Raw genomic sequence first — 72,089 nt, forward strand, 5'->3', positions numbered from 1 at the left:
ATAATAACCAGCTAGTCCTAAAAAACTTCTCACCTTTTAAGGGTTCGTGGGCTGCTTCCATTCTTTGACCACAACAACTTTTTCAGGATCTATCGCTATCCCCTAATTGGACACAACATGTCCCAAAAACTGAACTTCTTTCTCCCAGAAGTGACACTTACTGAACTTAGCGTATAATTGTTGTTCCCTCAAAGTCTGCAATACAACTTTCAAGTGTTCTCTGTGTTCTTTCTCATTCTTAGAATACACTAGGATATCATCTATGAAGATAATCACAAACTTATCTAGATACAGTTGAAAATTTATGTTCATCAAGTCCATGAAGTAGGCAGGAGCATTGGTCAAACCAAAAGGCATTATAGGAAATTCGTACAACCCATACCAGGTCCGAAAAGTAGTAAGCGGTATACTTTCCTCTGACACACCCATCTAATGGTAACCCGTTCTCAGATCAAATTAAGAGAACATGGCTGCCCCCTTCAACTGATCAAACAAGTCATCAATACTAGGTAGCGGATACTTATTCTTGATAGTCACATTGTTTAGCTCTCTGTAATATATACACATGGGAGAGTGCCATCTTTCTTGGAAACAAAGATCGCAGGTGCTCTCTACGGGGAGTTACTTGAACGTATGAACCCTTTCTGAAGCATCTCTTCCAGCTGCTTCTTCATCTCCACAAGCATTTTGTTTGTCATTTTAGAAATCGGTGTAGTTCCCGGCACTAGGTTAATGCGAAATTCTACTACTCGTCGAGGTGGAGGTCCAGGTATCTCCTGAAATACATCCTCAAACTCACATAGTACATCTACCTCACTAATATCCTATTTAGTGATTTCTACCGAGCATAGAAAACTCGTCATTACCGACTTTTCTCAATCACTAGAAGTGTGGGTAAGTCGTGGCATACTAGGAATATCTATATTTACAGTCTTTCTAGTACAATCTAGAGTCACAAAAGTATTTTCGCAGCCAATCCATACCTAAAATAATTGTAAAACCTTCAAACCCTAACACAATTAGGTCTGCATACAAGAGTCTGCCTGCAAAATCAATTTCAAAATCTTTACATATCTCATAAAGAGTAATTGCCCCTCTTAAAGAGGTCTCAATACGAATAAGTCTAGACAATGAGGTAGTTACAAGATGTTCTCTCTCTACAAACTGTCTAGATATGAAAGAATAAGAGGTACCAGTATCAAAAAGTATTCTAATGGGTTCTTGAAAAAGATTAAAGATATCTTACAGCCATCACCGTCAAGTTAAACACACAAAAAGAATTTGTTCATAAACACTTAGAATAAATTCTACTACCAAACTAAACCAGCTAACCCATGTTTCCACAATCCGAGGATCACCTAAACTCTCACAAGTCTAGGATAACCTAGAGCTCTGATACCAAACTGTCACTCCCTAAAATTTGGACAATTAAATATTAAATTAGGACTAAATCCCAACCAATATTCTATCATCCAAATCCTAAGGGTGAAACAAAATTTAAACGCTCACGTCTCCAAAGGGTTTAAGTAAATTTCTATGCTCAAAAGATTACAAGGGAAAAAAAAAAAACTAACAAAATGCCAACCAAACCATCCACCATAATTTCATAACTGTCTAATACCTCCCACATTAAAGTAGCAACAAATAGTCAAAACAACTTAAATAATGTAAAGTTATAAAATAACCCACTATGCCAAATTATTAAAGTACTATGGTCATAAAAATATAATAAATAATAAATTAATATTAACCCGAAGCTCAAGAAAACAAAAGAAGTCTAAACGACATGTCCAACAACTATAGTTATTTCTTTTCATCACCATAGTCCCAACTAATCCTGCAAAAGAAGCTTGGCTGCGCTCAAACAGAACGCACTTGAGTTACCAAAAGACAAAACGGGTCAGTATACAAATATATTGGTATGAGCACAAATATTTGACACCTACGTGCGCCAGATACAAACAAAAGTACATTTAATTCTTGTTACGGGACAAGACAAGTAGTTCCACCCGCACTGAGACGAAGGGGTAGTTTTCCGATATATGGTGGCATTTAATTTCTTACCCGTACACAACTAAATATAAATTAAGTACAAAATAAACATAAAAATATGGTGGGTAATTAGTTAGACCCACAATTCTACAAAAAAATAAGGTTAGTATAATTTAATTATAAGTAAATTACTGAAGAAGTAAAAAAAAATGCACTGTTTCATGCTTAAATAATTCGAACTGACCAAAACTTAAAGAACAAAAGTTGTACATAATCAAATTTTCTATAAGGCATAATGAACGAATTTAGTAAAAACTGAACAGGTTAAGAGAAAAACTTGATAGAAGAACCTAAACGGAATTCAACAGAAAAATCTGAAACTGAAAACGAAAAGAAACTGCCCTAAGATGATTTTTTTTAGAAAAGTTTAAAACACGAAAAGTGTTCAGAATAAGGTTTTACTTTAGTGTTATCTGAAACCAATAAAAAAAGAGCTCGTTTCGTGGGTTAAAATAGCATCTAAAATCTGTATTGCTTGAATAAATAAAAACTATTATAACCAAGATCATCCGATTACAAATTCTAATCAATCTTTTTAATACAAAGTTAAAATACAAAAGTTGCCTAGAATTACATATACATTTCTCTGCCCAAATTTCATAATTCATCAAGGTCGTTTACTATTTTTCAAGATGTACAAATCAAAACAATTCAAACTATACCAATAAGTTCATATTTAATTATTTGTACCTTAATTCCACCACTTCGGCCCTTCACTTCCGGCCTACGCATATATCCTATGTGCCTCCTGTATACCTAACACGGCTCCGAAACCAAACTTGCACGGGGATATCGTCCCGAGTTTGACACACACTCCCTGGATGGTTAACATATACATACGTGCGTAAATCAAAGTACTCGTCTACTCATGAGAACGAGACAACAGTATATATATTTACACAATCTCTCATCTATTCATGAGAACAAATATAACAATGCCAAGCCTAAGACATTTACATGAATCTCATAATCCTCACTTTTTTTATTTTTTTTTATTTTTATACACTTTTTCTCATCAACACTCAAATAAAACAATAATCCATGAAATCATGGTGGAGTATAAGGAATTTATTTATGGATTATAAGTTTATTTTAATTTCATATAACCATGAGTGTGATTATAACCATAAAATAAATACATATAAAAACCCTAAACCTGACATACACAACTAATCAAAATAATTAAAATCACTCTATCGTATTTATGTAAATACAAGATCAAACTAACATCAAATAAATAAAAATAATGAATTAAACATAAATCAAGGGAAGTGGATTTTGTACTCACAATTATTTTTGAAGATCAAAGAATCACTTAGAGAATTAATAGAGCCACCAAAATAAAACCCAAACCCCTTTTATTTTTTTCCTCCGCTCTTCTTTCCTACCATATCTTTGTTCTCTCTCAGTTTCTCAAGGATTGATCACACACACTCTCTCTCTCTCCCCCCGCGGCTACTGTTAAAAATTCTTCCACAAAAAGTGATTAAACCTAGGTCTAGTATATTATATCTAATTGGCTATTATATTTATATCTTACACATATAACTAAATACAATATACACAAATATGATATATATTTTATCAATATATAAAATACTTTTTTTTATCTATAAAATATATAAATATTCATATTAATTATATATAATTATCTACTACATTAAATTAATTAAACAACACATTAAATTCACATATAACCACACAATAAATAGAGTTAAAAATAAAATAGGATCATAATAATAATTAATAAATAAAGACTTACGAAAAATCAAGATCGCAAAAAAAGATATAATAGAGATGGGTTAAATTATAAATCAAGTAAATATTAATTTCTGTATGAAAAATGTAGGTAATCATTTATTGTTGCCGGTGGTATTTTGGCTTAAAAAATGCTAACGATCCTTAGCCTCCGTTTGGCAAGCAAAAAGCCAGGCTTTTTTGGCTAAAATAGCCACAAAAAACAAAATAGGCTATTTTAGCCACAAAAAACAAAACATCAAATCCAACCCATAATCATTACAATCCTCTCTCACAAAAAAAACTAAAAAAGTCAAAAAGCCAAAAAGCCCTTTCCAAACCAGGCTAAAATAGCCCAGGCTAAAATAGCTAAAAAGTCAAAAAGCCAACCCACTTCCCAAACGAAGGCTTAGTATTACTAAATTATCAACAATTCACAATGAGGTGTGGTCCCTCACTCATATGTGAGGTTGCATTCATTTGTTAGATTTTACAGATTCTCGATAAACTTAGGCTAGCCGTACTTATTGAGGTTTGAAGAGTACTATAATATTTGGAACCATGACGAGTCAACTTTTGGGATCAAAATTTAAGGTTCACCTTACCCCTTCATTAAGACACCCCGAATGAATTAGTTGGTATTATAAATGTTTGAAATCACGAGCAAAAATAGTAATAATAAGTGAAAATGACAAAGGCACTTCACTTCTCAATCATAAAGCAAAGTTTCACAATCCTTTGAGTTATCTTTTTCCTTTCCATGTTACCTTTTCCTCCTTATCCATTTTCGGAAAAATCAATAACTGAAGGGTTTAACCATTTTGCCTTATTTATAATTGATTTAATATAGTTTACTAATTTAGTTGACGATGATAATGTTTTGGGAAAAAAGAAGTCATCATTTCAAGTGAAAGGGAAGTTTGCAAAAGGGAAGTTCTCATTTTGAGACCTTCTTCTCTTACTTTCTTTTTTTTTTTTTTTTTTTATAAAAAGATTTATTTTTAATGGAGCTTATTCATATTATTTATAATGATTCTGCCAATGTCAATCAATCAAGCATAAATGATTTTATTTCTTAGTTTTTTATTATCACCAACATTAAAATTGTCATTATTTTTTTACTTTTTTCAAAATATTATAGATCCGGAAATATCAAACAATACTCTTCTTATTCAATGTATTGTATAACTTTTTAGTTGACATGAAAATATTACAGTGACTATCTTGAATATAGCAATGGGTTGAATATTTAAAAAGGAGCCGTGCTTCCGACCCCCAGTGGGGGTCGCACTCCCAATGACGTGACAGCATGGGGTTGACAGAAAATATTAAAAAAATAATAATAACAATTTTTTTTTTTGAACCAATCACACGTGACCCCTAGTACCCCACTGGGGTCCGAAGCTTTTTCCTTTAAAAAGAAGCTTTTATTGAGTTGTTCATTAGTTTGTTACTTAATATTTTTAGCCTGAATTAGCGTTTATTTTTGAAGTTTTTTTATTTTAATATATATTTTTTTAACCTATTATGATTGCCTAAGCATACTCCCAAGCCATAGAGAAACGAAGAGAAAATGACAAAAAAGTGAAAACAAGAAGAATGATAATGTAATTATTTATGGTCAAGTCATCTCTTAAACTTTACGAAAAGTCTTCATTGATTGCCTACTTCGTTCATGAGAAATAAGCAGAGTCACACACCCTACGCCATTTATAAAGATAGATAGATAGAAAAGATTGAAAATTGAGTTTTTTAATTTTGTATTTTAGGAAATATTTTTAAAATTTTAAATATATTTTTTATTTTTTTAGATGTATCTTACTTAAATGTATATAAAAAATAAAAAATTTGTGAAAAATATTTTAAAAAATTAATAAATACATAAAAATATTAAAAAAAATGTACAGAATTCTCGTATTTTCTTTTTCGTATTTTTGATATTTAGGGAATTTTTAAAATATTTTTTTCATAATTTTTTTACTTTTTAGGTATATTTATATTAGGTATATCTAAAAAGTAAAAAAAAAAATATTTAAAATATCAAAAAAATTAAGTAAAAATAAAAAAACACTGAAAACAAAAAAAAAAATGAATTTTTTAAAAAGTATTTTTAAAAAAATGAAACCAACCAAAATGAATAGAGTTAAAGAGTGATATGTGGAGCTCACACGTCTTAGTAATGAGTAAATATTTTTTTAAATATATCTTGTCTAATATATGAGTAATTGATAATTTAGTAAGAAAAATATTAAAAATAATCTTCAATATTATTGTTAGAATAAAAAAAAAACAAAAAAGTAACAAATTTATTAAAATATATAAAAACATTATAAATAATTTCACATTTCATTCCATTAGTAGAAAGGGTAATTTTATATCAGTGAAGATTGAAAAAAACATTTTTAAATTAGTAAAAAAATATTATAAATATAAAAAATCAAATTAAATAATTTTTTTTATAAAATTGTAATTAATTTTTGAAGAGATATCAAACATGTAAATTCCCCATAATAAAAAGTTTTATTATATATATATATTATTAAGTAAAAGTTAAATTTGGTGTCAAAACATTTATGTTATGTCACGCAAAAAATTTATTTAATCTAAAATAAAAAATTATTATTAAAATATGTAAATAATATTTAAATTTACTCTTATTATTTGGACAATATATTTATAATATTATTTATTTTTATTTATCAACTTGTGCCACTGTAGTGTAGTGTAATGTAATAGAGGCCAGTTTCTAATTTGGCGCGCCTGACCAGTCACCATTATCTTATGTGCCGCCACGTGTAACCACTACTCTATTCTACTGGCCAGTTTCACTCCCTGTCAATTCTCCAACTATCTTTTCAACTCAGCATTGACTCGACACATAAACAGTGTTCAGCTCACTGTTCACCAGCCCACTTCACACTCCGTACTCTCTCTCTCTCTCTTTAGAATCCTTGAACACGTATGTGTACGAAGTGAGAGAGTTTCAGAGACAACGATCGAGATGATGATGATGATGAACACGAAGAAGAATCAGCAGAAGAGGCTCGATCGACGCAACGCAATCAAGAACATCGACTACGACGCTTCTCTATCTCCGTCGCCGTCTTCGTCTTCGTTTGAAGGCCAGTCTCGTCTCCGGACTCGGTCGCTCGATCTTCCCCCTCCACTCGCCGTCGACGGAACTAGCTTCCGAATCCAAGGAACCACCGACGGCGAGTTCGATCGGATCTGCCGATCTCTAGGGCTTTCTGGAATCGAAGATTTTGCGATTCCCACGGCTGCTTGGGAGGCTCGCAAGTCTCGCTCTTCTCGCTCTTCTTTCGATCATTTTACGAGCTCTAGGTTTCGAAATCATCAGAATTCCGACAAGTTTGGGGTTGGATCGGGTGAGGAGGATGGTTTGTCAGGTGTTTTTGAAGCTAAGGTTGGGGTTAGTGGTGATCGGTTGAAGAATGGTTTGAATTCAGCTAAGATTATTGAAGCTAGGGTTAGGCAAAGTGACGAGTATGTGAATATTGTTAAGAATTCGGTTAGTGTTAGATCTACTAGGAACGGTGGATGTGGAATTAAAGGTGTTCGACCACCAGTACTTGATCCTCCGCAGCCACCAATGTCACCGTCTGTTATGGATAATGTTAGTTCAATTCGGGTTGAAGATTTGAGTTCCGGAGTTGGAGACGAAGAAATTGATGAACGAATTGGGGGGAAACAAGATAAGGACAAGGCGTGTTTAAGAGATACTAGTGTTGATTCTGAATCTTGTTCAGATACATCAAACGATGACAAGGATGATGATTCCTTTCGCATGAATATGGAACCCCTCTATTCTATTTCGCCTAATGGAAGCTTTAAGCGCAACATCAAGTCTTGGCAGAAGGGTGAATGTCTCGGAAGCGGGTCCTTCGGAACGGTGTACGAAGGCTTCACTGAGTAAGTATTCTCTAATAATACTTCAATCTTGTTTATATCTTCCCCAATTGATGTGCCAGTTATGATTAATTATAACAGTTGTTCTTGTCTACAAGTTAGATATTGCTTTTCAAGTGAAGAGACCTTGACATTTTTTTTATTCTTGGATGATGAGTACTAGAAATTGTAACGAGTGAATCGAAGAAGCAGTGGTAACCTGGAAAACGGCCTCTATGTATTCATTATAATTATACAATTGTCTAAACAAAATGGTTAAGGCCAGTCTTTGGCTGCACCGTAGTTGGACAGTTAGAAGTTATTTTGTTCCAAACTGTATTTTAATGGCTGCTCTATCTGAAACCTGAGACTAAAGTGATTGGTGTCAATATGTGTCTAACTTTTGGCATTCCGTAGGCTGTGAACGGAACAAGTGAACCTATCAATTTTCTATAGTGGATTCTTTTTAATGAATAAGCTGGCAATTTGGAGGCAGAAGTTTTAAAGGATCACATTTACTCTACATACAGACTCACTTCTGACATTTTTCCATCTCCTCGGGCCTGGCCCAACATTCTTAGGGGCATAAAGCAAAATCTCAAAAGTGGATTTTATACTTAAACGTTAATTTAAATAATATTTGGTATATGTTGTAAAATTTATTTTTTTATTGCATATTTATTCTTGTAATGTAATTAAGATAGTTTTATTGTCTTTACCATTGAGGACATTTTAACAAAGATTTTTTTATTTGTTGGGCTTTTTGCTGGAAATTTGTGTTAATGCATATAATAAGATAGTGGCATATGATAGTGGTGTTGGTGGTAGATAGTGGCATGTATATAATATGATAGTGGTAGATAGTGGTAATATATAATATGTAAGTGGCATATAATGGGTTATAATGATGTTTGTAATATCTCCTATATAAGGAGTGTCATTTGGTCTTGTAAAATAAGAAGTTTTGAATATAACAGAAATATATTCCTTCTTCCTCATATTTTCGGAGTTCTTCTTCCTCATATTTTCTAAGTTGGTATCAGAGCTACAAAAAACACAGCAGCCCTAAAACCGTCATAGCCATGTCGGAAGTCACGTCCGAAACCACTTCAACCCCTGCCGCTGCCATTCCGGTGAAAATGTCAAACTCTCACTCTGTCCAAATCACCACCATCCGCCTAAATGGTGATAATTTTCTCCGCTGGTCACAATCTGTCCGGATGTATATCCGTGGGTAAGGAAAGATCGGTTACATCACTGGTGACAAGAAGGCTCCTGCTGTTAATGATCCGCTGTTCGATAGTTGGGACGCTGAAAATTCCATGGTTATGACATGGTTGGTCAATTCCATGGAGGAGGATATAAGCTCTAATTACATGTGCTATCCTACTGCACAAGAATTGTGGGATAATGTTAGTCAGATGTATTCTGACCTAGGAAATCAATCTCAAGTTTTCGAATTAACTTTGAAGTTGGGAGAGATTCGTCAAGGAGATGATTCCGTCACCAAATATTTCAATTCGTTGAAAAGGTTGTGGCAGGATCTTGACATCTTCAACACATACGAATGGAAATCGGTTGACGACTGCAACCACCACAAGAAAACTGTGGAAGACAGCCGTATTTACAAGTTTCTTGCCGGCCTCAACATTGAGTTTGATGAAGTGCGAGGAAGAATTATTGGCAGACCTCCTCTCCCATCCATTGGCGAAGTATTTGCCGAAGTCAGAAGGGAAGAGAGCCGAAGGAGCGTCATGCTTAAGAAAAAAGGTACTGGTGAATCAATTGAAATTTCTGCTTTAATTAGCGATGCTGCGGCCAACAAGGCTGCAAATTACCAGCGCAGGTTTGATGATAAGCCACGGGTCTGGTGTGATTTTTGCAACAAGCCTCGCCATACACGCGAAACGTGTTGGAAGATCCATGGCAAACCTGTCAACTGGAAAAGCAGCAAACAAGGAGAGAAGAATCGTGGCTTTCCTACCGCTAATGATGCCGATTCAGGTCCCTTCAACAAAGAGCAGATTGATCAACTCTTAAAGCTGATAAAATCCAACTCCTCATCCGGTACTCCTAGTGTTTTGTTGGCACAAACAGGTAGAAATCCTAAAGCCTTCTCTTGCCTAAACTTCTCTCCGTGGATCATAGATTCCGGTGCCTCCGATCACATGACTAGTTTTTCCCATTTATTTAGTACCTATTTCCCTTGTTCTGGTCATGACAAAATCAGAATAGCCGATGGTAGTTTTTCACCTATTGCAGGAAAAGGATTTATTAAACTAACTGAGAAAATTAATCTCAATGCTGTTCTTCACGTCCCCAACTTAGCCTGTAACCTTTTGTCTGTCAGTAAACTATCTAAGGATTCTAATTGTCGTGTTACATTTTTTGAATCCCATTGTGAATTTCAGGACCAGAACTCGGGGATGATGATTGGGCGTGCTAGGATGCTTGAAGGTCTTTACTACTTTGATGAAGTACCTGTTAGTAATAAAAAAGCTCAGAGCTTTAATAGTACTAGTTCAATCTCTGTTCGAGAAAAAATAATGCTATGGCACTATAGGCTAGGACATCCTAGTTTTCTTTATCTGAAACATTTATTTCCAGAATTATTTAAAGGGATTGATTGTTCTTCTTTTCATTGTGAAAGTTGCATTTTTGCAAAATTTCATCGCTCTACTTATTTGCCAAAACCTTACCAGGCTTCCAAACCTTTTTATTTGATTCATAGTGATGTTTGGGGCCCTTCTAAAATCACTACTCTTTCTGGTAAAAGATGGTTTGTTACATTTATTGATGACCATACCCGCTTATGTTGGATTTATTTGATGAATAAAAAATCTGACGTGAAAAATTTATTCACAAATTTTTACAATATGATTGAAAACCAATTTCAAACCAAAATTGGTATTTTACATTCTGATAATGGAACAGAATATTTCAATGAGCAGTTGGGTGAGTTTTTGGAAAAAAAGGGGATTTTTCATCAATCTACATGTCGGGATACCCCTCAACAAAATGGCATTGCAGAACGAAAAAATAAACATCTACTTGAAGTAGCACATGCTATAATGTTTTACATGCATGTTCCTAAATATTTATGGGGTGAAGCAATTTTAACAGCCTCTTATTTGATAAACAGGATGCCTACAAAGGTGTTAACATACAAAACACCTTTCGATTGTCTCAAAACTTTTTTTCCTGACACGAGGTTGTTTTCTGATTTACCCGCCAAAGTTTTTGGATGTACTGCCTATGTTCATGTTCCTAGTCAATTTCGTTCAAAACTTGACCCCCGTGCTATAAAATGTGTTTTTTTGGGTTATTCCTCAAACAAAAAGGGGTATAAGTGTTTCGATCCTCAAACCAAGAAATTTCATGTGAGTATGGATGTGTCATTTGTGGAAACAAAATCCTATTTCCCCAACACTTCTCTTTAGGGGGAGACAAGTGGAGTAGAAGACCGTTTTTGGGATATTTCTATCCCGCTCCCCAATGTCATTTATCCTACACAAAAATCACATCTGTCTGATAATGATCACTTAGGAGAACCAAGTTCTATGGTGCCTAGTCAAGAAGATTCTTGTTTAGGGGGAGAAGTACTACAAAATGATCTAAATCCTGAGCTTCAGGTTTATACTAGGAAGCGATTTCATCTGAGGAATAATGACCCGAATGTCCATCCTAATGACCCGAATGTCCACCCGAGTTCTGGCATCGAAATTTTAGGTAATCCTATTCCTTCTATTTCCGACCTTGATGTTCCTATAGCAATTAGGAAAGGTGTCCGAAATTGCATTAAACATCCTATTGCAAATTACCTTTCCTATCAAAGACTGTCTAAAAACCATAGAGCTTTCACATCTAGGATTTCACACTTGTTTGTTCCAAGGAATATACAGGAAGCATTGGATGATCCGAATTGGAAATTAGCAGTCATGGAGGAGATGAATGCTTTAAGGAAAAGTGGTACTTGGGAGATAGTTGATCTACCAAAAGACAAGAAAACAGTTGGGTGTAAATGGGTGTTTACGATAAAATGTAACGCAGATGAAAGCGTTGAGAGATACAAGGCGAGACTGGTGGCTAAAGGCTTCACTCAAACTTATGGGATCGACTATCAGGAGACGTTTGCTCCTGTTGCTAAAATAAATTCCATCAGAGTACTGTTATCTCTTGCAGTAAATTCAGATTGGCCTCTACATCAACTTGACATTAAAAATGCATTTCTCAATGGTGATCTTGAAGAGGAGGTGTTCATGAGCCTACCGCCGGGATTTGAGCAGAGACTTGGAAGCGACAGAGTATGCAGATTGAACAAGTCATTATACGGACTCAAACAATCACCAAGAGCATGGTTTGAACACTTTGGGAAGGCAGTTATCAGTTGTGGCTTCTCGCAGAGTCAAGCAGATCACACAATATTTTATAAACATTCAAAAAACAGTAAAATTGCAATTTTGATTGTTTATGTTGATGACATCATTTTAACTGGTAATGATGAAGCAGAGTTAGCAGCCCTCAAAGAGAAACTCGCAAAAGAATTTCACATTAAGGATCTGGGAGCCCTCAAGTATTTCCTTGGAATGGAATTTGCAAGATCCAAGGAAGGTATATTCGTTAATCAGAGAAAATATGTTCTTGATCTCCTTGGAGAAACAGGTATGCTTGGTTGTAAGATGGTGGAGACTCCGATCGAGCCTAACTTGAAGTTACAAGCTGCTAAGGCTGAAGAAGTCAAAGAGAGGGAACAATATCAGCGACTTGTCGGGAAATTGATTTACTTGTCTCATACGCGGCCTGATATTGCCTTTGCAGTCAGCATGGTAAGTCAGTTCATGCACTCACCAGGGGCAGAGCACTTTAAGGCCGTTTATAAGATCTTAAGATATTTGAAAGGAACTCCAGGGAGAGGCTTACTGTTCAAGAAACATGGACATCTTCAAGTTGAAGTATACACAGATGCAGACTGGGCAGGAAGTGTTACAGACAGGAGATCAACATCCAGATACTGCTCCTTTGTAGGTGGGAACCTAGTTACATGGCGGAGTAAAAAACAGAATGTGGTAGCTAGAAGTAGTGCAGAAGCAGAGTTCAGAGCTGTTGCCCATGGAATCTGTGAAGTAATGTGGATTAAAAGAATTCTTGAAGAATTAAAGCTTTCTCACCCGACACCTATGAAGGCCTATTGTGACAACAAAGCAGCTATATCTATAGCTCATAATCCAGTTCTACATGATCGCACAAAACATATAGAAGTGGATAAACATTTCATCAAGGAGAAAATCAATGCTGGCATAATCTGTATGACCTACCTTCCAACAGGTGAACAATTAGCTGATGTGCTAACGAAGGGACTACACAAGAAGCAATTTGATAAGCTGACTAGCAAGCTGGCTATGGAAGATATCTTCAAACCAGCTTGAGGGGGAGTGCTGGAAATTTGTGTTAATGCATATAATAAGATAGTGGCATATGATAGTGGTGTTGGTGTTAGATAGTGGCATGTATAGAATATGATAGTGGTGTTGGTGGTAGATAGTGGCATGTATATAATATGATAGTGGTAGATAGTGGTAATATATAATATGTAAGTGGCATATAATGGGTTATAATGATGTTTGTAATATCTCCTATATAAGGAGTGTCATTTGGTCTTGTAAAATAAGAAGTTTTGAATATAACAGAAATATATTCCTTCTTCCTCATATTTTCGGAGTTCTTCTTCCTCATATTTTCTAAGTCTTTTAGTTGAGAATTTATTTTTTTCCATTGCCAGACCGTTGAGCAAAGAATGTCTTATTCATCATTTATTATTAAGGGCCTAAGGATAAAAATCGTTTTATTTTGATGGCCTTTGGATAAGGAAATTTTTAATTTTGCTTTTTTTGTAGGTCTTATCAGTTTATTTTTTAACTTTGTGCTAGGTCTTAGGACAAAGAGGGTTTATTATTTTGCTGGGCCTATAGACAAGTAAATTTTCTTTTGGTAGGATCTTGAAAGGTTAGAGGGTGAAAACCTGGGGTCTCAACAAAATTAGGGGACTTATTCTAATTTTGAAAGGAAAGATTATTGACGTAATTAATTTTAGGCTAGAGGATATAGTCCAAAGTTTTTGAAGTCCTTTGTAGGGCCTTTGATAAAGTTAGATAACTTTCATACGTCTCTGTTGAGGGTCCTAAGGTCTTGTGATTTTTTATTTTTATTTTTTTGTAGAAACTTTATTATTTTTATTGGCTATATAAAAACATATATTTAATTTGGGGCCTTCTACACTTGCTTTATAATAGAGCCAGACCTGCTTTGCTTTTCTAAATGACATTTTGGCTTCTGTTATAGTTTGATTTTATCTCTTTCTTCCTCGTCTCACAGTAGGAGATCTTCTCTCTTTTCCATGTGTTTCTTTTTCTTCTATTGTATAACTGGCCTTTTTCTTTTTCCCTCAGATTCCCACCTATCCATGTTTCTGTACCTCTCATATTAATCTTATATTTTCTGCAGTGATGGCTTCTTTTTTGCTGTGAAGGAGGTTTCTTTACTTGATCAAGGAAGCCAGGGCAAGCAAAGCATTTTACAACTTGAACAGGTAATGCAAACTTGTCATGTTATAATAGTTTTTGCATGTGGTGTATGTACATGCAGGTACAAAACCATTTCATTGCTTTGATTAAAAAAAAAAAACTATTTCATTGCTGATTTTTGTTGCTTGTTGTCCTTTTCTTATTTCATGCTAATTGGTTCAGGAGATTTCACTTCTAAGCCAGTTTGAACACGAGAATATAGTTCAATATCTTGGCACAGACAAGGTATGGCTTTTATAATATGAGTGGGCTTCTTTGTTTACCTCCTCTACCCATTTGCTATGGAATCTTCTTGGATATGTGCTTCGTATTACCATGTTCTTTGTTGATTATACACTCAAAAAGATGCTTTTGTCATGAAATTCTGTATTTCTTGACCGTGTCAACAATTTATAAATAAAACAAGAGGAGACAAATTCTAAGAAGATTCAATCTGGACAAAAAGAAATAAACTTCCATATTTTATGGCTTAATATTAAGTTCTTTGTTGCAACCATGAAATGTTGGCAGTGTACGGTCACTGGCATAATTTCTCCACCATTGTAGCGTGTGAAAAACATTTCGTATGCTTAACCACTAAGAAGCACGCACTTCTTGTGTTGAACACTCCCCGATATGTGCTGGACACTCAACCAAACGTTTCCTATGTTTTAAAAATTTTATGGACTGACACACATGGGAGACACATGTGTCCATCTCTTAGACACTTATGAAACACGTGACAAAAAAAAAAAAAAAAAAAACTTGAGATTCAATGATAAAATAAAAATAATGTACATTTATACCTATTAATCACTCTTTCAAACTTTTTGAATGAGTGTTATGTTGCGCTTTCATATTATCTTTGAATGAAATATTGTATATACAACATAAAAAAAAATAAAATTTGTGCTTTGCATTTTTTTTCAGAATTATCACATTGGAGTGTCCGTGTTCGTGCTTCTTAGTTTGAGAATTAGATTGCTAAATTAAGGGTGAATTTCTCTATTTTGTCCCAATGTTTGGTGTATATTCACTTTTTACCCACTTCTTGTTTGTGCTCTCATCAAACCACATTATACGAAATAAGTGATTATGGTCTATTTGGATGCTCCACGAGTGTTCAGTCCCCAATCGCTTGTGCTGGTCCTTGATAATTGAGGATTCTGGGAGGGGTGGACTGGGCACAACCCTACTAGGGTGATTGCACTCATGGCATACTATTGCAAGCGTTTACATTACCCAAATGATGTATTTAGTTATTTAATTAAAGTTATGTTAGGAATTTTATTAATATTTAGTTTCTTAATTTTATTAGGATTTAGTTTCCAAATAATAATAGGAACCTCTTTCCTATTTTAATTAGGATTTCATGCCTATAAATATTGGGTCTTTTTTATCTAATTTTTAGCTTTGAATAATGAGACTTTGAGTGTTTTATGCTGTGGTCGTTCGTGCTTTGGGCTTTGGCCCTCTTCTCCTTCTTCTCTCTCTTCTCTTTCTTTCTATTGCGTCCTACATCACTTTGTTTATCAACTTATATATACTTGACATTTTCCTTTGCTTTCCTTTAACTTTGTTTTACTTTCCTTTTTTAAGACTTTGATCACATAGTTCAATTACAATTCTTATTCCATATAGGCTGATAATATAAGCTGATTATTGGTTCTTCAAGCTGACATTATACCAGTATCAAGAAATAGTTTTTTAAACATTGTTCTATGGCCAGAAAGAAATATGTTTCATTTATTCTACTTTTGGTTATTCTTGTTCTAGCTCTCTTCCTAGATTATAGGTAGTGGACTTCATATTCTCCCTTTGTTTCCATATATAAATGGTCTTTCCAGGTTGATAGCAAACTCTATATCTTCCTTGAGCTCGTAACCAAAGGTTCACTTGCAAGTCTCTACCAAAAGTATCATCTGCGGGATCCTCAAGTCTCTCTGTACACGAGGCAAATTTTGAATGGTCTGAATTATCTTCACTCGCGAAATGTGGTTCACAGGTGATTAAATGATCTTTTTAGTAATTCTTTGGTTATTTTTGTTGTAGTTAATTCTTGTTTACTTGTTCTATCTTTTCCTTTTTCTCAGTGGCCTTTCTAGTTGCCTTCTTTTTTATCTTCACAAATTTCACATTTTTTAAAGCTTTTGATTTCTATTATTTCTTTCTGCCATGAAGTTCGATCATAGATATTATTTATTAAAAAAATGAATTTGGATCATATGCATAAACTATGCTGATCAAGTGCATCTTCGCTATCTAGAAGGAAAACCTGTCCTTTTTTTCCTCCTCCTACAAAGCATGATGTAACCCAGAATTGTTTTTAAAAAAAAATCAGCTTTTCAACTGGTCATAAGCCTACCCAGAGTTGTGGTCTGTGTTATATGGTTTGGGAGTAAATGGGAGGGGCCAAGATGTTATGGAGTGGACTGGGGTGGGGGCTAAGAGGTGGTTTTCAGTTGCATCTTTCTATAAATGTTTGGTGGGGGATGATGGTTTTGCTTTTCCTTGGAATAGTGTTTGGCTACCGGGTGTTCCGTCTAAGGTGGTTCTCTTTATGTGGACGGCTGCTTTAGGCCGGAATCTTACTTTGGACAACTTAATGTGGCGTGGTCATGTTTTAGTGAATCGGTGTTGCATGTGTTGTCGCGCTGCAGAGTCAGTGGATCATTTGTTTCTTCATTGTTTGGTGGCTTCTCAGTTGTGGGGTTTTATTTGTTCTCTTTTTGGAATTGTTTGGGTTCAACCTAAAGGGGTGGTGGATATGCTTTGGGCGTGGCGGGGTGTTAGGTTTGGGCGCCGTCGGCGGCGAGTTTGGGCGTTGGCGCCGTTTTGTTTGATGTGGCTTGTTTGGTTGGAGCGGAATCGGCGTACTTTCTTACACAATGCTCATGGGGTTGTTTGGTTACAAAATCGTCTTTTAGTAGTTATGTATAGTTGGTTGGAGAGGAAGGTTGATCTAGACTTATTTGTTTTTTTGGATTTTCTAGAAGATGTGATTGATTAGCTTTGTTTATGGGTTGTTTTCCCCAAATTGGGGAAGGCTTTTCTGTATTGGTTTGCATCATCTTGATGCGGTTTTAATAAAATCTGGTTTTAATTATCAAAAAAAAAATAAAGCCTACCCTTTCGACATAGTCCCATCTCCCATAAAAATTTTATGAATAGAATTAAGACGAGCAGGTGAACAGAAGGATTCAGAATAGTTGACTTTGTACATCAACTGGATATCTATGCATGGCCTTTGGCCACAAGTGGAGCTTCTACTATTTCCTTAGCACTCATTAGGATGCTAGTTTATAGCCTACACACAAGGGAACTTGGCAATCAGTTTGTTGAATTAAATTGGTTAACTTATGTGTTTTTGTCATTTTCAGTAAGGGTCTTCATACCAATATCTTTACTGCATAGATGATGGTGCTTGTTGATAAGACAAGACATTGGAGAAAATTTAATATTAAATTCAAAGTCTTGAGTTGGAGACAAATAAATTTAGATTTTGTAATTGGGATTTGAATTTTTTTTAAGTGAAAAAAGAAGAATATAGAAATGAGAGAAATCATAAATAGGTGAGCAGATTCTTAAAAATCAATTCAAGGACACCGTCCTTACATTCTCTCTCTCTCTCTCTCTCTCTCTCTCTGTGTGTTTGTGTGTGTGTCCTGGAAAGAGTCAGCAGCTATAGGTAGAACAGATGCTGGAAATAGTAAGAAATATCTTTCTTTATCCTCCAGACAGGAAGATTGTCACTCAGAAATTTTCCTCAATAAATAAGGAAGCATCTATTTGTGTGTGTTGTGAGTGTCTATTTGGGGTGGTGGTGCATAGAAAGCTAATTGAAAAACAACTGATTTTTTAAGGTATGTATGCATATGTAAGGTATCATGTGTAAATCAAGGACTTTTTATTGATTCGCTTTGAAGCTCAAAATACCGCTATCTGACTAACATGATAGGCGTACTGGAAATCTCAATCTTAGAGTATGCTATTGTAGATTTCCATTGTTCTAAGACTTTCTATTTCTTTCTCTTCTTCAAGGGATATCAAATGTGCTAATATATTGGTGGATGCCAGTGGATCTGTAAAACTTGCGGATTTTGGATTGGCAAAGGTTACTTTCTTCAGCAGAACATGGTCTCTGTTTTTTTTCTTCTTTTCTTATTGATGTTAGATTTTAAACCACATAACTATTATCTGTGTATCTTACCAGGCCACTAAACTGAATGATGTCAAATCTTGCAAAGGCACTGCATTCTGGATGGCCCCAGAGGTTTGCCTGTGTTCTTCTAAAATCTAAAGTGTCTTTGTTTTTTTGGTGGTGTTTTAACTATATTAGCTTGTCGGTATAATAACTCTCTCTATGAATGGTTGGACAATGTTCATTTTATATATTAATTATCCTAGTGTTTCACCGGTCTAGTTGGTAAGTACTAATTTGTAGCTATCTCTAATATGCAAATTTGATCTTTCTTCTTTTCCAGATTGGAATTCTTTGTTACTTTCTTCTTCTTTCGTTTTTTTTTTTTTTTTTTTTTTTTTGGGTGTATGTGTATGTTTGGTTTAGGGATTCCCCAGTGAAGAACACAAAAGATTTTTTTTTATTGAAATGTGAGGCAGTTATTTTATATATTTTTTTTATCACATGCACAGGGTGTCTGGATGTCACTCTGATTAATACTCCCTTACATAGAATTATTATCAGAAATTACCACATACCTCTGGTACACCACTTGTGCCTGTTTTTGTAATTTATTCACTATATACCTTATTTTCCACACCATATTATGCGTTCACTACGAACATAATATTCTTGAAATACATGATAATTACTCAAAGTCATCATTGTTTCTTAAGTACCTAACCAACGTAAGTTAGCATTACTGATAAAATTTTTGCTATGTCATTATTAAGAACACCATGTGAACAATGCCATGCGGTACTTTGGAGCTACACAAATTGTTCACCTATTGTTGTGAATCTTTTGCACACTCTATTATGTTAAAAGGAGAAGTTGAAATTTGTATTTTAATTTAAGAATTTTATTAAGTGGTTTAAAAGTATTGATTAACAATACTTAAAATGGCGAACACAAAAGATAGGGAAAGAGAAAAAAAGTCCCTTGTCCGGTGTTGGTCTGGCGAATGTCCATGTTGGTAGGAGTGGACTGGATTCAGACCAACTTTAGCATGTCATGACCTGTGTAAAGGATAATGATCTTTCACAAATCTTCTTGCTGCATGCTATATGTATTTGTCCTCTGCTACAGTGCCAAACTGTTACAGTGCAGAACTACCAACCCAAACCCCTACCACATCTGTACTAATTACATATAAACTATGTTCTATTAACTAGTCATACAAGCTTTTTGTCTACCTATATAAAACTCAGAAAGAGCAGTAATCGTAGTAATAATAATTCCTGTCTACATTTACTTTTTCCCCTGAAATCTGGAATAAGTTATTGCCTCACTTTTAAGGAAAAACAACAGTAGATCATACACGTAGAAGGATGCATAGATGATGTTTCCGACTAATTTGTTTTTTATATTTCATAATATGATATGAGTGCTACTTTTTTCCTGCTGACTGTTATAAAATATTACAAAAAAAAAGTTTTTATTTCTAATTTGTACTTGAATTGATACGCAATAAAAGGCAAAATGAACGTCTTTTTGTGAGATATTGTTGATTAACGGGACATAAGGCAATGTCGATTCATTTACTTTTAATAGTTTACGAAAAGAAGGTACATGATGATTACTGATAAATATAGTTTTCATTCGTGTATTGTTGAAATCTATTTAAACCTTGCTCTTAACAATCTATAGATTGATACAATGATCAATGTTTTGACCAAAAAACTGACAGAGTAACCAATTCCATATGCCTGTGCCTTGTACCCACAAGCTATTGATTATTAGGTAATTGATATACTTATAATTCCACAAAAAACTCACGTGACTAAGGCCAAGTTTGGCATGTCTTGAAAAAGACAAAAAGTTAAAAAGTCATTATCTTATTTAAGTCGCATCATCTTATTTAAGTCACATCACCTCTCTAACACATCATTTCAAACCCGACCCAAACCCAACCCATATTTCATAAAAAGTCAAAAAGTGCACTTATTTAGATCATCCCAAACAACCCCTAACATTTCCCCTCCAGACAAACTAAATATCAACTTCTAAATTCCTAATGATTTTGTTGTTTTCTGCCACTACAAGTACAAACTGACATTGTTGCATTTTTCTCAAGTCTGTTGTTCCACTCATTTGTTGCTTTATTTTTAGAAATAATAACTTATTAGTTGATATTCTTAGTTTGAAAACTTTGATTTTGCAATTATATATGTTTTTAGTTTTCCGAGGAGGAAAACCTTTACATGTTACATGCATATGATGGACCATAGAATGCTTCCCTGATTCTTATTCTGTTAGACCTTTAAATGACGCAATTAGTTATGCATTTCAGGTTGTTAATCAGAAGGACGGATATGGGCTTGCAGCAGATATATGGAGTCTTGGATGCACTGTGTTAGAGATGTTAACCCGTGAAATTCCTTACTCTCACTTGGAAGGGGTATGATGATATCTACTTTGAATTCACCATTCATTTTTATGTTGTACTAGTTTTGGTTTCTTGTACATTCTAAATAAAAGAAGTCCAAGAAATTGGAATGTTGTTCACAGCTGTTGTTTTGCGACATTGCTTGTGACGCTTGATGAGCAAATGATATGATTGGTTAAATAAGATAGATTCAGCCCTTACTGCTTAAATTATGATCCTGCAATGTCATTATTAGTTCCTTTTGATTTGAGTTAACTAACCATCAACATCAATATGAATTTAAAAAAACATTATCCATGTAGATACCCTTAAAAGGTGTTGTGTTCTCGTTGGATGTTGAACAGTGACACTTGTCACACTCGGTGGACATGTCTGGCACGTATAGGACACGCTCATGTCTTATTACCTCTTTGCTCTTTTTAGAACCTATTACTCTTTAGACACTTGGGGGACACATGTGCATCGCTTTGATAAACTTCAAACACATTGCAAGGTTAAAGAAATATAACTTGGGAGTCAATGATTAAAATGAAAATAATGTGAATTTATACCTATTAATATCGCCGCCTCTAGGTTTTTAAATTTTAAGGACTCCAAAGACTTGAACTTCCAATTTGTTTGGAAATAAAATTTTTTAAAATAGATAGTAGTAATGTTGATTCAAACTTTTTTTTTGAACATATACAACGTGGAAATTGATTTCTAACTATTTTGAAAAAAAAAAAGATTTTTTTTTAATTTTATATTTCATATGTATATATGAAAGTATAGATTTATTTGTTTTTGTGTTCCCGTTGTGTTCTTGTCTTGACTTTAAGATTTCCATTTCCATGTCCATGTCATGTTTTATTTGTGTTGGTATTCACGCCTCTTAGTTGATAGTACCCTTGATCATATATCCAGCCAGCAGCTTTGATGATTATTGTTTTAACAATTTGTAGGATTAGCTGTTTCTTTTTCCGTTGTTTGAATTCTGAAACTGTAAGACGTAAAATCTATCACCGTTCCTTTCATCTTAGATCTCTTTATTATTTTTGTATTTGGTTATTGACATTTATCATTATTATAAAGTTTTTTGTGTTTCTTTATTATTTTTCTTTTTGTAGTTGCTAACCATATTAAAGTAAATTTGTGTTTTGTTTTTGTTTTCCATTTTAACAAATCCGAAGAGCACAGCAGAGTCTTTGATTTAGCAGAGCACAGCCCAACTGTGATTAGATTGTATCTTTGATTTCTTGCTTAGACTCTGCAAGAACTGCTCTCTTATGGTAAATAAATCAATTGTGTATCAAGAAAATAGAAATGCTATGTGTATCAATTGTATGTCATCATAACAAGTTATGGATGTAGCAGATTTTTTGGTTAATACAAAACTATGTTTACTTATATCTGGGGGTCTACCTTAAAATGCAACAATGAACCAAGTAATACTACTTGAAAGCAATGAAAGGAGTGCTACTGAATCGGAATTAGAAAATCCAGGTGAAATCACTGTAGTGTTTTGCACATTCATAATGCCCAATAGCTGCTAGTGCAATTCAGGGAATGCATGATTTTTCTGGAATCACAAGGACAGAATGCTTTCCTATGAGGTAGATAAAGAAAGTATATAGTGACAAATCAGAAAGCATGCTTTGTACTATTTTTAGTTGTGTACTCTTGAGTTAAGTAGTGACAGTTCAAAGACTCTGCTTTGTATTATATTTGATTTTGTACCTTCAGCTTTTCTATAATTGTATTTTTTTCCTGCTTCAGCAAGATATTTCAGTTCTCTTCATGTGTCCGTAGTTTGGGCTGCCTTTATATGCCATTTTGATACCATTCATTTCTTAAATCACTGATAGCATGTGTCCATCTTTTAGACTTGAGTCATTCCACAAAAGCAAGGACAAAAAATATGAATATTAACAAAATGGAAAGAGGATTCTTCACCAAATTTTTTTGTAAGTTTTGAAAATGACATTATTGAAACTTTTTTAAGGACATTGTCTTGTGCTGAAATTCGTCTCAAATGACTTGAAATGTTTTGTTTTGTTTTGGGGTGGGGTTTTTTGTTCTCCTGATGGGACAAAAAATATTTCTTCTTTTAATGGGGGCTGTTTTATTTTGGCAATTTGAATTTGTCTCTGATGTTCAATTGGAAGTTGTAAGGATGTATATTCGTATTTCAGTAAGGAGTTTTAACGATGTATATTCGTATTTGATGACAGATGGCAGCACTGTTTAGAATTGGCAAGGGTGAACCTCCTCCTATTCCTAATTCGTTATCAAGCGATGCCCAAGATTTTATCTTCAGGTGCTTGAAAGTTAACCCGAATTATCGGCCTACTGCTGCTGAACTATTGAACCATCCATTCGTGAAGAGGCCACTGTCAACTTTCTTAAGCCCTGCATCTCCCTACTACAATGGCACAAGGGCTTAAAAACTTTGATCAACCTTTGGCGATTGAAGATGTAAGATTTTGAGGTAAAAACATTCATTTTGCTTTAGTTTCACACTGTTTCGCATTCTTTGTCCTGCCATTTAAATTTGTTTTTAACATAGTAGTTCTTGTCAATTATTTATTTATTTTTTTTTTCTAATTACTTGTATTTTACTATGCAGGCGTCGTCTATATGGAAACACAAATGTGGTCAGGCATGTTGTTAGCATCCGTGGGATATTTGATCAGCTCAACTGATTTTGTATAAACGAGCAGTTCTTACAATGTTAAACATCACACTTTCATTGTTGTCTACTTGACATGGAATTTCAATTTTTTTTCTCTTTCTTTTGTTCTTTTCTTGTCCTTTTTCCATATTTTTTTCAGCAATAGTGTTCTTGTTTGTTATGAGTACTTGTATATATTTGATCAACACTGTATATGAGTTATCCAAAGCCAAAGTAAGTGTTGCCAATTGAGCTGGTACATGTTCTCCGTTTCATGCATGACTACCAAAAATCATCTATTTCATAATTTTGATTATGCTTATTGTTCTGTGATTTTCGGCCGCAATTGGAACAGATTTAAATGTTGTTCTCCGAGGCAGAGACTTTAGGATAGGTGTCATGGTCTGAGATTTGTGGGCCAGCCTATGCACAAACACAACCTCGTGTGGCACATGCCAAGTCCTGCTAGCAAATCCACCAGTATTTTCGTTTCCCTGTTAACATTTATGGCTCGACATGTTTGAAATCTTGTTGAATTGCATAAGCATGACAATAATAGAACTATGATAATCAAACAATTTAATCAGACTAACTGTAGTCCTACTCAGAGCAGACTCAAGTTAAATTGAGATTTTAAACCAGTCCTGTTCATGTTGAAATGCGGATTTTTTGAGTCCTCAAAAAAATATGCAGATTTTTTACCATGTCCTTTGGCCAATTAGATGAAAAAATTGTCCATTTTCACGTACATATTGTTCATTGCTATCAAGTCATCATAATCATAAATGAAAATATTCAAAATTACATTTTCCTACAACGTCCAACAAGAAATCAGTGTCTAGAGAAAAATCAAATTCAGATTAAAATTTGGCAATGCTTTAGGCATGAATCAATGTCCTTACATTGCCAGCTAGTGAAGACCAGATACATGGGATTTTTCTATGTTACAAAAACATATAGTTGTTGGGTACCATATCCAAAATTAACTTCTATTCTAACTGTTAGATTTGGATAAGGAAAAAAAATACAATATTTAATTTATAATTATTAAAATCGGATACAAAAAATGAGGAAAACTTACCATTTACCAGACAATATGATTGCATATTCTTACCACATAATGTGACTTAGGATTGAACTAACCTACTTACCATACAACGTGACTTTACTAAATTTTTTTTTCCGAGTATGGTACTCAAAACCACTAATTTTGTATCATAATTAAACCCGAACATATAGTTAAGCTTTTCAGAGCCAACCAGCATAGCAGCATGACATCTCATGTTTTAATAGGGTAGCCCTAGCTTCATTACAAAGCCACCCTCTCAAAATGAACCAGAGTCATTAAACTGCTAGTGACAAAAGAATCATATAGATATTAAAATCAGTCTTATCTCCATAAGATAATTAAAAGCCACAAGCTGCGACGAAGTCAACATAAAAGAAAATACAAGCTTGTCTTCTATTTTGCTAAATAAATAAAAATTACTGGTAGGATTTTAAGCAAGGCAAAAGAAGAGAGATGTAGACACAAATTTCACCTACCCATTGGAAAAACTATACGTCAGCCGATTGTGTCAAATTGTGCTTTCAAGGAACCCTTGTACATATCTGACACAGATTCAACCGTTTCAGAGAGAGCACTCTTCATCTCTAAAATTTTTGATGCCATATACTCTTTGTATTTTGAAACTGAATCAACCAATTGGAAGAGTTCTTGAGCACACATCTGGGTTTCTTCTTCATCTTGTATGATTGCTTCCTGCAACTTCTGTTCGGAACCCTTCAGGAAAACATATAAAAGTTTATCAGAATGTGATGGATGAACTGTATATTTGACTTTGTAAACTATCTACTTTGAAAAGTTCATTTGCACTTGGATTATCCAGCTTTATACAGAACCTTAACCGTCTAATCAAGGGAAAAAAACAGGGCCATACCTCCGAAAACACTGCTGCTTCTCTTTCAACAATATCCAGCTTGTGAGTGTCTGCTTCAACATCCCCTAAAATCTTTTTAGCTTCTGCTACACATCTTGAAGTATAGTCCTGCGTTTCCTTCTTCAATAAGTTCAATTGAGCTTCCACCTGACAAATTGATCATCAATGCAATGAAGGATCAACCTCAGACAACACTTCAAAATTGGATTTTGTTGGGCACATGTTCATAGGCTTGGCCATGTTTCGGAAGTTGGCTCTTTTAGTAGGCTATTTTAATTTTTGACTATTTTAGTTAGCTAAAATTTGTGTTTGGAAAGATGAGAGGATTTTTTTTGTAGTTGGATATGATGTTTGTGAGAAAAAAAGTAAAATGAGTATGGATTTGATGTGACATTTTGTCTTATTGGCTATTTTAGTCTATTTTGTCTTTTTGTGAACTTTTAAAAAGCCAAATTTTAGCCTTTGCCAAACAAGGCCTTAAAAAGATTGTACATTTTGAACGAAAATGCGTGTAATAAATAATGTACTATCTTTTTAAGCATTCTTAACACGTGCCTAAGGGAAAATATAAACAAGACTTTTCAAAAATATATCCCAAGCACAAACATTAGAAAATTACAAATAGACGGGCAATGGTTACACGAATTTATGCTTTAAAATCTAGTGAGATGCCTTGCCAATAAGTACTAAATAATGGTTTCATGACACAAATGGCTGAGGTGTCTCAACAAAGTTGAGAGTGACTGAGAGATTGTAGGCAATTCCTTAATTTAAGAGTACAAAGAGATGGGAATGGTCGCAAAGTTCATTCAGGATTTCAAATTTACTAGGTTCTTCTAAGATTTCTTTCCAAAAATAGTTCAAAATGTGAGTCTATGAATTGCAACGCCCTATGGAGGCCATTCAAAAGGAATAAAGTTTGTGTAAATTCAAAAACTAATCATTCAAGGAAAGAAATAACATGAAGAAAATGGTTGATTAACGTGACCTTTGACATACAATGGCATTGGTGAAGTCAAGGTTTGATCAAGTTCAACCACATGTTTGCCAGTGAAGAGATGTGATACAGTAACGGTAGATGAAAATGTTAGGGGACCGGAAAAGGCCTAGATTAATGTTGGCTAGTGTTGCAAATAGAGATATGGATCTACTTAATTTGACTAACAAAATGACCCTTGATAGAGCCGCGTGGAGGAGGATTCATGTAGCCGACCTCATTTGATGGGACTTAAGGCTTGGTTTGGTTTGGCCAATATTTTCATACCCATGTTTTTTCATAGAAAAAAAAAAGAAAAAAAGAAAAGAAAAAAACTGTTACGTAATTTTCCATTGTGCCAATATTTTCATGCCCAGGTTTTCATAGAACATAAATGGAAAAAAGTTTATGACACATTTGATGGCATTTTTTTTGCTACTTCAAGAAACATCAGACATATGATACTGAGGTTCAAACCACAGCCAGATGAGTTGGGGTGCAGCGCTTCCCTACCACTGGGCAATCCCCATGTGCTCCACTTCGATGACATTAAAGTATGTAAAAGCACAAGTATTGGGAACTATGCAGAAATGCATCATTCATTTTATCTATCATATAAATAATGATGTGAAGACCCATTTGCACTGCACTTACTTCATCAATCCGGGACTGAAGTGCTGTTATACGGTTCTTTTTTTGCTCAATCTTTGCAGCAGTTTCAACTGATTGTTGCTGAAGAGATATCAACTCCTCCAACTTTGCCATTGAGCTTTTCTTTATGTCATCAGCAAAGGAGGTAAGTGCAGGCTTAACTGTTGATTTGTAGTCAATCCCTAGCACCTCGGCAGGTGTGGATCCTTTGCCACTCAACACATACTGGAAACCATTTCCAAGCTTTAACCTGGAAATCTCCAATGAAGAAATCAACTTGTCAGATTCATTAATGATCGTACTTGGGGAGAATTACATGAAGTGGCAAGCGTATCTTAATGTAACAAATTGCAAACAACAGGAAAATATTGCTTCTGTCATGGATATTGGATTTTCTCACTATTAAAACATCCTCCAAAGGAAATGATATGCCTAATCTTTGCACAAAAATGACTAGAAATGATAGTTAGTTTTTCTTTTCTTTCAAACTAACAATATGACCAAAAATGATTGTTGAGTTTGGTATGACCCATTAGTTTCCAGATATCAAATAAGAGGCATAGCCAAAACAGAAGCTACCGTGACTCAAATACATGCGTAGGAAATAATGCCCGAAAACAATTCTTTCTTTCTTTTATTCTTTGCTCAAATGTTTAAAATTAATCAAAACTACAGAAAATGCAATCTAAATTCTCCGTAAGATCGTACACTGAATATGTTATTTGACTTTAACCTTGAGTTGGCTTCTTTATAACTGTAGATGTTGACTGACAGATAACCAAAAAATAAACCTTTAAACATATGTTGCACATGTACCTGCAACAACTTTTTTTTGTCAAACTTCACTCATTACTCATACTCTTTTTCACATAGTTCTAACTTCTATTCTATTAATTAATGATATAAATAACAAAACTTGATCATATATATGCCTAAACAGAAAAGGAAAAAAAATGTCAGCAACCATAAGAAAGAACTACAAATACCACCAAATATGCATGTATTCTTATTGTTAATAATAATTGCAGTTCATTTAAAAACATATTGAACCAAAACAATAGTCTATATGAAGAAGAAAAAACAAAACCTCTTGATGGCTTGGTTGCACTCAATTGAAAGGGCCTCAAGCTCCTTAAACTTGTGCCCAATTGTCGCATCTAGATCCCAACACTTCTCCTCCCACGTGTTCCTTGCAACCTCAGCTTCCCCGATATCTCTCTCCACGGCCTGCAACTCCCTCTTCATCCTCTCCGCATCCCTCGCATTAATCCCCTGCAAATCAACCCTCTTCTTCAACTCCTCATTCTCCTCACAAATCTTCTTGTTCTCCCCAACCTTCGCTTCCAATTCCTTCTCTTTCTCCTCCAAAACCTTCTCAACCGTCGTAATATGCCCATTCAACTGCTCGATCATCGAGTGGAACTTCTTCACATCCTCCTCCAACACACACTTCTCCTTCTCAAGCAATTCCTTCGCAGACGGCTCAGTCCTCAAACTCTCCAATTTCGCCTCCAATTCCCTAACATTCGCCTCCACCAACTTCAAACTCTCCTCCACCGACTCCCTCTCGTACTGCAACTTCTCCATAAACTCCCGATCAAGCATTTCCATGGAATCATCATCGCCTTGAATAAAATGCAAATAACTATTCATAGTATAAATAAACATACTATTATCTTCGAAAATCGATCGCACTTGTGACGAATCGTTCAAATGATCGTTATACATTGCGACTTGAACAAGCCAGTGAATTACAGCGAGGAGATTGGGCCATGAGTGAGGAGTACCAGGGGCTCTGAGAGCGGACTTGTTGAGTTTAATCGGACAATTGAGGTGCTTGAGAACTACGTAGAGATCTTCTTCGAGTTTATTCGAAGGGAATTCGAGGCGAGAGATGACGAATTTTAGGGTTTCGGTGATGTCTTTGGCGGATGGGAGAGGGGGTTTGAGGGAGATTTGGGAGGAGTGAGAGGAAAGGTAGGAGTTGATGGTTCGGAGGGCGGAGAGTTGGTAGCTGCGGTCGGTGATTGGGACGGAGGCGGAGCGATTGATGCTGCTGCAAAAGCTGGCGTCCGAGTCGCGACTGGTGGTGGTAGCGCCGCCGTGGAACTGCCATGGATCGGCGGCGGTGGGGGTGGGTGGTGGTGGTGGTTTCCGGTCCGGTGCGAAGGAGTCCTTCAGACGGCGGCGCCCGGTTCCGGCAGCCCTCATTTTTGGAGATTGTGATGGGGTCCTCTCTCTGCACTAAAATTTCCCGCCTGTTTTCTGGTGACGATTTTTTGGGGTTACCCTCGCTCTTTTCAAAATAGTTTCCCAAACCACCAAAATTTTGAAATATTTCCCAAGCCATTCAGGTTCCGTTTGACAAGTTGATTTGCGACTATTTTAGTCTAAAAAAAATAAAATAAATTATTTTAGTTATAATAAATAAAATATCACATTAAATTCATAATTATTTCATTATTATTTCACAAAAATAGTTAAAAAAATTTTAAAAATTCTTTCCAAACTAAACTTTTTAGCCCAAACTAAAATAGTTAAAAAAAACAAAAAAAAGTCAAAAAACAAGTCCATTTCCTAAACAGAGGCTAGTCTTTTTTGAATTTGTTTATTTATTTATTTTTTTTGTAAGTTGAGTTTTTTATTTTTTATATTTTTTGTTTTAGTAAAAATTTTCAAAATTTTAAATAATCTTTTTACTTTTTTAGATGTATCTAAAAAATAAAATATTTATAAAAAATCAATAAATATATAAAAATACAAAAAATATATTAAATTCTTATATTTCTTTTGGTATTTAGTGAGTTTTCTAAATATTTTTTCACGAATGTCATATTTTTTAAGTATATTTTATGTTACATATATCTAAAAATTAAAAACAAAAATGTTTTGAATATTATAAAAATTCAGTGAGAACAAAAAAATATGAAAAAATTGCTTGGTTAGGTTTTGCAAAAAACACTTTCTTTAGAAAATTCTATTTTCTTGTTTTTTTTGTTTGTACTGATTTTTTTTAATATTTTAAGCTTTTTTTTTTTTTTTACTTTTAAGACATAGCTAACATAAATATATCCAAAAAATAAAAAAATTTGTAAAAAAAACCTTTTAAAAATTCACTAAATACCAAAAAAAAAAAAAACGAAAATTCAGTACATTTTTTAAAATTTTTTTAATTTTTTAAAAATATCTTTTAACAAATTTTTTACTTTTTATATACATCTAAGTAAGGTAAATCTAAAAAAGTAAAAAAAATGTTTAAAATTTTAAAAATATTCACTAAAAAAAAAATACGAAAACCAAAAAACTCAATTTTCAAAAAATTTAATCCAAAAAATTCAAACCAAACATACCGAATACTTTTTTAAAATGTATAAAAGAAAAGTGTATTTTTGACTTTTTTTAGTTTTTTTTTTAAATATGTACAAAAATAAAGAGATGATGTGACAAAAATAGATTAAAAGTTATAAAATTATTTTATACCCACTAGCCAAAACAAACCTTATCCTAAACAAACTGAGCTCTTATGTTTAGTCATTTTTTTCTCACTTTGGTAATTTATATTTTAAGTTTTTATTAATTTACTCTAAAAATTAATTTGTATTCAAAATTAGACAAAAATGACATGTTAACAACCATGTAACATACCAAAAAAAATAAAAAATAAAAAAATGATTATATAACTCATAAATTTGACACAAACTTAAATTTTAGTAAAATATATTTTATGTGGTAGTTAACATGCCATTTTTTATTTTGAATATAAGTACGTTTTAGAAGTCAATTTCTTGAAAATGATTGTATTTTTTGACTTTTTTAGATCATATTATCTCTCAATTTTTTTACACATTTTTTTTAAAAAAAAGTAAAAACCTCATTCATTAAAATACATGTAAATCCAGCCAAACAACGAAGTTTGGTTTCTTAAAAACCTCATTCATTAAATGGTGACTTAATGGTAAGTTACCACTTGTGTAGATTCTGATTAACTTAGTTTCTTAAATAGAATGTAGATTTTTATTTCATTTAATAATATTGTAACTTGCCCTTCTAAAAAACACAATAGTTTATAGGGTTTTTTTTTTAAGGTCCCTGGTATTAACATTTTATAGCATAAAGGACATCAAATATTTTCATCATGTCTAAGGTCCCTCAAGTTGTTCCAGAGAAAATTTGTCCAGAGAAAATTGGTCCAGAGAAAATTAGTCAAGAGAAAATTCACATCACAGAGAAATTTGGTTCAGAGAAATTCTGACTTTCCAGAGAAATTTTACAAATTTCTCTGATTTGAGAAAGGAAGGAAACATTAGAAAATTGATCCAGATAAAATTTCAAATACATGCACTTACATCCGTTGTGGTTCAAGGTAAAGCACAGAGATCAGCAACAACCCTTCCCAATATCAGCAACAACCCACCTTCTCTCTCTCTCAAGTCTCGGAATGTGTTTTAAACAAATTTTTCTGACTTCTGAATTTATCTCCAGAGAAATTCTGAATTTCTCTGGAACTGATATTGATGTTTGCAGATTCATCCACCAAATTTCTCTGGACATAAATTGATGACCAACCTCGTGGAAGCAGGTGTAGGTTGCAGAAAATGCAATCTAAAATGCAGATTGACATATTAACCGAACCCAAACAAAAACCATGATCCCCAAATGCATTGTTTGCTTACCAAGAAAATGCATCAACAAAACAGAAGAAAATAATAGGCATGATGAATCTCCAATTTCAGTAATAAAACCCAAAGAAACAGAGACATTTCACCTTCACTAATCCTAATCACTTTTTTTTTTTTTGGTTGAAGTAAACATAAACACATAACAAAAATTATACTTTATTTTCTTACATCATATGTTTCTCAAGAAACAAACAGTGGTACATTACCAATTTTCCAATCACTTTGCCTTAAAAAATGTCTTCTACAAACCCACCAATTTCAAAGAATTCAGACTCTGACTACACCTCTTCGATTCAATGTACACATATACAAAACAAAAATATTTTTATTGGATTTAAGAAACATAAAATGGAATTACCCGAGTCGCATGGAACTGTAATTTGAAAACAAATTTGATCTTGTTCTTCTCGCTCCTCCATAGCGCCGACTTGAACATCTTCTCCTTTAAGCCTCAATTTCACATCGTCTTCCTCGAAATTAGGGTTCACCGGAGTTTCGCCGGAAAACCTCTGTAACTTCGGAGCTCCGGCGACGCCTAAATCACCATTTTCACCGTGAGTTTTGCTGGTAGGTGAGGCGCTTGATGACACAGTCGAGGTTGAGGCGGTAGCCGCCGGATGGAAGGAATTGGGATTGGCGGAGGTCGTCCTCGTAGACGGCGAGAATGAGGCGGCAGATACGGGGACTTCCTCGAACTCCTGAGAATAGAGAAGTTTAGAGAGAGAGAGAGAGAGATGAGTTTTGATTTGGTAAGGTCAAATTTCTCTGATATATGTTTAGGGACCTTAGACATCAAAAAATAATTTTGTGGATCTCTTCCATTACAAAAAATGGAAGAGGGACCCTAGACCGATTTTCCATAGTTTATAACTACTATATTGTCATTATAAGCTCTATAACTTTTGTTATATTTAATTTAAATAAAGATTTATATCATAAATCTTTAATCACCATTGATAATATAAAAAGAATAACTCCATTCCATATGCGAAATGGCGAGAATTTAGATTCGAGTTGTATAATAGCCTGGCCCTATTTATTAATACGAAAAATATTAGAGATTTATAATTTAAATTTATAAAATAATTATGATAAAAGAGGTTTTTTTTTTGTTTATATTTTTTTATCAAATGTGATAAAAGAGTTGAATCCTATATATTTAAATGTGTGTGAATCAAATAAAAATAATTTTGAGCGAATTATACTAATAATCTTTATAATTTGAGACTCGTATTATTTTGATCCTTAACTTTTTAATTGTGACACATTTGATCATGGATTTTGAATCTTATTCCAAACAAAGACAATTGAAGATACTATTACTCAATTTCAAGGGTAAAGTCGTCAATTTGATAAAATATAAATTAATTTGACAAAAATAAATGTCAAATTTTTTTAAAAAATTATTTCTACTCACCAAAGATAAAATTATGTAAAATTTTTACTCATTTATTTATTTACCAAATTAATTTTTATTATGTGTTTGTATGATAATCATGTAATGTGTGGTTATTAGGCTTTTAATGTGTAATCAATATATTTAGTGTATGAAATGTTTTTAATTTTGGATTTTTTGATTTAATGAATTGATTTAATAATGATATTAAAGTTGTCGCTAAATTTGAGTTTTGAAAAAATAGAAACTAATTAAATGAAAAAAAAAACTAACTATTCATTACATGACCGTCATCTAAATACATAATAAAAACTAATTTGGTAATAAATAAATGTGTAAAAGATTTATCAATTGTACATAATTTTTATCTTTGGTAGGTAGAAATAATTTTTGAAGATTTAAAAATATTTTTATCTTTGGTAGGTAGAAATAATGATATTAAAGTTCACTAAAATGAAGGCGAATTGGAATAGAATGATCATTCATTTTATTTCCTTATTGAATGACCATCCTTTTACAATATTGAATGATAATTCCATTTGTAATGTATTTTTTATTATTTTTTTATGTTGTGTTTTGAAACATGAATTTAGATAGAAATTTGAAAAAGACAAGCAAAAGGTAAGAGAAATCTAAATGACATATAAGCTAATTCTTTTACCTTAAATGACATATAAGGTAATGGACATCTAAATGACAAAAGGTAAGGGAAATCTCTTACCTAAAAAAAAGAAAAAAAACAGCAATACTCAATTTTTTAATTTTGGTTTTTTTGATTTAATGAATTGGTTTAATAATGATATTAAATTTGTCGTCAAATTTGAGTTTTGAAAAAATAGAAACTAATTTAATAAAAATAAAAATAACTATTCATTACATGACCGTTATCTAAATACATAATAAAAACTAATTTGGTAATAAATAAATGTGTAAAAGATTTATCAATTGTACATAATTTTTATCTTTGGTAGAGAGAAATAATTTTTGAAGATTTAAAAATATTTTTATCTTTGATAGGTAAAAATAATGATATTAAAGTTCACTAAAATGAAGGCGAATTGGAATAGAATGATCATTCATTTTGTTTCTTTATTGAATGACCATCATTTTATAATATTAAATGATAATTCCATTTGTAATGTATTTTTTATTATTTTTTTATGTTGTGTTTTGAAACATAAATTTAGATAGAAATTTGAAAAAGAAAAGCAAAAGAAAAGCAAAAGGTAAGAGAAATCTAAATGACATATAAGCTAATTTTTTACCTTAAATGACATATAAGGTAAGGGAAATCTAAATGACAAAAGGTAAGGAAATCTCTTACCTAAGAGAAAGAGAAAAAAAAAAAAAACAGCAATACTCAAATTTTTAATTTTGATTTTTTTGATTTAATGAGTTACTTTAATAATGATATTAAATTTACCGACAAAAGGTAAGGAAATCTCTTACCTAAGACAAAGAGAAAAAAAAAAAAAAAACAGCAATACTCAAATTTTTAATTTTGATTTTTTTTGATTTAATGAGTTACTTTAATAATGATATTAAATTTATCGTCAAATTTGAATTTTGAAAAATAAAAACTAATTTAATAAAAATAAAAATAACTATTCATGACCGTTATCTAAATACATAATAAAAACTAATTTCATAATAAATAAATGTATAAAAAAATTATCAATTGAGAGAATGTTTGGGTTTACTGATTTAATTTAAAATTTGTAACATTATTGCATTCCACTCCCTAAAATACCCTCAATTATACAAATAAACAACCCCCATTATCATTCTCATCCCCACTCTGCAACAGCACAAAGAAAGAAAGAAAATCAAGAATGAAAAATCTCTTCTACCAATTCATCATCCTCTCAGACCAATACTTTGATCCTTCCACCATTGAATAACACACCATTGAAGACCAATACTTTGATTATGCTTCCCAATTTGAATATATGGTTTTTAATACATCGTAATCACGAAACCCTATAAATATGGATGTCATTCGTCACTGCAATCACATACCCACAATACTCACACAAAGAATTTACTATCATGGATGGTCGAAACTTCAATGACGGGGTAGGAGGGGTGGTCGTCCCGCTGGTCGGGTTACAGAGCCATCAGAGCCATTGACCCAGCGCCGCCCGAAACGTCGAGAAAGCGGCGGAGGCCGGCTGATGGAGACGACAGCGAGCGGCCGAAGAAGAGGAGGAAGATCGATGGATGAGTAGACTCCAGACCTGTTGCCGTGGTGCGCCGAAAGTAGATCCATGGACTTGATCTCTTCTTGATCTTAGTCTTTTTTATATATAATTTATCCTTATTTCCTATGAACTGAGGTATCTCTCTCTCTCCTTCTTCTTCTTTAACTGTTTTTTTTTTTTTTTTTTTTTTGTTTTTGGTTCCAGTTCTAAACTTCTAAATCTAATCTTTTGAGTCTAATCTATTATTATTATTTTGTTTTGTTCCAGTTCTAAACACAGAGAAATGTTCTTCTGTGCTATATGTTTGATGTGCGTGTATTTTTTACACAGGTTGAGCCTGAAAAAATGACACAAAATGGCAAGCAACAGTCAATAGGGAAGATTATCCACAAAGGTATGAAATGGCAGTAATGAGTTTCTTCTTTATGGCTCTTTATGGGAGCTAATTTGCAATGTGTCTTATAGGCACTGATAGTGGTAATAAAAGAGCTTCTGGCTCTGCCAATGTTAATCTGCCGTTGAACTTAGAGACCTCCAAATGTGGTTTATGTGGTAGTATGAGACGCCAATGCAGCCTTCAAAGTGATTATGCTCGTGCATCTTCAAGTGTTTAGTTGATTTTTTCTAATGCTACTTCTCTAGCCAAGTTTCTAGTTGTCAACCGACTCATTCAAATGTGTTTTGGTTCAGATTTGTCTTCAGAAATATCACTAGAACAAAACCATCATGATGCTTCCTGTACATATTAACAATGTTCTTGTTTTTGTCATGAATTTCTGTTGTTATCATTTGTCTACTGTGCAAAATTTAGTTAAAATCTTTGTATATAAATTCAGGACTGTGAGGCAAAGTCGGCATCCCAGATGAGCAAATCAGATCTGGACTCTGATGGATTGTTTTCTGCTTTGTATTGTGTCATATTTGTCAGTTGTTAATTGATCATCTAAATATCGACATGCTTTTTGATCATCTAAATAAGGCCTTGCATAAATACTTGGATATCATTGAAGGCTTGACTACTCTGTTTCAATCACTTTGTAATTAGAATTCTCAATTATAAACTTGTTTCAATCGGTTGGACTATTTTCCCTTATTGATTTGTTTGATTACTGAGAGGACATATCCAAAGAAATTAAACTAGTTTTTTTTCCCCTTTGATTGAGTTGATAAAAAGACATTTAAATTTTATAGTTTTATTATTTTACATGGTTTATGATTTAGTAAAATTAGTAAAATTTGTGGTATCATACACATGGAGTGCTGTAGACAAAATTGTCATTTAAATTTTACTTACTGCTATTGACTGTATCTTAATGCTTCGTCTTGCTCATGTTTTGAAAGGTTTTGAACTTGGTATGGGCTTTTCTCTATTCAAACTAATTACTTTATGCATGTTGTAACTTTTATCTTGGAAAAGGCCTGGTGTACTTGTTTTATTTGAAAGTACGTATCTTTTTATTAGAAGTTAATTCATGGATTGCTGCTGTTTAAACTTACAGGTGGTTTCTAGGTTATACTTGCTGTGATGCTTGTGGAAGGTTGTTTGTAAAGGGAAACTACTGCCCTGTTTGTTTAAAGGTATCACTTGTTTTTTGATGATCTTGAATCTTTCAGCTTCTGTTAGTTTATTGAGTGGTGAACTTTTATACTGACCTTTGGTTGTGAATATTTTAATGGTATGTGCAAATGTTTAGACGTGAGTTTTCCCTTGAATTTGTAGCCATCTCTCTCTCTCTCTCTCTCTCTCTGTGGACTGGAAACTTTGATATCCTTTGCACCTGATTGCATAGAAGTTGACTAACTGTTTGCATCCATGGCTCTAGGTTTACAGAGATTCTGAATCAACACCTATGGTTTGCTGTGATGTTTGCCAGCGCTGGGTCCACTGTCAGTGTGATGGGATCAGGTATCTTTTACTTGTCCTTGAAAACCACAGCGTTTAGTTGTGACACAAGTGTGGTTGCTATTTCATTGTTTTGATTGTGTTGATAATTATGCACAGTAGGAAATTATATTCTTCAATGTTTTGTTTGAAGTTGTCATAAATAAACGAATTTGGAAGTATAATCACCTTGAAGTAGATTACTAGATATTGAAGACTTTCTATTTCTTCTTCTATATCTCATAAGAGGTACCTTAAGAAGACTCCTCTTTAAGTCCTAAAAGAGATACATATGAACAACATAAAGAAGAAAACAACAGCTTCTGTGAGGTATAACTATTTCATGAGATATTCACCTTGGATGGTTGGATCTTGCTTTCATAGTAAATTAGACTGCTAAGTTTGTGGACACTAATAGTTCTTCAGTTTAAATCCCATGAAAAGCAACTAGGAAGTGAACATCAATGAAGATCAAGTTTGTTTGAGGTATGCTGTTATATGATATACCATGTATGAGTTAATAATTGGTTATTGATTAGGGTTGTAAATGAACCAAGCAGATTATTGTTACTCTCTGGACAACCTCCATTTGAGAAAAAATTCCAATGTAATGCCATCATTACTGTCCAGGTTGTTTTGTTTTAATAAAAATAATGCCAACAATGTAATTCCAATATAATTCCAATATAATGCCAACAATGTAAAACAAAACATTTAATGAAACATTTGTTGCCACATTGTGAAGAATGAAAAAATATTGCATTGTTTAGGGAGGGTTTTTATTTTTTTATATGTTGAAAATTTGTAAAATTTCAAACCGGCAAACCGATTCGTATCCATCCGCCAATCCGCCAGATTGGCGGACGGATGCGGATTGATTTTCTCTAATCCGCAAATCTGGCGAATGGATGGCAGATTGAAGGTTTCGTGGCCGCAACCGATCCGCGCCCACCCCTCCCTCACTTCACCATCTCCCACATTATAACTCTTCCCCCCCCCTCGTGTCTGCAAACCCACCCGCGCTTTCTCTCTCTAAAATTTCGTTCCCTCCAAACCCTTCCACACAACAAAAAAGAGTAAACACTTAGAAAATTGAATTATAGAGAGAGAAAATCGAGTTTCGATTAGGGCACTGCCATCATCATCGTCTTCATCGATTCTGAAACCTAGCAATGGGGAAAGACGACGATGAGATGAGAGGAGAGATAGAGGAGAGACTGGTAAACGAAGAGTACAAGATTTGGAAGAAGAACACACCGTTCTTGTACGATTTAGTCATCACTCATGCTCTTGAATGGCCTTCTCTCACTGTTGAGTGGCTTCCCGATCGGGAAGAGCCGCTGGGGAATGACTACTCGGTCCAGAAGATGATTTTGCGGACTCACACATCCGAGAACGAGCCTAATTACCTCATGCTCGCTCAGGTTCAGCTTCCACTCAAAGATGCAGAGAACGATGCCAGACATTACGATGACGATCGGTCTGATTTCGGTGGATTTGGCTGCGCCAATGGCAAGGTACAGTGTGTAATTAATTGTTTGCGTAGCAATTGTTTTTTTGAGTTTTAGATTGATGATTTACTTTATGAACTGATGTGAGGAGTGATTGGATTGAGAAATCGAGAAGCTTTATTTGGTCATGTGAAGAATTTGGCAGTTTTAGGGTTTAGGGTTTTCTTGCAAATTAAATTAGTAAGACTGGTTGCTTGGGTAGTTAACTTGATATTTGTATTCAAAAGGTGAAAGATTTAAGTGTTTGACACTCTCTAGGGTGAGCTGATGGGTGAGCAATGTAACCCAAAGCCTAACCTTTTTTAAGGGGAAATTCTGTTAGTAACAATAACATTAATTATTTGGGATATGGATAAGATTGACGCCCTGTTTGTTTTCAGAGGTAGAATGTAAGGGATTGATAGGGAGGGGATTAAGTAAAATTGCGTTTGTTTTGATGATAGTTGTTAGTCTAAGAATTGTTAAATTATTTTTATATAAAATAATAAAACAAATAAAAAAATTTAAACATTAATGTTCAAAAAAAATTTCTAATATGTAAAAAATAAAAAAATTTCTAATCCTCTCACTATTTTTCTAATACCACCTTTACCTCCTCCATCCCAATCCCCCGTTCAACTTCCATCTTAATTTCCTCCTCCATCCTAATTCCTTCCCCAACTCTATAAACACAATAATAAATAACACTACATCCATCTTAATTCCCTCCCATCTATTACGCCCCAAAACAAATGCGGGGGGGGGGGGGGGGGGGTTGGCTGCTTGTCCTGCAAAGTGAGTTGGTCCATTTTTGAAATTGCTCATTTATAAATTATAATTAGATTTGTTTGGCTGCAAAAATAAAACAAACTCTAGAATCTATAAATTGACTTTCTTTATGGAAATTTAGATTTCTTTGTTGCTTTTAAAGCATAGAATTACCTAATATAGACTGGGGAGATTCAAAAATCTATTCTGTTCAATGTCTACATGGGTTTTGAATTACAAAAATGCTAGAGGCCCCAAAAATTCTACCAAAAGTTTTACCAAATGTCTCACATGGGTGTGGGACCTACATGGGACCCACATTGTGTGGGTCCCACACCCATGTGAGACATTTGGTAAAACTTTTGGTAGAATATTTGGGGTCTCTAGCATTAGTTAATTCAAAATGAAACTATTCAATTTGTGCCACCAAGCAGAACCTAAAGACCTTTTTCATTTTATGGCTAAATGGTGATATAATTTTATCTTAGGTTCAATTTTTTCTGACTATGGAACTTTGGTATTCAGAACCTCTATATGCTATTTTTGTTTGTACATCTGTCACATGAATGCATGTAAACGTATGTTATATGTACTGATAAGCTATGAAGCTTTTTGAATTTTAATTTTAATTTTAAATATTTTTATTGCAGGTTCAAATAATTCAACAAATCAATCATGATGGAGAAGTTAACCGAGCTCGTTATACGCCCCAAAACCAATTTATTATTGCCACTAAGACGATTAGTGCTGAAGTATATGTTTTTGATTATAGCAAACACCCATCGAAGCCTCCTCTAGATGGTGCATGCAGTCCTGATTTGAGGTTGAGGGGCCACAACACTGAAGGATATGGTTTGTCATGGAGTAAGTTTAAACAGGGTCATTTGCTGAGTGGTTCTGATGATGCCCAAATATGTTTGTGGGACATCAATGCGACTCCTAAGAATAAGGCTCTGGATGCCATGCAAATATTTAAGGTACTTTTCTCTGTTCAAGGTCGACATACTATACTACATCATGTTTAGTTTGCCTCAAACATGTGACACAGTTTACACAGCATTCCTTCAAGGCTACAAGAACTGAAACATCTAGTAAATCGATGCATGCACTGAATAAGATGTGCTAGCTAGGAAAAACAATGTATTTTGTTATCTCGTAGTAATCATAGTACAGAAATAAAATTGTTGATTGGTGATTTATAAAATTTGATATTTGCTGAAACAGGTTCATGAAGGTGTTGTAGAAGATGTAGCATGGCATCTGAGGCATGAATACTTGTTTGGTTCAGTTGGGGATGATCAGTATCTGCATATATGGGATCTCCGGACTCCATCAGTCACCAAGCCAATTCAATCTGTAATTGCTCATCAAAGTGAGGTCAGTGTCCAAAGTTTCAGAAGTCTATTGGATGCTTAGATATGCACAGACACATTCATTGAAATGGTTCTACTCATGATACATGTACATAAGTTTGGATGAACTGACACATGGTATAAAAGGTGTAATATTTTCACCCCTTGATGATTTTTTATAGTGTCAAATTTTGAGTAGGGATACCCTTTTCTCCCTCTTGTCATCTTTTCATTTTTCCACCCCTTTTACCATTACCAAATGGAGCAAGGTCTGTTAAATATTGCAGCATGGGTAAGCAATTTAACAGAAAATTAAATTTTCTGGTTGGAAATTAAACCTGGCTTGAAAATATTTTGTTTAAATTTGAGTTAACTATGTAAATTCTTTTGAAGAATAAGTACAAGAACTGCAGTTCATGTTTAGTTCATGTTTGGAAAAGGTGTACATGCTATGTGTGCAGTTCTATCCCCTCATGAACAACTTCTAGCCACAGGTGTACATGCTACGTGTGCAGTTCTATCTTATACCCATTACATATATACACGTGTAAATAAAAAGAAATATAATTGAGAAAGTTTAGAGGATGTTGCAACATTAACGAGATATTGTTTGGGAATTATGGGTGAGACATGATTTTGTGGATAAGATTCAGTTTTTTAGTGTTACACAGCCACAGCTTCAAAAAGAGTTATACACCAAATTAACATGTTCACTTTATACAATAGTATATATATACAATAATGGATGGGATGCTGTGGGAAAAATCTTTTGATGACATAACCAACTAGAAAACACAGGAACAAATTCTATGTTTATTCCACTCCCCTTGACGATCTGTCAGACCGTCAACAATGACAAATAGTTTGTGGCCTACTCAATCATTGTACTAGTTTTCTTTTCCAATTATCATTTGTAGACTCAATACTTTTTTCTTTTTGTTATGTAAGCTCCCTAGTTGCAGGGACACTTGTGTTGAGAGGAGATTGTTATCTCTGTAACTCAGATAGATGCTAATTCTGGCATTTGTTAGACGTTACCATTGTTTATCGTTTCTGCTTCGGCTGGATTGACTTGTAGATCTTTATTGCTTTCATACACCTTAAGTGCACCCTTGTTTAGCGTATCTCTGAAATGCAAAATGCTGCTTACATTAGCTTACATGGACAATTTCATGTTGCACTTTTTTTATTATTATTTTTATATATTTTAAATTTTAATAAATTGGCATATTTAAAGATGTGTGTTATTTCAGTTTCCCCTAATATTAACTTCTTGTGATAATTTATTTTCTTCATGCGTCGGACCGCAAACTATAGAATTACCTAATATAATAATTCCATTTGTAAATTGAATGACATAAGTTTTCTAAGTTTATCAGTACATTTATCAGTACATTACAAATGGAATCTATAAATTGAATCTATAAATTTCTTGTGATAATCTAAGTTTATCAGAAAACCTATTTTTTATTTGATAGTAAATTTCTTTATTTTTTACTAAATTTCTTTATTTGTTTATCAGAAAACCTATTTTCTTGTGATAATAAATTTCTTTATTTTTATTAAATTAGTTTTTATTTTTTCAAAACTCAAATTTGGCGACAAATTTAATATTATTATTAAATCAATTCATTAAATCAAAAAAACCAAAATTAAAAATTGAGTATTGCTGTTTTTTTTTTTTTTTTTTTTCTTTTAGGTAAGAGATTTCCCTTACCTTTTGTCATTTAGATTTCCCTTACCTTATAAGTCATTTAAGGTAAAAAATTAGCTTATGTCATTTAGATTTCCCTTACCTTTTGCTTTTCTTTTTCAAATTTCTAGAAGGCCAACTGGATAATCTAATTATGAAGGCGAATTGGAATAGAATGATCATTCATTTTGTTTCCTTATTGAATGACCATCCTTTTACAATATTGAATGATAATTCCACTTGTAATGTATTTTTTATTATTTTTTTATGTTGTGTTTTGAAACATGAATTTAGACAGAAATTTGAAAAAGACAAGCAAAAGGTAAGGGAAATCTAAATGACATATAAGCTAATTTTTTACCTTAAATGACATATAAGGTAAGGGAACTCCAAATGACAAAAGGTAAGGGAAATCTCTATAAGGTAAGGGACAGCTAATTTCGTAATACATCGTAATTACGAAACCCTATAAATATGGATGGTCAACATTTGATGGGTTAGATAGAGGGAACTAACCAATTATGTCTTCAGAAGGTACAGGTGGAGCATATTTTATGGTTGATGCATTGGGGAAAAAGTATATATCTGTTTTTAAGCTAGTAGATGAGGAGCCTATGGCTGTGAACAACCTGATTGTTAATCGGAATATTGAAATACCTTTGGTCCTTGAGAATTTGCTTAACTCAACATTTGATAGGTTAGATAGAGGGAACTATCCAATTACGTCTTCAGAAGGTACATGTGGAGCATATTTTATACTTGATGCATTGGGGAAAAAGTATATATTTGTTTTTAAGCCAGTAGATGAGGAGCCTATGGTTGTGAACAACCCTCGAGGGCTGCCTATTTCAGTGGATGGGGAAGGACTAAAGAAGGGAACAAGAGTCGGGGAAGGTGCATTGAGGGAAGTTGCTGCCTACATTTTAGATCATCCAAAGAATGGGCGCCGCTTTATTTGTGGGGAGGATAAGGGATTTGCTGGGGTCCCACCTACAATGATGGTCAAGTGCTTGCACAATGGATTTAATCATCCAGATGGTTTAACTGTCAAGATTGGGTCTTTGCAGATGTTCATGGAGAACCATGGAAGTTGTGAGGACATGGGTTCTAGTGCTTTCCCAGTGGAGGAGGCACATAAAATCTCTGTGTTGGATATAAGGATGGCAAATGCAGATAGGCATGCTGGGAACATTTGATGAGCAAAGGTGAAGATGGTCGAATTGTGTTGATTCCAATTGATCATGGATATTGCTCGGTCCATGAAATCTCACGCTCTCAGGAAAGCAATATCCATGATCAATTGGAATCAGCACAGTTCGGCCATCTTCACCTTTGCTCATCAAAATGTTCCCAACAGGCCTATTTGCATTTGCCATCCTTATATCCAACACGGAGATTTTATGTACCTCCTCCACTGGGAAAGCACTAGGACCCATGTCCTCACAACTTCCATGGTTCTCCATGAACATCTGCAAAGACCCAATCTTGACAGTTAAACCATTTGGATGATTAAATCCATTGTGCAAGCACTTGACCATCATTGTAGGTGGGACCCCAGCAAATCCCTTATCCTCCCCACAAATAAAGCGGCGCTGTAACAAGTCCGCGGGGGGCCCTCGCTACAGTTTGAACTCGATTTTGTTTCACGGTTCTTAATCTGAACCAAAGAGTCCAAATCTGGCAAATCGTTTTGAGAAAAAAAAAACAGATTTTTTGAAAGAGAAGTGCCAAACATGGACTGCTTCGCCAGATATAGAGTCGCTACCTAAATATTTTTTATGGGGGAATTTAGGAAACCCTGACTCGGTGCCAAAGGCCATATGTCCGTCATCACCGGAGTTGTCTCGGCTCGAGAGTCAGGGTACGATCGGGGAAGGTCAGCTATGAGCACCCCTCTCGCCCGATCCGAAGATCGGCCTTTACTAACCATGATATCCGTTTTTGAAAACGTTATGTATTCTTAAACCAATTATTAGCCTAGCGTTACTATGTTATGCGCGCAGCAAACAAGTATAGACTAGATTGCCTAATTTGGAAATAAGCATTGCATATCCGTTTGTCTTAAAAAGTACTTTGGAATTTGCTACTCGCAAGTAGGCTAAAATACGGATTTCAACGAGTTTTTCCAACTCAAACAATCCAACCTTCACCCACAGGCATTCAAACAATTTATAACACATAAGCATCTAGCCACATGGTAAGCATACTATCATGTTAACATTCACACGCATGCGAGATGCTAAAGCATAAATACTTACATCGTACTCCGTGCCAAAATAATAAACTAGTTAGCAAACATGCGTGATCCTAGTTCATGTCAGGTTGACTAATGCAACACATACATGATGCAATTAGATAGGCTCGGCTAACCTAAAAATGGCATGTGAAATGCGGTCAATTGATGCACGTATTCAATTTGGAATTGAAGTACAAATGCAGTTAGCGTGATGTATCGAGCCTGATGTATGCAAGACAAATGCATGAATGCACGCATGCATAGCATAAGGTATGCTAATTTTAAAGATGCCCTAGTCTACCATCATAAGCAGGTAAATAAAAGGGAAGAAAGAAATGGGGGTTGGAAGACATTCACACACTCACCCACACTTATTACAGATTTGCCCTCGCTCGGAGGGTCCAGATAAATAATACAAATTAATTAACTACACAAGCTAATTAAATATTACAAATTGCCTAATTAGCTAAGCAAATTAACTAATCTAGGAAAAGCAGTAAACCGCCTCGGGAGGAGAGCCAGATGCAATGCATGCTCGGTCCTGCTCGGAAATGCACCGCCATGCATAGGCTGCCTCTGTTTTCCTTCCTTTACCCCTCTGGAGGCTGTCAAAACCTCAGTACTGCTTCCTTGGATGCTGGGAGACATCACCGGCTGAATGGGACTATCACCGGCAGTGTTATGTGGCCACCGGCCATTGGTGAAGCTATCGGCAGAGAAAGGATTGCCGGTCGGCACTTGACACTGCCGGTCGGCAGAGTGTTCCTGCAGAATCTGCAATTGACAGTAACAGAGGGCAAGGCAGAGCATGGCAATACAATTCAAGGCATATATGCACCAATCATGTCCCCTATCATGCTTGTGACTCAAAAGGACATGTGTCTCGATTCTCGGACCACCAATCACGCATTTCCATGCATGATGGCCCAAAGAGTCAAGTGTGCAATTTTCATGTCAAATGAAATGCAAACCAAAACAAACAATCCAAGGCCCAATTCCTATCACCAATTCAAGGAACAAGGCATGCATGCAAGATGCAATGCAACCTAGGCATGCAAGCTAAGGATGCAACATGGCATGGCAAGACACTTATGCAAGCATACAAGCAAACACGAGACAATGCAAATGGATGAAAAGATGGACTTATACATGATTTAGGCAACTCCAAATAGGCCTAAAACAGTGGCCAAAGTGACCAAAATAAAGGACCAAAACACATACACACATGCACATGTTAAAGGGCCAACACTTAGGCACAAAAGAGGGACTCTCAAGCACACTTGAAAAGGGATATCATGGACAATTAGCATGCCACATAAGCTCTGAAAATCATGCTAAGATGGTGTCAAACCAAGCAAACAAAATAGACCAAGCATGCAATGAATGGCCCAAGTACTTGAAGCAAGTCAAAGGGACTTGAACCATGACTAAGCCAACCAAGCCTCACAAGGTTAAGAGGACTTAAAATAGGTTCAAGATAGACCTAGACCATGCAAAGGGGATTCTTAGATGGCATCTAAGTGGCTCAAATTCAAAGGCATGCACAAATGCTAAAACATGGAGCATGCTACACAAGCTTTCAAAGCATTAAAGATGCGTCCAAGGTAAACATATAGGCATGCAAATGGGACTGAAATGACATGGTGGACGGTTCCAAATCACCAAATCAATGCAAAAATGTCATGCTATACATTCACATACTTGAAGCATACAAGCTCGAATACAAAGGGGCTATACTAAGCATGCCAAATCCGACCCAAACAACTATGGACAGACCTTAAACATGGCAAAATATGCACAAAAGCTTCACAAGACTAAGCCTAAAACATGCTTGAACAAGGGCTAACAACCTAAGGCATATTAAGGCAAGAACAAGGCATTACATGGTAGGTATGCTAAGCATGCATGGTGTACCAAAACCAACAATAAACAGAGGCATATTATGATATAATAGGCACAAAAAACAGCCAAGGCATGGTCAACATGAAGCTTAGCTAGATGCTCCCTCAAGAGGCCAAAAATGGTCCATTTCAAGGACAACAAGGAGAGGGGATGGCCCTCCCCTTTTGGAGACTTCAAGGCACCATCTTCACCACTGAAATCCCTCAAGATTTCAGTGGTGAAGAGGCCCAAACACCAAAGTCTCGAAACTTATACAAAATAGCACAAAATGAGGCCTTTCAAGGCCTAAGAGGGATCAAACACCTCCAAACCAAAAAACACTCTTAATAAACAATTTAGAGGGTCTAAAAACAGAACTTTTTTGTATTATACACTAAGCTCAAAAATGATTTTAAGATAGGTAAAAATACAATGCAAAAATGGGGGATATATGGACTAGTTTCTTGCCCTTGAAGACCCCTTCAACAATGATGCTTCGACAGCCCCTTCTAGGTTGAAAACAGCTCCAAAACTTCAAAACCAACCTCTTAGAACCTCAGTAGCTAAGTGAAGGTGAAACACTATGCGTTTGTGTGCAATAGTAAGACACAAACACACTTAAACACACACAAGAGGGAGATATAGAGATAGAAAGTGTATGGATTCTAACCCTAGAACTCAAAACCCTAAAATGGCTGTCTAAAAATATCTAAAGTGTCTAAAGTGTCTAACCCTTGCCACAAGAGAGAAAACCTCTCTTTATAGAGCTTATTGTCTTGTAAAGCTTACAAGACAAGCTTCTAAAGAGGGAGATCCCTCCATACACGTGTATGGAGGGGAGCCAAAGGCAAGACATCTGTCTTAAAATATCTGCAAAAGCAGATGCACAGTAGTCGGCCGACCAAAGATGCCATTTTGGCAAAATTGAGTGCCGACCGGCAACAAATAGTGCCGACTGGTAATATACATTGCCGGTGGAAGCAAAAACCAGCCGGTGGCCTCTGGCCATGGCCGGTGGTGTGTGGGGATGCCTCACAAGGCATTCCCTGCTCCTCCAAGGCAAAACACAAGTGTTTGGTGCAAAACCAGACACTAAACGGTCGAGTTCGGAGATCCTGAGGCAAGGCGCGTAGCCGAGACCTCCGGGGTTTGTTCGGTGCCTCGTTTGGCGTTTCCACCTTTTCGGGGTTTGTTCCCCTCGCTAGCGTTTCCACCTTTTCGGGGTTTGTTCCCCTCGCTTTCCTCTCGATTTCCGTGCCCTTTTCACATCCCGGCCTTTTCGGCCATTTTCGACCTTCTCGGGAGTTGACTTTTCGGTTGACTTTCTGTATTCTAGCCCGGTTTTCCTTCCTCCGGCTATTTTCTCATCATTCTCGACATGGCGGACGACATTCCACGCGGCGGGACTCCCCCGGATCACGAGATAGATCCCGGGGTCGAGCTTCTTCCTTTGAGCGAGCGCCCGTTCGACCCGGCGACCTACCGGCCGGCGATTCATGTTCTGCCCCCCGACGGACTGCGCCAGTTTCGGAGCTTCGAGAGGCACGTGCCACCCGAGCTATTGCTGCGTGAGCCTACCTCCCACCTGTCCTTCGGCGCTTCCGAGGTAACTCTCTTTCCTCTACTTTACTTTCTGCAATGTAGGGCACAAAAACTGTCGTAGCTTATTTATGCTCTTTAACTGCTGAAATCTGATATGCTGTATACCGTAGTTGATCATAGACATACGTACAACTGATATCTGCTTGAAACTGACACATGCACACACACTGCACTAGCCCTGAATCACCCAAACACACTGTATTTCACTGCATACACACTGGTACCCAGCATTTGCTTGAATCTGTCAAACTATGCACACATGCTATACTGTACTGAACCACCCGAACACGTCGACGCATCACACGTTGTAGTTCACTGTAGGCACACCGGCACCCGGTATTTGTTTAAATCTGACAAACTTGCACACATGCTATACCTGCTTTGAACCATCCAAACATGCTGACGCATCACACGCTGTAGTTCACTATAAGCACACCGGCACCCGGTATTTGTTTAAATCTGACAAACTCACACGCATGCTATACCTGCTTTGAATCATCCAAACACGCTGACGCATCACACGCTGTAGTCCACTGTAAGCACACCGGCACCCGGTATTTGTTTAAATCTGACAAACTTGCACGCATGCTACATCTGTTTTGAATCATCCAAACATGCTGACGCATCACACGCTGTAGTCCACTGTAAACACACCGGCACCCGGTATTTGTTTAAATCTGACAAACTTGCACACATGCTATACCTGCTTTGAATCATCCAAACACGTTGACGCATCACACGCTGTAGTCCACTGTAAGCACACCGGCACCTGCTATTTGTTCAAATCTGCTAAACTTGCACGCATATTACGTCTGTATGCTTCTTAAAACTGCATTTTGAATGTTGTCTTGCAATTGTCATTTTCTGTTTACAGGAGGATTCCCATACCATCCGCGGGTATGGAAACACTGGCGCTCGGGAGTGGTATGACGAGCTTCCTGACGTGGTCCGTCGCATAGTGGACCGGGCGGGCTTCGGCGCCTTCTGCCGAGGACTCTCCAGGCTTACTACATGCAGACCTCTCCTCGCCGCTTTGGCGGAGAGGTGGTGGGACACCACCGATTCATTTCATTTCTCCACAGCAGGGGACATGACGATGACCCCTTACGATTTCTCGATGCTCACAGGCATCGGGGTAGGGGGTGATCCGATCCCCTTTGATGTTGACATGGACGAGTGGACTGCCGCTCAGGTCCATCTGCTAGGTGAGGCGCCACCTCTCGCTCGTCCAGGCTTTGTCCGGTACTCCTGGTTCGAGGTGCAGTTTAGGGTCCAGCCCACTCTTGTTGATGCAGCCCCGATGACCCCGGAGGCCGTGGAGAGGTACGCACGCGGCTTCTTCACGTTCTTATTCGGGACGACCATCTTCGCCGACCGGGCGAACACCGTGCCTCTCTGCCTCCTCAGCGCACTGGTGGACGTCCGGGACATCTTGCACTACGACTGGGGTGGCGCCGCTCTGGCCACTCTCTACGGGTACATGAGCTCAGCCTCCCGCGGCAGCGGACAGTTGCTCGGGGGCTACTGGCGGGCTTGGGAGGTACATTTCTTCTCCGCTTTTCATTTCTGCCCTATATTTTCTGTACTTTGTACACTGCACATACTGTAGTCTGCTTTGTACTTGCTGTATACTGTACACACGGCACACACATACATTCTGCTTTACACTGACTGTACATTGCTCACACTGTACACTGTACACAATACACTGCACAACACACGGCTCTGCCATTTTTGCTTTATTCTATATTCTGCTTTATCTGATAAATGCACTGGTATTTACCTTGCAGTTGTGGGTTTATGCCTACTTTCCTAGGCTTGCTCCCGTACCGGTCACGGAGACTCCTCTGGTTGTCCCGTTTTCGCGTCGCTTTGACGGGAGATGCACCCGGAGGCCGCGAGAGACTTTCAACTTCTTTCGCCGCTACTTCGACACCATTACCCCTGCCGAGGTATGTTTTACTTGCAGTTTATTTAAGCTTCGCCTTTCCACTGCATATTTCAAAACAGTAGATAACAAACTGTATGTCACTTTCAGATCACTTGGCAGTCGTGGGCTCCGTTGCTGGCGGCGATACGGGACCGGTTTGCTGGTGCTGAGGAGACCTCGCGTTTTCGGATCTTGCTAGAGGGCCCGGTCTGTCGGGCTTGGTACCTGGGTGAGCGTTTTCTACGCCAGACCCTAGGGTTACCGGAGCAGATAGTCCCGGTTCACCCTCCTGCGGACATGAGGGAGACTGAGAGGCTCACCACCGAGCAGATGGCCGATTACACTATCGGCTGGGAGGCGACCCGCTTCAGAGGCATCGGCGACTACAGAGAGTACGTGCAGACGTACCTTATGCGACCTCTGAGCTGCAGCCATCGAGCTGAGGGAGCCAGGCCCGTGGCCCCAGCAGTTGGGGCAGGAGCGGGAGCTTCGAGGAGGGCTCGAGTCCGGGGCAGGGGCGGAGTTCAGGGAGGACGGGGGGCTGGTTGGCCCGCCCTGCCCGCTGTACTGACTTTCCAAGGGCAGGGTGGGGCGACCTATCAAATCCCCTTCGCCCCTTCGCCAGCTGATCATGAGTTTGTCGGTGTCCCCGACTTGCCTCCGGTATGTATTACTGCATTTTTGTACAGTCATTTCATTTTAGCTTATTTGATATTCCACAGAATATTGATGTATCTGATACTTTTGCAGGCTTCTTCTGAATATACCCGGCAGTCATTGGAGATGAATGCCTCTATGATGGGGATGCTTCAGCGGACCTTTGACCTCCTGGCCCTCTACAGCATTCCGGTATGTTCTTCTGATCACGGCCTCAAATCACTCACAAGCTGATTCACGTAATCTGATGCATGGCACAACACCTGATACACTGATCTCACAGTATTTGATACACTGCATACACTGCATTCTACACTGTACTCTACACTGATAAACTGCTCACGACATTCACACACTGTACTCATACACTGCATTCTGCACTGATAAACTGCTCACGACATTCACACACTGTACTCATACACTGCATTCTGCACTGATAAACTGTCTACAGCATTCTGATGCATTTCCCTTTTATGTACTTTTTCAGCCTCCTTTCCAGATTCCTATGGCAGGAGGTGCTCCAGCTGGACCTTCCGTCCCCGCCCGAGGGAGAGATGAGGAGGGCAGAGCATTCTCCCGCACCAAGGTAGGGCGCACTCATATCGGGAGTAGCTCGCGAGCTCCAGTCCCCGATGATGACGATGAGGAGGAGTCGGAGGCGGAGGCAGAGTCGGAGGCGGAGTCATCAGAAGAGGAGACCGGAGGCGGCACTAGCTCGGGCTCTGCTGACGATGCTGATGATGCTCCTGGACCTTCGTCCAGGAAGAGGACTAGGACAGACTGATGGCCCCCAGAGTGCTCGTCGTGGATACAGATTTTTGTATTTATTATTATTATTTTTTCTTGTACTTTTCTCTTTTTGGTAGTTAGATGCTTTGTACTGCCGCAGGCAGGTTTTTGTTTTCTAAAACTTGTGTATTTGAAAAGATGATGAAATGAAACAGGCTTTTTATCTGAAAAAGTGTTTACATTCGTATATTTTTACATTTCATACTTTGCATCGCATCACACCATATTACACCTCAATGTAGATGAAATTGATTGGTTGTCTGAAAATTGAACACTTGAATAATCAGATAAATAAACAGCCAACAGCAAAATAACCCAAGCAACCCACTGCCTGATTCTGGACACACAGCCCTTACTCTGTTGGGGATTAATCTGCATACAGCCCATAACACAGCATTCGGTTCATTCTGCGCATAGCACATCTCGAACAATCAGCCCAATCTGACAAGACGGACCACGGAGGTGGAACCAGCTGGAGTTGAAACACAATCGAATATAGAGAATGGCACAACATTCTGAGCATAAACGATTTTTGAAATTAAATAAGGGTTTTTCAAACCGGGGTATCGAGCCTATAACTGAACACAGCGGGGAGGACTCAAACAAAGAGGTACACGACCTAAACACAACGAGACACACTCGGAAGAGACCTAAAACAAAGGTTGTGGTAAACAAAACAAAAGACACGACACACAGGCTCGTCAACGAAGACAGGGGACCTCAGATCACGAGGAGCCAGTTTCTCTGGGTATTGTTTCCCACCCTTTTCTTATCTGTGATTCTCACATCACTCTAGCACTCAAGCTCGGTTTTTCTCTCAAAACCCTCTGGCTCGCTTTTTCTCTCAACTTAGACCTCTCTATTCTTTATTCTCTCATTTTTCGTCCTTCCCCAGGGTGATTAATGAATGAATAGGAAGGTGTGAGTTCATGCCCAATGCCTTTAGCTCACAGCTATTTCTTCTGGTGGGTAGAGTGCCCTCCTGGCAAGTACGTTGACGACGGGGGAAAGACAGAACACCTGACTCAACTGTGCCCGTAGTTCATCATTTTGACCATTTTTTTTTTTTTGGTTTTCAACTAAAATAGTTTCGATCAAGATAAGAGTCGAATTAACGTACTTGTTCGATTTTTGATTTGAAAACCATGCAAGTCAGGCTGTAAGCACTGAAAATTTTCCTTTTTGGGTCCAAGAAAATGGTCCAATTTTGGAAAACGAAATAGTTTTCGAGAAAATAGTCAACCTCAGTAAAAATTTTCAAAAACTATTTTTGCAAACGGCTGATGCTCAACGAGCATGGAACTTACCCTTTGAGATGCGCAACCTCAGATCAGAGGCAATGGAAAATTGCCCCTAGCTTAAAGGGGGTGGGTGGCAAAGGAAAGTTGCCTCTGGTTTGAATGGCGGCTCACGACGACTCGTGGCAACGGAAAGTTGCCCCTTGTTTGGATGGTGCCGCAGCAGTCCGCAAACAGTCTTCACTGGTGGTGGTCGAACTCTTGGACACAGAGATGACGAAGACGATTATAACAGATATATGGACACAATCACCTTGGAAAGTGTTGGCGACTAGACTTTGGGATGAAATCGGAACCATTGCATGGACTGAGACACTATGAAAGCGTTGGGGGCTGGACTTCATGATGAAGTTGCCTACGTATCCCAAACATGGGAATCAAGCCTTTCGTAGTTCCGGTTAAGGTACACTCGGGTATTTTAACCTTCACTTTTCAGGCTCTAACTTTTGCCAAGGTGCCCGATGCGGGTTTTCAACCTTGCGAGCTTCTTTTCATTTTTTTTTGTTCATTTCTTTTTCTTTTCTTTTTTTTCGCATTTTTTTTTCTTTTCTTTTCTTTGTATTTTTTGCTTCTTTTTTGCTTTTTTGTATTTTTCTCTTACTCTAACTTTTGCCTGGGTCGCCCTTTCGGGTTTTCAGCCCAGCGAGCCTCTCAAAGGGTAAAAGTGTAACAAGTCCATGTCAAATGGTTTCTGGAGTTGAAGCCTTTCTGTATCTAGGAGAACGGCTGTTGCTATGATTTGTAGGAGACTCCGTCATGGCTGCTCCACGAGCTTCTTCTGGTGAGATCTAGTCCTTCTGATTCGGCTTTGGTGCCTCTTGCTCGAGGGCTGCTTCTGATCTGGCCATACAGACCTTGCATGACGTTTGACCGTTGAACTTGCTGAACGGGTTCAAGGTTCGAAACGGACGAGTTGAATCTTGAGGCTGAGAGCGATCCTAGGCTACACAATCTCAAGAGCGGTTCCACACAGGTCTTCACAGGGCCGTGTAAAACATTTGTTTTTGAAAGTTTTTAAGAAAGCGACAAATCACTCGCGCCGAAGATGGTGTGGAACCAATCTGGATCAAGCCAGGGTCCTTCTCAGTACTCACACTGACAAGCATGGTTTCATTCATTAAAGGCTTAACATGCTTCTCTTTCTCTCAAATGATCAAATTTTTGCAAAAACCCGAGGAATTCCTTCCTCTTCGTTTTCATCACAATGTTCAAAAACAGCTTTGAAAAACTTAGGTCAATGCAATGAGCTTGGCGCGCAGGAGAGCAGGCGAGATGTACTGTCAGTCCATTCAAGTCCTCTGGCACAATTAACTTATACTGGAAGCAAGCGTGAAAATGAGATAACCACAGCTGTTTCATTCAGATTTGTTGGTATAACTGGCCCCTCGGCAGAAACAGACTCAAAAAAAAAAAACAGGTAATTACAAGACAAAACGGTGTTCGAGGCAACAACCCCGGAATCACCTGGTATTCTATACAAAGGGGACTGACTCGATACAACAAGACAGACCCTTAAGCAAAAAGACTGACTCAAGACAAAGAGACAGACTCAAAACAAAAGACTGACTCGATACCCAAGCCAGAATTTACAAAGCTAGTGTTCACCGATGCTCAAAATACGTGGCAGACGCCACATCCAAAAATATACCGAATGCCGTCCGCAGGTGGTTCACTTTCTGATTACATACTCGCAGTATCTGTATCCTCAAAATCCAATAACTGGGTAGTAACGGACTTGGCTGAGGTCGGCGGGAGGATAACCTCGTTGTCAATCAAATCTTGCACCTCATGACGGAGGCGGGAGCAATTGTCGGTTGGATGACCTGTCTGCTGGTGGTACGCACAGTATTGGGCAGCATCATGCGTGACAGGGAGATTCTTTGGGAGAGGACGAGGCTCCAAGGGTTTAAGGTGCCCCTTCTCGGCAAGGATCTGAAGTGCCTTGGACAGAGGCATGTAGAGAGCATGAAAGGCCCTGCGCCCCCGGAGTAGGTACTTCGGAGTCTGAGCGCTCTTACTAGCCGCACAGGCGAAAGGGTCGGCAGGCGCCACCTTAGCTTTCTGATCTTTCCCGGGTGCAGGGGCGGGAATAGGAGGAACTGTTCTGGCATGACGGGACCTATCCTGATTTTCTGACTGACTTGAACTACCCTCAGGTGGAGTGGGGAAAGCATCCTCCACAGTTTTTGCCACAGCTGCGGATATCTGTTGCTTGTTCATCCCCCCGGCTTTCAAAGCCTTAACTGCCCACAGCAGTTGTTCGATGGGATCGGCGTCTACCTTTGCTTTGTCTTTTCCTCTGGCCTCAGCCTGATCGAGGGTCTGGGTTGGTGCTGATATATCATTACCATAGCTGGAGGCCATCTCCGGTTGGCTAAGTTCGATCACAATTCGCCCCAACAGCGGGGGTTCCTGGGGTACAAAACTCCCGGCATATGGTGCAGCTGGAGGTGAAGCTGACATTCCGTAGGCGAGATCCGCCACAGACCTCTGGAGATCACCTATCATCCCCATTAGTTCAAAGGTAGTGGGCTCACGAGCCTGATACAACTGGGGGGCCCAGACCGGGTGCACAACAGGCGACCTGGGTGGATGTGGCATATCAATGTTGGTCTCACTTTGCAGAGTGATCCTTTGATCTAATGCAGTCGTCATAACCACGAACTCTTTGGAATTCTGCGTCGTCATAAGTCCTGCCTCGGCAAGGGGGAACACTGGCTATTTTGTATCAACTCTCCGACCCTCTGAAACCTGAAGGGAAAAACAAACAGCATTTCAGCCCCAAACGGATCAAACACAGGTGTAGCCGAATAACTGTACTCCACTACTGATAACTGTTCCCCAGAATCACTATCCCCAAAACTGAACTGATACCCGCAGATAACTGATTTCCAACAACACTGATATTGGTGCCCTCGGGCCCAATACTCAAACTTGCAAACTGGTATGTACTTTCCTGTAGAGATACATTCTACAAGCACATAGCAAGTAAAGAGAGCCAAAACACCCCTATATTGGGGTAGGGTTTCCCTGTCCTATTTTGTCAGGAGCTAGGGTTTCGCTACGCACACAGCGGTTTTCAAACAACCTAATATCGGGTAAGTAACATGTCCTAGCTTGGAATGGTCACTATGGATCCGAATATGCACTAGGTTGAATGGTCGAAAAAGGGTGCCCCGGTAAAACCGGGGTTTGTGTTCCCATACTGTCAGAGCCCATAACCGGTCAGCCTTATGGTCATGCCTTAACAAAACAAACCTCCGGCAAACCGTTCAGGAATGGCAGATGGCAAACACTGTGTTCCTAGGCGCACCAATGCACATGCAATGCAAAGAAACACGTAAGCGAAATCAAAACAAGATATCACGAGTTCGAGTCAAGCTCTCTAAAATCCCCAGCGGAGTCGCCAGAAACTGTAACAAGTCCGCCGGGGGCCCTCGCTACAGTTCGGACTCGATTTTGTTTCACGGTTCTTAATCTGAACCAAAGAGTCCAAATCTGGCAAATCGTTTTGAGAAAAAAAAAACAGATTTTTTGAAAGAGAAGTGCCAAACATGGACTGCTTCGCCAGATATAGAGTCGCCACCTAAATATTTTTTATGGGGGAATTTAGGAAACCCTGACTCGGTGCCAAAGGCCACATGTCCGTCATCACCGGAGTTGTCTCGGCTCGGGAGCTAGGGTACGATCGGGGAAGGTCAGCTATGAGCACCCCTCTCGCCCGATCCGAAGATCGGCCTCTACTAACCATGATATCCGTTTTTGAAAACGTTATGTGTTCTTAAACCAATTATTAGCCTAGCGTTACTATGTTATGCGCGCAGCAAACAAGTATAGACTAGATTGCCTAATTTGGAAATAAGCATTGCATATCCGTTTGTCTTAAAAAGTACTTTGGAATTTGCTACTCGCAAGTAGGCTAAAATACGGATTTCAACGAGTTTTTCCAACTCAAACAATCCAACCTTCACCCACAGGCATTCAAACAATTTATAACACATAAGCATCTAGCCACATGGTAAGCATATTATCATGTTAACATTCACACGCATGCGAGATGCTAAAACATAAATACTTACATCGTACTCCGTGCCAAAATAATAAACTAGTTAGCAAACATGCGTGATCCTAGTTCATGTCAGGTTGACTAATGCAACACATACAGGATGCAATTAGATAGGCTCGGCTAACCTAAAAATGGCATGTGAAATGCGGTCAATTGATGCACGCATTCAATTTGGAATTGAAGTACAAATGCAGATTTGCCCTCGCTCGGAGGGTCCAGATAAATAATACAAATTAATTAACTACACAAGCTAATTAAATATTACAAATTGCCTAATTAGCTAAGCAAATTAACTAATCTAGGAAAAGCAGTAAACCGCCTCGGGAGGAGAGCCAGATGCAATGCATGCTCGGTCCTGCTCGGAAATGCACCGCCATGCATATGCTGCCTCTGTTTTCCTTCCTTTACTCCTCTGGAGGCTGTCAAAACCTCAGTACTGCTTCCTTGGATGCTAGGAGACATCACCGGCTGAATGGGACTATCACTGGCAGTGTTATGTGGCCACCGGCCATTGGTGAAGCTATCGGCAGAGAAATGATTGCCGGTCGGCACTTGACACTGCCGGTCGGCAGAGTGTTCCTGCAGAATCTGCAATTGACAGCAACAGAGGGCAAGGTAGAGCATGTCAATACAATTCAAGGCATATATGCACCAATCATGTCCTCTATCATGCTTGTGACTCAAAAGGACATGTGTCTCGATTCTCGAACCACCAATCACGCATTTCCATGCATGATGGCCCAAAGAGTCAAGTGTGCAATTTTCATGTCAAATGAAATGCAAACCAAAACAAACAATCCAAGGCCCAATTCCTATCACCAATTCAAGGAACAAGGCATGCATGCAAGATGCAATGCAACCTAGGCATGCAAGCTAAGGATGCAACATGGCATGGCAAGACACTTATGCAAGCATACAAGCAAACATGAGACAATGCAAATGGATGAAAAGATGGACTTATACATGATTTAGGCAACTCCAAATAGGCCTAAAACAGTGGCCAAAGTGACCAAAATAAAGGACCAAAACACATACACACATGCACATGTTAAAGGGCCAACACTTAGGCACAAAAGAGGGATTCTCAAGCACACTTGAAAAGGGATATCATGGACAATTAGCATGCCACATAAGCTCTGAAAATCATGCTAAGATGGTGTCAAACCAAGCAAACAAAATAGACCAAGCATGCAATGAATGGCCCAAGTACTTGAAGCAAGTCAAAGGTACTTGAAGCAAGTCCAAGGGACTTGAACCATGACTAAGCCAACCAAGCCTCACAAGGCTAAGAGGACTTAAAATAGGTTCAAGATAGACCTAGACCATGCAAAGGGGATTCTTAGATGGCATCTAAGTGGCTCAAATTCAAAGGCATGCACAAATGCCAAAACATGGAGCATGCTACACAAGCTTTCAAAGCATTAAAGATGCGTCCAAGGTAAACATATAGGCATGCAAATGGGACTGAAATGACATGGTGGACGGTTCCAAATCACCAAATCAATGCAAAAATGTCATGCTATACATTCACATACTTGAAGCATACAAGCTCGAATACAAAGGGGCTATACTAAGCATGCCAAATCCGACCCAAACAACTATGGACAGACCTTAAACATGGCAAAATATGCACAAAAGCTTCACAAGACTAAGCCTAAAACATGCTTGAACAAGGGCTAACAACCTAAGGCATATTAAGGCAAGAACAAGGCATTACATGGTAGGTATGCTAAGCATGCATGGTGTACCAAAACCAACAATAAACAGAGGCATATTATGAAATAATAGGCACAAAAAACAGCCAAGGCATGGTCAACATGAAGCTTAGCTAGATGCTCCCTCAAGAGGCCAAAAATGGTCCATTTCAAGGACAACAAGGAGAGGGGATGGCCCTCCCCTTTTGGAGACTTCAAGGCACCATCTTCACCACTGAAATCCCTCAAGATTTCAGTGGTGAAGAGGCCCAAACACCAGTCTCGAAACTTATACAAAATAGCACAAAATGAGGCCTTTCAAGGCTTAAGAGGGATCAAACACCTCCAAACCACAAAACACTCTTAATAAACAATTTAGAGGGTCTAAAAATAGAACTTTTTTGTATTATACACTAAGCTCAAAAACGATTTTAAGATAGGTAAAAATACAATGCAAAAATGGGGGATATATGGACTAGTTTCTTACCCTTGAAGACCCCTTCAACAATGATGCTCCGACAGCCCCTTCTAGGTTGAAAACAGCTCCAAAACTTCAAAACCAACCTCTTAGAACCTCAGTATCTAAGTGAAGGTGAAACACTATGTGTTTGTGTGCAATAGTAAGACACAAACACACTTAAACACACACAAGAGGGAGATATAGAGATAGAAAGTGTATGGATTCTAACCCTAGAACTCAAAACCCTAAAATGGCTGTCTAAAAATATCTAAAGTGTCTAAAGTGTCTAACCCTTGCCACAAGAGAGAAAACCTCTCTTTATAGAGTTTATTGTCTTGTAAAGCTTACAAGACAAGCTTCTAAAGAGGGAGATCCCTCCATACACGTGTATGGAGGGGAGCCAAAGGCAAGACAGCTGTCTTAAAATATTTGCAAAAGTAGATGCACAGTAGTCGGCCGGCCAAAGATGCCATTTTGGCAAAATTGAGTGCCGACCGGCAACAAATAGTGCCGACCGGCAATATACATTGCCGATGGAAGCAAAAACCAGCCGGTGGCCTCTAGCCATGGCCGATGGTGTGTGGGGATGCCTCACAAGGCATTCCCTGCTCCTCCAAGGCAAAACACAAGTGTTTGGTGCAAAACCAGACACTAAACGGTCGAGTTCGGAGATCTTGAGGCAAGGCGCGTAGCCGAGACCTCCGGGAACTCCAAACGAACACAAACATGGATGATCACCGAGTGTTCAAACGGTGACGTCCAAGTCTTGAGGACGGTCAAAAATGGGGTGTCTACAGGCGCCCGTTCTTTGGATGATCTAAAATGTAGGCAGTAACTTCCCTCAATGCACCTTCCCCGACTCTTGTTCGCTTCTTTAGTCCTTCTCCATCCACTGAAATAGGCAGCCCTCGAGGGTTGTTCACAGCCATAGGCTCCTCATCTACTGGCTTAAAAACAGATATATACTTTTTCCCCAATGCGTCAAGCATAAAATATGCTCCACCTGTACCTTCTGAAGACCTAATTGGATAGTTCCCTCTATCTAACCCATCAAATGTTGAGTTAAGAAAATTCTCAAGGAGCAAAGGTATTTCAATATTCCGATTAACAATCAGGTTGTTCACAGCCATAGGCTCCTCATCTATTGACTTAAAAACAGATATATACTTTTTCCCCAATGCATCAACCATAAAATATGCTCCACCTTACCTTCTGAAGACCTAATTGGATAGTCCCCTCTATCTAACCCATCAAATGTTGACCATCCATATTTATAGGATTTCGTAATTACGATGTATTAAATTAGTTTCTATTTTTTTCTTTTTCTTTTAGGTAAGAGATTTCCCTTACCTTTTGTCATTTAGATTTCCCTTACCTTCCATATTTATAGGGTTTCGTGATTACGATGTATTAAATTAGTTTCTATTTTTTTCTTTTTCTTTTAGGTTAAGAGATTTCCCTTACCTTTTGTCATTTAGATTTCCCTCACCTTATATGTCATTTAAGGTAAAAATTAGCTTATATGTCATTTAGATTTCCCTTACCTTTTGCTTTTATTTTTCAAATTTCTATCTAAATTCATGTTTCAAAACACAACATAAAAAAATAATAAAAATACATTACAAATGGAATTATCATTCAATATTGTAAAAGGACTAGCGTATGCCCGTGCCTGAAGGCACGGTGTAAATAATATTAAGATTAAAATGCAGTTATAAAAATAACAAATCCAATTGTATAATTGCATTGTGTCATGATCTAGAACCAAATTTGACTCAAAGGCAACACCGCACCTCATTACCAAACTTTGGATACTAATCTTAAAATGCAAGCTCTCATAGAGAGAATATTTTACAAACATCAGGGGCATATTTATAATTTACCTTTTTTTAAAATTTTGTGAAAATTTGGTAAAATGGAGATTTAGAGGGCTGCGATCCATCACATTCTTACAGTATATTGGCATAGTTTTTAAATTTCTTTTGTTTGGAAACCGACCAATAACAATAGACGAAAAGATAATCAAGTGGTTTACTATTAAATCTAGGATTACATCTCTTTTTAAGACAGGTCCCTAGGTAATTAATGAATTTCAATTAAAGAAGACAACTTCAAAATCCTTATGTAATATAGCATAAGCTTAAAACAAAAGTTGGCCATTGAAAACAAAAGAGGCAGCACTTTAACTACAATTTCAAATCTCACTGTGATTGGAGATCGCCAACCAATCAGTATTCAAGGAGCTAAAGATAAGTTAGACCAGACACATACAAATGACCAAAACATTAATCCAGTATTTCCCTTTATTTTAACAAATACCTGAACAATTATAATCTCTTTTCTTCAAACAATTGCTGGATATGAGTATCCTAACAGTTATAATCAACAAACTCAACTTCAGAGAAAGTTTCGGATGTGTAATGACTTCACATCAACCATCTCCTCATCCTTAAATTCCTCCTTGAAATATATTGAAAGCATTCCATCAATTAACCATAAAAAAATAATAAAAATAATAAAAATAAATAAAAAACCAAAACCCTGCTGGAACAGTTCCATCAACCGAATTATTCCCCAATTGAAAAACCAAAAGTCTCTTCAAACCCACAACCTCAATTGGAATACTCCCATTTAGACTGTTAAACCCCAAATCCAAGATTTTAAGGGCATTGCAATTTGATATGCTCACTGGGATCTCCCCGTTCAATCTATTCATCGAAACAACGAAAACTTGCAATTTCTTATTGCAAATCTCAGTCTCTACAAATACTTTTCCATTACAAAAAAATCTAACTTTGAATACAATGGAACCCAACAGATTCAGAAATTAATAATGCAAGAAAAGGAAAGAGCATATCAAAGCTCCAAATAAAAAGAAAAAGTATGAAGCATAGAGAAACACGCAAACACAGAATTGCTTTAACAGCTTGTGAAATCAAATGTGATTGGCATTCAAAACAGCACTCATTAAAATTACCTGAAATGAAATCAAGAATCAAACTTATCTGAACATAGAATACAAAATAATAATAATAATCTATATAATAATAAAAACCATTTGAGAATATCAAAATTGAAAAACTAAGAACAAAAACTTTAAAATTAAAATTCAAAAAGGGTATGTATAAGTTCAGTTTAAGATATATAAAGATTCAACCTCACCTAAACATAGGAAATTGAAAACCCAAAAAATATTCAACCTTTGAAATTTGTGTTCCAGTGAAACAAGCAGTTGAGAGCAAGTGATGTTGAAGAACAAACCTCTATGAATTTTGAAGAATTGAAGATGGTTTCATGATAAAACAACCCAATGGAACCCAATGAATAAATAAAACAACCCAATGAATTTTGAAGAGCAAGTGAGCCACTTGATAAAACAACCCAATGGAACCCAATGAATAAATAAAACAACCCAATGGAACAAACACCTAACGATTAAGAGTTCAAAAAATTCTTAGAATCTTAACCCAACAGATTCAGAAAATTAATAATGCAAGAAAAGGAAAGAGCATATCAAAGCTCCAAATAAAAAGAAAAAGTTAGAAGCATAGAGAAACATGCAAACACAGAACTGCTTTAACAGCTTTTGAAATCAAATGTGATTGGCATTCAAAACAGCACTCATTAAAATTACCTAAAATGAAATCAAGAATCAAACTTATCTGAACATAGAATACAAAATAATAATAATAATAATAATAATAATAATAATAATAATAATAATAATAATAATAATAATAATAATAACCATTTGAGAATAGTAATAATAATAAAAACCATTTGAGAATAGAAACTTTAAAATTAAAATTCAAAAAGGGTATGTATAACTTCAGTTTAAGATATATAAAGATTAAACCTCACCTAAACATAGGAAATTGAAAACCCCAAAAAAATTCAACCTTTGAAATTTGTGTTCCAGTGAAACAAACAGTTGAGAGCAAGTGATGTTGAAGAACAAACCTCTATGAATTTTGAAGAATTGAAGATGGTTTCATGATAAAACAACCCAATGGAACCCAATGAATAAATAACCCCTTGAATAAATAAAACAACCCAATGAATTTTGAAGAGCAAGTGAGCCACTTAACACAAATGTGAGAGAGAGAGAACTGCTTTAACAACTTTTGAAATCAAATGTGATTGGCATTCAAAACAGCACTCATTAAAATTACCTGAAATGAAATCAAGAATCAAACTTATCTGAACATAGAATACAAAATAATAATAATAATAATAATAATAATAATAATAATAATAATAATAATAATAATAACCATTTGAGAATATCAAAATTGAAAAGCTAAGAACAGAAACTTTAAAATTAAAATTCAAAAAAGGGTATGTATAACTTCAGTTTAAGATATATAAAGATTCAACCTCACCTAAACATAGGAAATTGAAAACCCCAAAAAAATTCAACCTTTGAAATTTGTGTTCCAGTGAAACAAACAGTTGAGAGCAAGTGATGTTGAAGAATAAACCTATATGAATTTTGAAGAATTGAAGATGGTTTCATGATAAAACAACCCAATGGAACCCAATGAATAAATAACCCAATGAATAAATAAAACAACCCAATGATTGTTATTGCCACAGATTGAAAAACATATCATTTTCTTATAGCTCATATCAATAATATTATAGCTCAGAGGTAAATTTTGCCATAGGTAAATGTATCAGAGGGAAAAAAATAATAATAACGATGAATGATATTCCAAGATGTGAATTGGCCAGTTATTAAATTAGAAATGTTCCAAGTCCAACACCTTACACACCCGAAACATAAACTATAGACATGCAAAGGTAGATATATACGTGACGCAAACAAATTTTATGTGGCATACAACACACACATAGTAATGCTGATGCACAGAAATATTTATGTACAGATCTACATATTTTATACCATCGGTGGAACACTTTAAAGCTAGTCCACTGATGTTTAGTGTGCTTAGAGCAAGATAACAATTTAGGTGTCATTACGTGCCTAAGCAAAATTTGCATGATTATTAGGAAATTAAGGAAGCTTGTAATCCATATTAGCGATTCAATACCTATTTCCTATCAACTAAATTGCAGGTGTAGACACCACTTGAGAGGAAGGATAACATAGGTCTTATAAAGAGAGATCATTTTTGCCTATTTTTGCTTTTTCCAATTTCCTTTATAACATTGTTTTTAAGTTGGAAAAACGATCAATCAATAATTTTTTTTAAATGAAACCCATTTCAGAATTTTTGAAGGATAATGATTATACATGTATATAACATTTCACATGTATAGACAACAATAGTTGCCCAATCAAGAGAATCCACACCATTTTTCACACCAAAGTAATAAAGCAACTGTGGCAAAATCTGGAATGACCAAATCCAAACATAAACCAAAGGTTTCAATGGAAGATCAAATTTTAGATAAATAGGCACATACATGGTGCTACAGATTAAATTGAAAGACTGCAGCAATGACACAAAAATAAAAAATTGAAGGAACATTATTTCATACCCTGAATTCAAACCCTCGAGGGCCACCACAGTAATTGCATTTAGGAATCTTGGATGGCTGGCCACTGGACATAGGCCATAAGGGTTTAGCACTTTCATACCTACAATACCTGTTATATTTAAAGAAAGAACTGAATTAACCAACCAGATCAATAATATTATAGCTCAGAGGTAAATTTGCCACAGGTAAATGTATCAGAGGGAAAAAAATAATAATAACGATGAATGATATTCCAAGCTTGTAATCCATATTAGCGATTCAATACCTATTTCCCTTAAACCAAACAGATTGAAAAACATATCATTTTCTTATCACAACTTGTGAAAATTTCTTAATCATCACAAATAAGAAAAACTGTGTTATTGGCTCAAGAAAAAGGTCATTAATCATAATACCCTCATCCACATAACATGAAACATGCTCATTCTAGAGGTTAAGATGAACAATAGGGGCTCAAATTCAATCAAGTCAATTTGCCACCTTGTACAATCTCAACTGAGAGATTAGAGGGTCAATACTTGTCATTGGCAAAGATTGATTATTTACTCCCTATTATTTGAGGCCTTTATTTAGTTGTTCATTTATTTCCTATTATGGTCTAATTTGGACTTTCATTGTCCAGTTTAATCTTCTTCGTAATGATTGTTGGTATTAGCTTTGTTGGAGTTTAAATGATTATCTAATTTAATGTAATTATCTTGATCTATGTAAGATCAATTGACCACCAAAAAAAAAAAAAATACTAAATTCAATTGCAGAGGAACTAAAATAATAATTAATTTTTTTTTTCTTTTATCAGTTTCTGCTACCCAAAAAAAAAAAAAAAAAAACCTCTTAATTGAACAAAGATGGAATTAACTTTAACCCATTATTAAAATTCGTAAAATTGAACAAAGCATATCAACATGCAATAAAAGAGGGAAATAAAAAAAACTAAATGTGACTAAACCTTTCAAAACCCTCAATTTGTAGGACCCTCAATGTGATTAGATGCATACCCTTTGCATATTGTTTTGCTGCAAAATGCATTGCAATGATGGAAGAACAGCAGCAGCTGAAAGGGTAGGGGTTGTTGGACTGGCAGAACCTTCAGAAATTAGATTAAATAAGCAGTTTGTAGGACCCTGAATGTGATAAAAAGAAAGGGAATGGTTACAAAGCCATTGCCTAAAAGAAAAATTACTAAGTTCCATAAAAACAGTCAAGACAAACATTAATTAAATAAACCATAAATAGCAAAGCATTCTTTCAGCAGCATTGTTCTGTACTGAAGACATTAAATAGCAAATCATAAATACAAATGGAAGACTTAGTGTACACACCAAAGTTCTGTACACACCAAAGTACTGTACAACAAACATTCTTTCAGTAGCATTGTTCTCATACAACAAAGATTAAAAAGTTCTGTACTGAAGACTTAGTGTACACACCAAAGTATGTGTTGTGGTGTAGTTTTATACACAAATTAGGGGTTGTTTGGGGTGTCCTAAATAAGTGCACTTTTTGTCTTTTTGGACTAAAAAATTGAGGAAGAAAATATGGATGTTTGGGTTAATTTTTTCACTTTTTATGGAAAAATATGTAGTAAAAAATTGTAAAAATTGATTTGTAGGGAAAAATTAAGATTGAGAGTTGTGCAGCCGTAATTGTTGACTTTTGATGAATAGTGTTAACTTTTTAACTTTTTGAGTAACTTTTTGACTTTTTGACTTTTTGACTTTTTTGTAATATGCCAAACTTGGCCTTAACCTATTGGGGTTCATTTGATTGGTTTGACACCAAATTGTGTGTTGTGAAGTAGTTGTTTTCATTCACATGCTTCATGATGTTTTCACCTCTTAGATGAGAAAAGAAAGTCTCTTATATGTAATCAATCTTAAATCTCAATTTATGGAAGATACTAATTTGTCTTTTGTCTCCAGCAGTGTTATGTATTCTAAGTTCTTATTCATAATTTGTTTGAAATTTGTATTCTAGGTTGTTAACCACTTCCAAACTCTCCTGTTTAGGTAACAAAATTCCAGAATTTCTTTTTCTTTCTCCTATTCTATCTCTATTAAATCTTAGGAAAGAAAAAACAACAAATCATCTTAAAAACAACAAAAATGGCTTACAATTTCATACAATTAACTCTGTTTTAATGTTTCTCTATCTAAAAGAAAATTTAACATTAAAGAATGGTCAAAGTTTTGCATCTTTTCTATTTGTTAATTCACTCAAAAAGTAGCCTACAATTTTATATAATTAACTCTGATTAATGTTTCTCTATCTAAAAGAAAAATTAACTTTAAAGAATTAAACCATTGATCAATTAAATTGTTACAAACTCTTCAAGGAGATAGCTTATGCTATGAGTTTGAATGGTAATAGAGTAAGAAATCATGTCTGTTAGTTAATTCACTCCAAAAATATCCTAAAATTTTATGATAATTAACTCTGTTAAACTCTGTTTTAATGTTTCTTTATCTAAAAAAAAATTAACTTCAAGCAATTAAACGAATCGTCAATTAAATTGTTACAAATTCTTCAAGGAGATAGCTTAGGCTATGAGTTTGAATGATAATAGAGCAAGAAATCATGTGGGTTAGGAGGGAGTGAGAGAGTATAATTAGGAAACATACTTTTTCCCCAGAGTGGGAGAGCCAAATTGCAGGAGCCAACAGGCAGTGAAATCTTGTGCTCCAACATCTCAATTTGGGACTGAAAGAACCACCAGTCGCCTTCTTGTGTGACCATGTCATCGCATCAAAACAGCTCTAGCAATGGCCTACCCTTGCTCAACAGCACCACTTTGGTCCTCCCCTCATTCCACCCTCTTATCAGCCTGCCACTAAGGAAGTTTCCATTAAAACTGACTCCAAATTGAAATTCGACGTTGCTAAATGTGTTTTTATATACTAAGCTACCACTTTAGATCTAAAATGATTTATTTATGTTGTAGAGGAATTGTGATGATGGACAAATTGTGAAGCCATTTTTTTTAATGCTTCAAAAAGAAATCGTGTATGTGTTTGATAGTATTTGTTTGGAATCAGCGAACCCTAGATTTCAACTCTGTTGTAATCTCTAAAACCGAAACCGAAGCCTAAAACTGAAGCCTCAACTCTGATTGATACAAAAATTAGCCCTAAAACCGAAGCCATCAACTTTGATTGGTACAAAAATTAGCCCTAAAACCGAAGCCTCAAAGAACTGAATAAATGTAAAATACCTCTGATGTTGGGAGGGTGGGAGCCGAGAGAGAGTGGGTGTCAATCAATGGCGACGGTGATGATGAGCAGCGGCGGTGGTGGTGAGCCCTGTTGAGACCACCGTCTTTGTTTGAATCAAATTGTTGGAAGATGTTTCTCTGATCTGCTACCTCTGTTAGCCAGTTTTAGAAAAGAAAGAATTTCGAACATGAGAGAGAGATCATAGAGGGAGCTGAAGAGAGAATGTGAGAGATAACGTGTAGAGAGGGAGTTGAAGAGAAGTGGTTTGGGCAGACGTGGGAGAGAGAAAGAGAGCAGAGAGTGTTTTATGACATTTTCAAAATCCCTCTTCCCTTATTATATAGATATACTAGCGAATGCCCGTGCCTTCAGGCACGGTGTAAACAATGTTAGGATTTTAAGTATAGTTGTAATCGCAACACTATTTAAATTTAAGATTAAAATGCAATTATAAAAATATATTTAATAGACTACACTCTACAATTCCAAACAAATCAAATATAAAAAAAAATTAAATATCAAATAATGCAAACCAACCAGTACTCTGTAATTTAAAAGAAATTAAAATTAAAATGCACACCAGTTAATGTTACTGCTGCCAATCAAATTCTAACTACATAAGAAAAACACACACATAAAATTAAGAAAACAAAAAACCCAAAAAAAAAAAATTCATAATTTTTGCTACTAAAAAAAAAACAAAAAAATCACAATTTTTAAACTAATAGAAAACTCAATTGTATATACCGAATATTGTTATATAATAAACGTGATGTTTTCTTAGTTGATGATTGAAATTAATAGTATTTATAATTTTAAGTTTAACCAAATCATATCAAAATTCTATTTATCATAACCATCTATTAGCAATCCTACCACACCAGATCAAATCTCTTTTCTTTTCTTCCATAACCATCTATTTAAACTCCTACCACATCGTATACTTAACAGTGTACACACAAAATATGAAAATACAAATCCATACTCTTGGAACAATTACAATAAAAAAAGATTTGATATATACAAATAAAAATAATAATAAACTATTAATATAAAAAATAAAATAATAAAAATCCAAAAAAACTTTTTTTTAAAAATAAATTTTAATATTGTTATTTTAAAAAAACAATAGATTTTAAGAATGCTGAACTGTTTTTTTAAAAACACACACATAAAATTAAGAAAACAAAAAACCTAAAAAAAAAAATCACAATTTTTGCTACTAAAAAAAAAAGAAAACCCCAAAAATCACAATTTCTGAACTAACAGAAAACTCAATTGTATATACAGAATATTTTTATATAATAAACGTGATGTTTTCTTAGTTGATGATTGAAATTAATATTATTTATAATTTTAAGTTTAACCAAATCATATCACAATTCTATTTATCATAGCCATCTATTTGCAATCCTACCACACCAGATCAAATCTCTTTTCTTTTCTTCCATAACCATCTATTTAAACTCCTTGTTAGGGAAAATATGTGATTCTCCACAAGTAAATCAATCAATGGGAATAAAAACTAATGCAGAAAAATTAAATCAAAGGCAACACAAGAATTTTTACGTGGTTCCCTCAATGTGAGGTACGTCCACGGGATCGAAATCTGATTCCACTATCCACCAAATAGTTCCAAACGATTACAAACGATACACGAATGGTCTCCCAAAACTACCTTAGGTGAATTTTAAATAATCACAAATAAACAAGAGGAAAGACCTCACCAAATAGATGAATAAAAAACTTCAGAACCAAAGTTGTAAAAGACCCAAAATAATAAACCAAATCAGCTTTGAATCAAAGATAGCAAAGCATCAACAAATCAAATCCAAAGCACTAACCAAGCACCAAATTGTAGATCAACACGCACGGTCACCGAGATGAATGAAAACCGTATGTCTCTATCTAGCACTTCGGAACAATATATATATATATCTAGAATTTTGTAATCAAACCCTAATTGTTACCAAATTGGATTGGGTCTCCACAAAATTAGATATAATATATAAAAATATATTATACCTAAACCAAGCCTAATTAAAATTCTTTAACAAACCAATTGAGTCCCACACTCCAATAAGGAGGTATGCCCAACAATTCTCCCCCTACCGACTTAGATGGAGATATCAACCATACCCGCCAAAGTTCGACACTTTAAATGTTTGTCCCTCGACAAAGTCTTAGTTAACATATCCGAAATATTATCATTTGTGTGAACCTTTTCGAGTTGCAACAATTTCGAATCTAACACATCACGAATCCAGTGGTATCTCACATCAATGTGTTTCGATCTCGAATGAAAAGTAGAATTTTTACTCAAGTGAATAGCACTTTGACTATCACAATAAAGCACATACTTTTCTTGCTTCAAACCCAACTCTTGCAAAAATTTCTTCAACCATAACTCTTCTTTGCAAGCTTCTGTAATGGCAATAAATTCAACTTCGGTAGTTGAGAGAGCAACACATTTTTGTAATTTAGATTGCCATGCCACAGCTCCCCCTGCAAAAGTCATCAAATACCCCGAAATAGATTTCCTAGAATCAATATCACCGGCCATGTCAGAATCCGTGAATCCATCAAGCATCGGCTTACCATCTTCAAAACACAAACATACCTTCGAAGTCCCTCGACGATACCTTAGAATCCATTTTACCGCTGCCCAATGTTCTTTACCCGGATTAGAGAGAAAACGACTCACCACACCAACAGCGTGAGCAATATCCGACCTTTTACAAACCATGGCGTACATCAAAGAACCAACTGCTGAAGCATAAGGAACTTTCAGTATCTCTTCCTTGTCTTTGTCACTTGTAGAACATTGATTCGAACTAAGCTTGAAGTGACCCGCAAGTGGACAACCAACCGGATTTGCTTTATTCATGTTGAACTTTTCAAGAACTTTCTCAATGTAGCTTTCTTGAGACAACCAAATCAGTCATTCTTTGCGATCACGAACAATTTTCATACCAAGTATTTGCTTTGCCGGTCCCAAATCTTTCATAGCAAAAGACTTGCTCAACTCCAATTTCAACCTGTTTATCATGGTAGAATCTTGACCCACAATTAATATGTCATCAACATAAAGCAAAAGAATAATAAATTTACCATCCGAAATTTTTTTCACAAACACACAATGGTCCAAAGTGGTTTTAGAAAAACCATTATTCATCATGAAAGAGTCAAATTTTTTGTACCATTCCCGCGGGGCTTGCTTGAGGCCATACAAACTTTTCTTTAATTTGCAAACAAATTTTTCTTTTCCTTTCTCTACAAAACCTTCCGGTTGCTCCATGTAAATTTCTTCTTCAAGATCACCATGAAGAAATGCGGTCTTCACATCAAGTTGCTCAACTTCAAGGTTCATACTTGCAGCCATGCCAAGTACAACCCGAATAGAAGACATCTTTACAACCGGCGAGAAAATCTTATCAAAGTCAATACCTTTCTTTTGCCCAAAGCCTTTCACAACAAGACGTGCCTTGTACCTCAGATTCTTGCCATCATTCTTCAATTTGAAAGCCCACTTATTTTTCAGAGTTTTCCTCCCCTTAGGCAATTTCACTAAATCATAAGTCTGGTTTTCAAGCAAGGAATTCATCTCCTCTTCCATGGCCTTTTTCCAATCATCTTTCTTTGCATGCTCAATTGCTTCTTGGTAGCTCTCCGGTTCCCCTTGATTTGAAATCAACACAAATTCATTGGGAGGATACTTTCTTGAAGGTTGTCGGTCCCTTGTAGATTTCCTCAACTCAAGTTGTGGTGGCGGTTCTTGAGTTGGATGCTCTTCCTCAATTTCTAGCTTAACTTCATTAGGATTAGCATCATCCTCTATATATTCAATGGGTGGCCGCACATCTCCCCCATTTTCATCATCAACTGAAGATGAAGGAGATGGATCCATGTCAATGAGATCACTAGTTTTTGGCTCCGGTTGATCACCTTTGCCAAAGTCTTCAATTGTTTGGTCTTCAAGAAACACAACATCACGGCTTCGAATGACTTTCTTGTCGACCGGATCCCACAATCTATAACCAAATTCATCACACCCATAGCCAAGAAAAATACATTGTCTTGACTTGCTATCAAGCTTGGACCTCTCATCTTTTGGAATGTGAACAAAGGCTCGGCAACCAAACACTTTCAAGTGCTCATAAGACACATCTTTACCGGTCCAAATTCTTTCTGGAACATCACCATTCAAAGGATAGGAAGGTAACAAATTGATCACGTCAACCGCTGTCTTCATTGTCT

At 36.3% G+C, this 72,089-nt stretch overlaps 4 protein-coding genes and 2 pseudogenes across 5 annotated transcripts; 4 read left to right on the top strand and 2 right to left on the bottom strand.

Moving 5' to 3' along the window:
* The first annotated feature begins 6,622 nt into the window (after positions 1-6,622).
* Positions 6,623-23,722, top strand: LOC114295503 (mitogen-activated protein kinase kinase kinase 1). 2 transcript variants are annotated; one of them, XM_028239735.2, is made up of 9 exons: positions 6,623-7,719; positions 14,197-14,281; positions 14,439-14,501; positions 16,103-16,260; positions 18,297-18,369; positions 18,469-18,528; positions 20,729-20,836; positions 23,035-23,291; positions 23,430-23,722. In XM_028239735.2, the coding sequence occupies exons 1-8, from the start codon at positions 6,791-6,793 to the stop codon at positions 23,245-23,247; spliced, it is 1,689 nt and encodes a 562-aa protein (XP_028095536.2). In that variant the 5' UTR covers positions 6,623-6,790; the 3' UTR covers positions 23,248-23,291; positions 23,430-23,722. The 2 variants fall into 2 exon arrangements, with proteins under 2 accessions (XP_028095536.2, XP_028095537.2); XM_028239736.2 differs by having other exon boundaries at positions 6,637-7,719; positions 23,035-23,278.
* Positions 23,723-24,830: 1,108 nt separating this feature from the next.
* Positions 24,831-29,378, bottom strand: LOC114295496 (kinetochore protein NDC80 homolog). The gene is made up of 4 exons (XM_082897712.1): positions 28,129-29,378; positions 27,045-27,291; positions 25,415-25,561; positions 24,831-25,257 (listed from the first exon to the last, which is right to left on the bottom strand). The coding sequence occupies exons 1-4, from the start codon at positions 29,250-29,252 to the stop codon at positions 25,039-25,041; spliced, it is 1,737 nt and encodes a 578-aa protein (XP_082753838.1). The 5' UTR covers positions 29,253-29,378; the 3' UTR covers positions 24,831-25,038.
* Positions 29,379-34,894: 5,516 nt separating this feature from the next.
* On the top strand, positions 34,895-41,237 carry LOC114295501 (histone-binding protein MSI1). The gene is made up of 7 exons (XM_028239733.2): positions 34,895-35,452; positions 35,648-35,711; positions 36,817-36,895; positions 37,141-37,223; positions 38,115-38,716; positions 40,108-40,434; positions 40,682-41,237. Exons 5-7 carry the CDS (start codon positions 38,372-38,374, stop codon positions 40,871-40,873), a joined length of 864 nt encoding a protein of 287 aa, XP_028095534.2. The 5' UTR covers positions 34,895-35,452; positions 35,648-35,711; positions 36,817-36,895; positions 37,141-37,223; positions 38,115-38,371; the 3' UTR covers positions 40,874-41,237.
* A 1,396-nt stretch (positions 41,238-42,633) lies between these two features.
* On the top strand, positions 42,634-43,766 carry LOC145803970 (phosphatidylinositol 4-kinase gamma 4 pseudogene; annotated as a pseudogene).
* A 4-nt stretch (positions 43,767-43,770) lies between these two features.
* On the bottom strand, positions 43,771-60,245 carry LOC145803971 (phosphatidylinositol 4-kinase gamma 4 pseudogene; annotated as a pseudogene).
* LOC114295498 (protein MAINTENANCE OF MERISTEMS-like) lies at positions 44,092-51,769 on the top strand. The gene is made up of 6 exons (XM_082897713.1): positions 44,092-48,225; positions 49,096-49,761; positions 50,012-50,173; positions 50,260-50,814; positions 50,902-51,000; positions 51,296-51,769. The coding sequence occupies exons 1-6, from the start codon at positions 47,998-48,000 to the stop codon at positions 51,590-51,592; spliced, it is 2,007 nt and encodes a 668-aa protein (XP_082753839.1). The 5' UTR covers positions 44,092-47,997; the 3' UTR covers positions 51,593-51,769.
* Positions 60,246-72,089: the final 11,844 nt, after the last annotated feature.

The sequence above is a fragment of the Camellia sinensis genome, chromosome 12 (genome assembly GCF_055761805.1).
Source record: "Camellia sinensis isolate YWXY chromosome 12, ASM5576180v1, whole genome shotgun sequence".
Lineage (NCBI taxonomy): Eukaryota > Viridiplantae > Streptophyta > Magnoliopsida > Ericales > Theaceae > Camellia > Camellia sinensis.

Excerpts from the sequence above, each read along its gene's own strand:
- LOC114295503 (XM_028239735.2), top strand. The coding sequence starts at position 6,791 with ATGATGATGATGATGAACACGAAGAAGAATCAGCAGAAGAGGCTCGAT. Across the intron at positions 16,261-18,296 it reads TCGCGAAATGTGGTTCACAG|GGATATCAAATGTGCTAATA; the intron begins GTGATTAAATGA and ends CTCTTCTTCAAG. Across the intron at positions 18,370-18,468 it reads CGGATTTTGGATTGGCAAAG|GCCACTAAACTGAATGATGT; the intron begins GTTACTTTCTTC and ends GTATCTTACCAG.
- LOC114295498 (XM_082897713.1), top strand. The coding sequence starts at position 47,998 with ATGGCGGACGACATTCCACGCGGCGGGACTCCCCCGGATCACGAGATA. Across the intron at positions 50,174-50,259 it reads ACACCATTACCCCTGCCGAG|ATCACTTGGCAGTCGTGGGC; the intron begins GTATGTTTTACT and ends TGTCACTTTCAG. Across the intron at positions 51,001-51,295 it reads TGGCCCTCTACAGCATTCCG|CCTCCTTTCCAGATTCCTAT; the intron begins GTATGTTCTTCT and ends GTACTTTTTCAG.
- LOC114295496 (XM_082897712.1), bottom strand. The coding sequence starts at position 29,252 with ATGAGGGCTGCCGGAACCGGGCGCCGCCGTCTGAAGGACTCCTTCGCA. Across the intron at positions 25,562-27,044 it reads TTCAGTCCCGGATTGATGAA|GTGGAAGCTCAATTGAACTT; the intron begins GTAAGTGCAGTG and ends TCAATTTGTCAG. Across the intron at positions 25,258-25,414 it reads AAGCAGCAGTGTTTTCGGAG|GGTTCCGAACAGAAGTTGCA; the intron begins GTATGGCCCTGT and ends GTTTTCCTGAAG.
- LOC114295501 (XM_028239733.2), top strand. The coding sequence starts at position 38,372 with ATGGGGAAAGACGACGATGAGATGAGAGGAGAGATAGAGGAGAGACTG. Across the intron at positions 38,717-40,107 it reads TTGGCTGCGCCAATGGCAAG|GTTCAAATAATTCAACAAAT; the intron begins GTACAGTGTGTA and ends TTTTTATTGCAG. Across the intron at positions 40,435-40,681 it reads ATGCCATGCAAATATTTAAG|GTTCATGAAGGTGTTGTAGA; the intron begins GTACTTTTCTCT and ends TTGCTGAAACAG.